Source organism: Caenorhabditis remanei, chromosome II (genome assembly GCF_010183535.1).
Source record: "Caenorhabditis remanei strain PX506 chromosome II, whole genome shotgun sequence".
In the NCBI taxonomy this organism is placed as follows: Eukaryota; Metazoa; Nematoda; class Chromadorea; order Rhabditida; family Rhabditidae; genus Caenorhabditis; species Caenorhabditis remanei.
Window position 1 is genome coordinate 4,573,940 of NC_071329.1, and position 56,601 is coordinate 4,630,540.

At 40.0% G+C, this 56,601-nt stretch overlaps 16 protein-coding genes across 16 annotated transcripts; 7 read left to right on the forward strand and 9 right to left on the reverse strand.

The window, feature by feature from the left end:
• Window positions 1–4,488: 4,488 nt before the first annotated feature.
• Window positions 4,489–5,099, reverse strand: GCK72_004514 (uncharacterized protein; the record flags this gene model as incomplete). The annotated part of the gene is made up of 3 exons (XM_053724724.1): window positions 4,489–4,742; window positions 4,787–4,956; window positions 5,005–5,099. 3 exons carry the CDS (start codon window positions 5,097–5,099, stop codon window positions 4,489–4,491), a joined length of 519 nt encoding a protein of 172 aa, XP_053588918.1.
• A 684-nt stretch (window positions 5,100–5,783) lies between these two features.
• GCK72_004515 (uncharacterized protein) lies at window positions 5,784–6,382 on the reverse strand (the record flags this gene model as incomplete). The annotated part of the gene is made up of 3 exons (XM_053724725.1): window positions 5,784–6,049; window positions 6,102–6,253; window positions 6,303–6,382. 3 exons carry the CDS (start codon window positions 6,380–6,382, stop codon window positions 5,784–5,786), a joined length of 498 nt encoding a protein of 165 aa, XP_053588919.1.
• Window positions 6,383–14,248: 7,866 nt separating this feature from the next.
• Window positions 14,249–17,380, reverse strand: GCK72_004516 (uncharacterized protein; the record flags this gene model as incomplete). Its single annotated transcript, XM_053724726.1, has 1 exon — window positions 14,249–17,380. The coding sequence occupies one exon, from the start codon at window positions 17,378–17,380 to the stop codon at window positions 14,249–14,251; it is 3,132 nt and encodes a 1,043-aa protein (XP_053588920.1).
• An 861-nt stretch (window positions 17,381–18,241) lies between these two features.
• GCK72_004517 (uncharacterized protein) lies at window positions 18,242–18,992 on the reverse strand (the record flags this gene model as incomplete). Its single annotated transcript, XM_053724727.1, has 3 exons — window positions 18,242–18,654; window positions 18,875–18,915; window positions 18,961–18,992. 3 exons carry the CDS (start codon window positions 18,990–18,992, stop codon window positions 18,242–18,244), a joined length of 486 nt encoding a protein of 161 aa, XP_053588921.1.
• A 1,479-nt stretch (window positions 18,993–20,471) lies between these two features.
• On the reverse strand, window positions 20,472–21,732 carry GCK72_004518 (uncharacterized protein; the record flags this gene model as incomplete). The annotated part of the gene is made up of 4 exons (XM_053724728.1): window positions 20,472–20,848; window positions 20,895–21,014; window positions 21,557–21,591; window positions 21,641–21,732. 4 exons carry the CDS (start codon window positions 21,730–21,732, stop codon window positions 20,472–20,474), a joined length of 624 nt encoding a protein of 207 aa, XP_053588922.1.
• Window positions 21,733–25,135: 3,403 nt separating this feature from the next.
• GCK72_004519 (uncharacterized protein) lies at window positions 25,136–25,459 on the forward strand (the record flags this gene model as incomplete). Its single annotated transcript, XM_003101015.2, has 1 exon — window positions 25,136–25,459. One exon carries the CDS (start codon window positions 25,136–25,138, stop codon window positions 25,457–25,459), a length of 324 nt encoding a protein of 107 aa, XP_003101063.2.
• A 1,768-nt stretch (window positions 25,460–27,227) lies between these two features.
• GCK72_004520 (uncharacterized protein) lies at window positions 27,228–28,904 on the forward strand (the record flags this gene model as incomplete). Its single annotated transcript, XM_003101033.2, has 5 exons — window positions 27,228–27,310; window positions 27,374–27,459; window positions 27,836–28,248; window positions 28,293–28,477; window positions 28,529–28,904. The coding sequence occupies 5 exons, from the start codon at window positions 27,228–27,230 to the stop codon at window positions 28,902–28,904; spliced, it is 1,143 nt and encodes a 380-aa protein (XP_003101081.2).
• Window positions 28,905–30,628: 1,724 nt separating this feature from the next.
• GCK72_004521 (uncharacterized protein) lies at window positions 30,629–31,483 on the forward strand (the record flags this gene model as incomplete). The annotated part of the gene is made up of 3 exons (XM_053724729.1): window positions 30,629–30,705; window positions 30,755–30,840; window positions 31,209–31,483. The coding sequence occupies 3 exons, from the start codon at window positions 30,629–30,631 to the stop codon at window positions 31,481–31,483; spliced, it is 438 nt and encodes a 145-aa protein (XP_053588923.1).
• A 1,478-nt stretch (window positions 31,484–32,961) lies between these two features.
• On the forward strand, window positions 32,962–33,285 carry GCK72_004522 (uncharacterized protein; the record flags this gene model as incomplete). Its single annotated transcript, XM_053724730.1, has 1 exon — window positions 32,962–33,285. One exon carries the CDS (start codon window positions 32,962–32,964, stop codon window positions 33,283–33,285), a length of 324 nt encoding a protein of 107 aa, XP_053588924.1.
• A 669-nt stretch (window positions 33,286–33,954) lies between these two features.
• Window positions 33,955–35,197, reverse strand: GCK72_004523 (uncharacterized protein; the record flags this gene model as incomplete). Its single annotated transcript, XM_053724731.1, has 3 exons — window positions 33,955–34,330; window positions 34,549–34,733; window positions 34,781–35,197. The coding sequence occupies 3 exons, from the start codon at window positions 35,195–35,197 to the stop codon at window positions 33,955–33,957; spliced, it is 978 nt and encodes a 325-aa protein (XP_053588925.1).
• A 438-nt stretch (window positions 35,198–35,635) lies between these two features.
• On the forward strand, window positions 35,636–36,490 carry GCK72_004524 (uncharacterized protein; the record flags this gene model as incomplete). The annotated part of the gene is made up of 3 exons (XM_053724732.1): window positions 35,636–35,712; window positions 35,762–35,847; window positions 36,216–36,490. The coding sequence occupies 3 exons, from the start codon at window positions 35,636–35,638 to the stop codon at window positions 36,488–36,490; spliced, it is 438 nt and encodes a 145-aa protein (XP_053588926.1).
• A 1,480-nt stretch (window positions 36,491–37,970) lies between these two features.
• GCK72_004525 (uncharacterized protein) lies at window positions 37,971–38,294 on the forward strand (the record flags this gene model as incomplete). Its single annotated transcript, XM_053724733.1, has 1 exon — window positions 37,971–38,294. The coding sequence occupies one exon, from the start codon at window positions 37,971–37,973 to the stop codon at window positions 38,292–38,294; it is 324 nt and encodes a 107-aa protein (XP_053588927.1).
• A 668-nt stretch (window positions 38,295–38,962) lies between these two features.
• On the reverse strand, window positions 38,963–40,325 carry GCK72_004526 (uncharacterized protein; the record flags this gene model as incomplete). Its single annotated transcript, XM_053724734.1, has 3 exons — window positions 38,963–39,338; window positions 39,557–39,741; window positions 39,789–40,325. The coding sequence occupies 3 exons, from the start codon at window positions 40,323–40,325 to the stop codon at window positions 38,963–38,965; spliced, it is 1,098 nt and encodes a 365-aa protein (XP_053588928.1).
• A 399-nt stretch (window positions 40,326–40,724) lies between these two features.
• On the forward strand, window positions 40,725–41,803 carry GCK72_004527 (uncharacterized protein; the record flags this gene model as incomplete). The annotated part of the gene is made up of 2 exons (XM_053724735.1): window positions 40,725–40,766; window positions 41,474–41,803. The coding sequence occupies 2 exons, from the start codon at window positions 40,725–40,727 to the stop codon at window positions 41,801–41,803; spliced, it is 372 nt and encodes a 123-aa protein (XP_053588929.1).
• A 671-nt stretch (window positions 41,804–42,474) lies between these two features.
• GCK72_004528 (uncharacterized protein) lies at window positions 42,475–43,717 on the reverse strand (the record flags this gene model as incomplete). Its single annotated transcript, XM_053724736.1, has 3 exons — window positions 42,475–42,850; window positions 43,069–43,253; window positions 43,301–43,717. The coding sequence occupies 3 exons, from the start codon at window positions 43,715–43,717 to the stop codon at window positions 42,475–42,477; spliced, it is 978 nt and encodes a 325-aa protein (XP_053588930.1).
• Window positions 43,718–45,873: 2,156 nt separating this feature from the next.
• On the reverse strand, window positions 45,874–47,579 carry GCK72_004529 (uncharacterized protein; the record flags this gene model as incomplete). Its single annotated transcript, XM_053724737.1, has 6 exons — window positions 45,874–46,015; window positions 46,058–46,162; window positions 46,218–46,342; window positions 46,392–46,716; window positions 47,168–47,395; window positions 47,503–47,579. 6 exons carry the CDS (start codon window positions 47,577–47,579, stop codon window positions 45,874–45,876), a joined length of 1,002 nt encoding a protein of 333 aa, XP_053588931.1.
• Between the last annotated feature and the right edge of the window lie 9,022 nt (window positions 47,580–56,601).

A 56,601-nucleotide genomic window follows, 5' to 3' on the forward strand; every position in this document is an offset into this window, starting at 1 on the left:
TATCCGTTTTTTGGATATTTTTATGAAATTCTGATATATTCTAGATCGGGAGGATTCAAACCCGCGTCTACTGAAGTAAACTTCAGCCCGGATAAGTATAGACCTCACGCAGCGTAACTGACCGTGTCTAACCGGAACCGACACAGATAAGAATGGTGGGGGAAGTCAAAGTGAAATGAAATTATCTTGTTTTTGGATACTTTTTATAAAATTCTGATATACGAAAAGAAATTATCCGTTTTTTGGATATTTTTATGAAATTCTGATATATTCTAGATCGGGAGGATTCAAACCCGCGTCTACTGAAGTAAACTTCAGCCCGGATAAGTATAGACCTCACGCAGCGTAACTGACCGTGTCTAACCGGAACCGACACAGATAAGAATGGTGGGGGAAGTCAAAGTGAAATGAAATTATCTTGTTTTTGGATACTTTTTATAAAATTCTGATATACGAAAAGAAATTATCCGTTTTTTGGATATTTTTATGAAATTCTGATATATTCTAGATCGGGAGGATTCAAACCCGCGTCTACTGAAGTAAACTTCAGCCCGGATAAGTATAGACCTCACGCAGCGTAACTGACCGTGTCTAACCGGAACCGACACAGATAAGAATGGTGGGGGAAGTCAAAGTGAAATGAAATTATCTTGTTTTTGGATACTTTTTATAAAATTCTGATATACGAAAAGAAATTATCCGTTTTTTGGATATTTTTATGAAATTTTGATATATTCTAGATCGGGAGGATTCAAACCCGCGTCTACTGAAGTAAACTTCAGCCCGGATAAGTATAGACCTCACGCAGCGTAACTGACCGTGTCTAACCGGAACCGACACAGATAAGAATGGTGGGGGAAGTTAAAGTGAAGGGCGAAAAAGTATCCTGATTCTAGAGGTTTGAACTCACGTTTATCAAAATGATCCTCAAGAGATTCTTCTCGATCCATTGCTTTCCTGTCAGTCGTATATTGCTCTCGACCATTCCGGATCCTTCACGATGGTTGGTTCCTACTCTATTCGCTCGATGCTTTCTTTATCACTGAAAAAACACTAATTTGTAAACTTATTGAGCGAATAGGAAATATGAAAACGAGATAAATCATGGTTATGGGGATATATCAGAGATGGTCAAAAAAGAAAAAAATAGAAGAGTCACCATCGAGTACGGAGAGATGGAGGACGACTGAGCCAAGAAAATGAGGTTAGGAGACTGGGGGTTAGTGGGCGGAGTCTAGTAGACATCGGCCATCTGATGGTCTAATAAAATAGATCGTAAAAAATGATTTCTCATGAAGATAAGTGAGCAAATGGTTGGTGTGAACACTAATGAGACAATAGGCAAATTCAAACGAGAGTGAAATTGGATGAAATGAGACGACCGCCATCTAGGGAATGACAGGTGTTTCCTCTAATGCGACCGTTCGAGGTTCCAAGTTTTCCACAAAGACCGATTTCCCAGGGAGATAAGGAGGGAGATGGAAATATGTGAAGACAAATGTCCCAGACAATCCTCAAACTATCACAGCTGCACTAATAATAATAATATTTCAGGAAAAAGTTTTGTAAGACTATCAGGGTAACTAAAATAGAACTAAGAAAATCGATTAATTTGTGAAATTTGGTAAAATTGAAAATACCAGCCCTAGACCGTCAGTCTCAAAATCTGTAAAATCGCGTATTCAGCGGTCTAAAAACCAAAGCAAGAGCTAAAAATCTACTAACGAAAATAACGCAGCACCTAAGGTGCCTCCGCCAGCGCCCAAGAGTGCCGAAACTGTGCCGCAACAAAAAAGCGAATCTGACAAAAATAGCGACGAGAAATGCGCGCCCGTAGGTCAACCAGGTGACATACGGGGTGAGTCTAGAAACTCAAGCGACTTTAAAGAAATGTTTTGAAGAGCACACGGTGCCAACCGTACATAGCAAAACTTCAACTTTCAGCTTTCATGTCTTCAATTTTGAACCAAAACATTTTCTCTGAGCAAATCACGTTGAAATCTTCGATTCAGAGCAATTGGTGCGCCACAATCATTCTGTCGTCTCATTTCATCCTATTTCATTTTCGTTTGAATTTTCCTATTGTCTCATTACTGTAAACCCCATTTTCTACAAATTTCGAAAAAGCACCAAATTTCACAATTAATCGATTTTCTTAGTTCTATTTTAGTTACCCTCATAGTCTTACAAAACTTGAGTTTTTCCTGACCCATATTAATAGTGCAGCTGCGATAGTTTGAGGATTGTCTGAGACATTTGTCTTCACATATTTCCATCTACCTCCTTATCTCCCTGGGAAATCGGTCTTTGTGGAAAACTTGGAACCTCAAACGGTCGCATTAGAGGAAACACCTGTCATTCCTTAGATGGCGGTCGTCTCATTTCATCCAATTTCACTCTCGTTTGAATTTGACTATGGTCACATGACCGTCAACACAAACCACCTGCTCACTTATCTTCATGAGAAATCACTTTTTATGATCTATACTATCAGACCGTCTACTAGACTCCGCCCACTGACACTCAGTCTCCTCACCTCATATTCTTGGCTCAGTCGTCCAGTATCCCTCCGTACTGGATGGTGACTCTTCTATTTTCTCCTTTTTGACCATCTTTGAGATATCCCCATAACCATGATTTTTCTCGTCTCTCTCTTCTCTATTCTCTATAAACTCACTGAATTTACAAATTAGTGCTTTCTTTTTCAGTGCTGAAGTGAAGTGGACAGAGCAAACGAACCGTCGTGATGGAAGAGTAATGGTCGAGTGCAAGAATCGGTTCACAAGAAAGCAATGGATCGAGAAGAATCCCTTGAGGATCATTTTGATAAACGTGAGTTCAAACCTCTAGAATCAGGGTACTTTTTCGCCCTTCACTTTGACTTCCCCCACCATTCTTATCTGTGTCGGTTCCGGTTAGACACGGTCAGTTACGCTGCGTGAGGTCTATACTTATCCGGGCTGAAGTTTACTTCAGTAGACGCGGGTTTGAATCCTCCCGATCTAGAATATATCAAAATTTCATAACAAGTATCCAAAAACAGGATAATTTCATTTCGTATATCAGAATTTCATAAAAATATCTAAAAACATGATAATTTCATTTCACTTTGACTTCCCCCACCATTCTTATCTGTGTCGGTTCCGGTTAGACACGGTCAGTTACGCTGCGAGAGGTCTATACTTATCCGGGCTGAAGTTTACTTCAGTAGACGCGGGTTTGAATCCTCCCGATCTAGAATATATCAAAATTTCATAACAAGTATCCAAAAACAGGATAATTTCATTTCGTATATCAGAATTTCATAAAGATATCTAAAAACATGATAATTTCTTTTCGTACATCAGAATTTCATAAAAATATCCAAAAAATAGGATAATTTCATTTCAGTCGTCGTGGTGGCAGGACGTATGGTGGTTGCGTTGATATAAAACGTAATAATGGTAATTAATCATTGAAACAATAATTATCCCAAAACTTTTTTTTTGCAAATTTTTTTTCCAAATATGTAGACGTACGGTATACAGGTCAGGCTTGGTCGAGGTCGGGAAATCGGGATACTCGATTTCTCGGTTTTCCCGACTTTTTTCGGGAAAATTTCCCGACGAGAATTTTACCGAAAAATTTTTCGGGAATTTTTCCCGACGGGAAATTTCGAGAAAATCGGGAAATTTTTTGTAACAGTAATATTCAAAAGTTCGAAATTTTCCATTCATTTTTACAGGGTTTCAACCGATTTTTTGTTGTTTTTAATCAAAATACTTCTCAATTTTCACCTACGGTGCTCCAAAATAGAAAACTATTGAGTGCTGAAAGTTTTTCGAAACTGATGTTTCTCCAGCAAAACGTTTAATTGATGGGGTACCAATCTCGAACTGTGAAAACAAGTATACATTAATGAATAAAAATAAAATCTATCGAAAAATAGTTATTTTTAAGTCATTTGAAGTCAGTTTGACAAAATTCTCGAATTTCTCGAAAATGCTCGATTTTCCCGAAAAAAGTTTCGAGAAAAATTTCGAGTACTCGATTTCCCGAAAAAAAATTTCGAGAAATTTTTTCGTTCTCGATTTTCCCGAAAAGTTTTTCTCGACCAAGCCTGATACAGGTGTACGGGTAACGAGGCTTACGGTAAAGAGGTAGTTAGGTAAAAACAGGTGCACTGGTACTTGGGAATTATGAACAAGGGTATGCTGAATTACAGGCCTTTTTTCAGACATGTACATAGGTGTACCTGGTGACGTCACCCGTAGGTTGGGAGAATTCTTCTAGAAACGGGGGAGGGAAAGTTCTTCCTCCGTTCTACTTATGTTGAGAAATTTTGATTGTAAATTTAAAATTTTTAACTTTGAAAGTTTGATCGTTTAAAGTTCTGTGCTTCGTAGGAACTGTGTAGTCAGAGTTCTGTTGGTTCTTTTTAAAAATTTATTTTCTAGAAGAAAATATTCTTTGAAGAAACATAACAAGTATATCCTCATACGTAACAGTTTAATATCTGGATCCCGTTTCCGTGGCAGTTGTTCCAGTTTTGGTTGTTCCAGTTGCAGAAGTACTTCCAACAGTTGTCCCAGTCATAGTTTGTCCATTGCCAGCTGACTTTTTCTTTTTATTCCGACAGTAGAAGAAGAGACCAGCTCCAACGGCAAGAATAATGACCAGAGCGACAATACCTCCGATTATGAATGGGAGGCTATCTGAACCACTGGTTGTACTGGTAGTTGGCAACCAATCACAGGCCGGTGCTAAAATTAGAAGATTTTTTTTTAACAGAAAGTGAAAAACTCACATTCACTATTCTCCTTGCAAAATATTTCCACGCCTTCACGAATCAATGTGTCACAATCACGGTTTTTATCTTTCTTACAAAGTTTCAACAGTTCTTCTGGAGCATTTGCACACATTTCTTCTGAGACTTGTCCCACATTACCCTTACAGACCTCCGAAATTCTGTTTGCTCTGAAAACCCGACTTTTTGACTGCAACAATGAAGATAAAACAACTTACACATCCGTACTAGTTGCAATAGGATTGAATAGTCCGTTAACTCCTTTAATAATTGCTGTATTATTTTTTAGATTCGAAAGCAGTATTCCAAACATAAGACTCTCGGTTTTCGTCTAATTGTAAGTTTTGTAATCGACTGGGGGAAAATTTCTGGAAATTTCTGCAGTTCTAAAAAGTGCCCTTATTGAGTTTAGTAGGCTGGGAAAGTGTTGTAGTAGAACGGTCAGTGACCGGGTCGGTTGGTCATTTCTATTTAGTTAATTTTAAAAGGGGATGTGCGGTACTAGAATTTTCTAAATCTCAGAGCTTTCCATGCTAAATCCTATTTTTTGGAAACTTAAAAGTCTAAAAGTATCTACAGAAAAGGCAGAACCATGTCAGAAGCTTTCAAATTTCGTGTTGAATATAGTGACAATGAAAAAACAGAAATTTCGGAGTTGAATTAAATAAATTACTATTGATCCTTTAATAAAAAGGCATCCGTATTCGAGAGTGCATTTCTCAGAAGATAGATGTTACAGATGTTTGATAAATTTCGTAGATTTATTTGATGTGAAACAGCAGTTATTTACCACTGAAAACCTTAGAGTTTGTAGTAGTTTTGTAGTTTTAATGTTTCCCGCATTAACAATAACTCCCCCTAATGGCAGCTGTCATGCCTGTACATATTATGGGTCTTTGAACACCGATAAATTCAGGGTAGTGATTTCAGCACCGTAAAACACATTTATTCATCACAAAATAGAAATACAAGTAAAACGTTCTCAAATAACAAAAGATCAATATCTAGAACCCGTTTGAGTAGCAGGTGGCGCTTCTATGGTAGGAGTTCCGGTGTTAGTTGCTCCAGTTGCAGTCTTACTTCCATTAGTTGCTCCCGTCACTGACTGTCCTTTGCCAACTGACTTCTTCTTCTTCTTACGACAATAAATGAAAAGAGCGATACCAACAGCAAGGAGAACCACAGCTGCGACAGCACCTCCTATGATGAAAGGAAGATGACTGGATGTAGTGGTAGTGGTAGTAAGCCACCAACACGCGCTGGCTAGAATAGAGAGATTAGTTAGACAACAATGCTCAAAAACGTAATATCTCACCACTGGAATTATCTTTACAAAATTTTTCCACACCCTCTCGAATCAATGTGTCGCAATCAGTTTTCTTGTTTTCTTTGCACCGCTCCAATAATTGCTCCGGCTTTTTACCACAGTCGCCTCCAATTGTGCATGCACGTTTTATAGCTTCCGCTCTACAACACAGTCAGGTTATTAAATTTTTTTGAATATGTAAAAAATTACATGGAAGTACTGTCTTTAGTTTCGAATTCACCAAGAAATTTCTTGTCAATCGGTTTATCTTCTCCTGGATTTCCAATCATTCCTTATAAAACTTGCTCTATCTTTTGATTTCTTGCAGTAGTTGAGGGTAAATGTGAATTATTTTCTATCAAAACTAGTTTCTTTTTTTTCTTTTATGCATTTTCTCACGAGTTTAGTAAGGTACGAGGGTGCCGTAACAGGACGAGGGGTTGCTATGAGTTAGGGCGCGGTCAGGGCGGTCAATTTCATGGTGATTGAAAACATGAGCAGCTAATTAAAATCCAACCGGGGTTTGAGTACTGACCGAGACGGTCAAGACGGTCAGAGAAAATTGGGCAGTCTAATTAAAAAAAAAGAATGAGGTAATATTTTTTTCATATCTCAGACTCCGATACTTTAAGAAATTCTAAAAAACTTTATTATTGGCGTATCTGCTAAAAATCGCTCTAAACGCCACAATTCCCGTTCTTCTGGCTCAAAAGGAGCTTTGGTGGAAGGGTTTTTCTGAGTGGCCGTGTAGTCCTCTCGGACAAAATTTTTCACTTTTTCCATCAAATTTTCGGGTATTTTCATACCTTATAGCAAAAAAAAGACTCCAGTCCTCTTTTGAATATCAGATTGATTTGCTTCTGGACTTCTAGAACAGGAGGAGAACATTTCTACCACAAGTGGTCAAAATTTGAACAGTTTTACGGCTCCGCGTTTTAACGGAACTGGAAAAAAAGTGCGCCTCTCAGAACAATCTGTTTCTAGAACTCCACTTTTTAGAATATAACTCTGAAATCAGCAGTTCTAGAATGGAGCAGTTCTGGAGAAGTTCTGAAATTGGAGAGTTCTAGAAAGAAACAGTTCTGAAGAGGCACAGTTTTAGAAAAGACTTGAAAAAAAACAGTCCTAGAAAAAAAGGAAAGTTCTGATATGGACAGTTCTGGAATGAGACAGTTTTAGAAAGAGACAGTTTTGGAATGGGAAAATTTTTGAAAGGCTTACCACCAAATTAAACTCAAAAATAATCCCTCAGGCGTACTCGTCTTCAGGAGTTATCCTTGGCGTCGATGTTGTGGTAGAATGCGTTTGTGTGTAGAACCTCAAACTTGGGTAATTAAACCTTTTATATAAACGAATAAAAGAGTTAACAACAAAAGAAAGGATGTAACAGAAAAGGGGATAAAAGAAACAAGGGAGAACATAAAAAATAAGGAGAATAAATAAAGGGAGAGAAAACAGAAGAGACCGTCTTAACACGACGGTCTCAGAACACTGAAATGATGGAAGGGAAGAAAAAGGGGGCTCTGTCTGTCGGGGGGCGGGGCTACAGACAAAGCAAAAAATGTGTTATGTGTCATAACTATTAGAGAGTGTGGACAGTGCTGGAGTTGCAGCATCTGTCCAGGACAAGAGTTACATCTTCATCTTCCCACACACAAGCAAGAGGGAGCTTGTGATAGGAAAGATCAAGATGTCGTAATGTAGAGCGTGGGTGAGGAAGAAATAGTGTAGACAGTTCTGGAGTCCCAGTATCTGTCCATGACAAAGTTATATACCTGTGGCCTCTCCCACACAAGCATAGAGAGCTTGTGTTGGAGAAGCTACAGATATATGAGATAACAATAGAAGAATGATTGGAATGTGGAAGGAGGAGAAGAAAATAAGAATACACGATAATAATAATAATAAGAAAGTAAATAAAATTAATAGAATTATTATAATCGAGTATACTCCCGGCTCAGCGATTAATGTCTCCTTTCGTCCTTTCGGTTATCTCTGGACTGCTCACGGCGGTGTCCTCCTCTTTCCCTTGATTGGTCCCTACGAGGGGCGTGGCTGTCTCTTCGGCGACCATGTGATGGTCCCGGGACATTCGGGTCCTCCGAATCGTGGCTGGAGCTTCGTCCTCGGCTGTTTCCCCGAGGGGCGTGGTTGTCACCTCGGTGACCATTTGTGCTCCATTGATCGTCGTAGTCTGGCCTTCCTCGATGTCCCCGAGGGGCGTGACAATGTGGTCGAGTCGGATTGGCTGGGACGTAGTCCTCTGGAGTCCGGTGAATGTGGACTGGGTAGTCACAGAGCGAGTAGTGATGCTCTGTGACTCGTTTGCAGTACCGACAGTGTGTCGGTCTGCATTTGCAGAATCCGTGTGCGAGGGGTTTGATGCAGCGAGAGCATCTTATTCCTCTGATGGAGTCGCGTCTATCGTCCGCTGACTCGACGTTCTGACAATTGTCAGAATAGTGGTTGAGCCCACAAAAGGCGCAATCGTTCTTGATTGCTTTCAATTCGTAGTCGCGTGGGTATATCCATCGTTTTGGACGAGATGGATCAAACCCATCGTCTCTTCTTTTTGGGGGTGGCGATCTCGAACGATGACTGTCCTCATCTTCATCTCTCTCTGGATGATCGTCTTGTCGTTCCGGCGAGCGACGCTTGTCCTTTTGCTCCTGGGATGGCCGATTGTCCCTGCGATCCCCATACTGTCCTGGCGATCCTTCACGTCGACGTTCGGGTTGTCCTGGCGATCCTTCACGAATACGTTGGGCTTGTCCTGGCGATCCTTCACGGCGATGTTGGGCTTGTCCTGGCGATCCATCACGGCGATGTTGGGCCTGCCCAGGCGATTCTGGAGCCTGCTCAACTCCGGAGGAGCCTCCCCGGCCATAATACCGGATAGCTTCGATATCGTTGGTTGTTGCCTCGATAGAACTTTTCAATTCTTCAATTACCTCCGTGTGTTTCTTGATGGCACTTCTTGCTTCATCCAGATCTCCTTTTATGATCTTCAAGAGGTCGACCAACTCTACTTGTTGCGCCGCCATGTCGTTATGGATATCACGGAGTCCCGTAGTTGCCTCCGCTGATATTGCGGTGAAGAACGTCCTTGCGCGAGCGATATCTGTCGTTACTTCACTTAAGCTTAATCCACGGTTGGCGAGATATCCTCGGATTTCCAAGTCGTCTGCGATTCCTAGGTCCTCCAGTCTCCCCAATGCTGCTCTCTGGCGTTCGAACTCCTCGATCGCCTGTAGGGTCTTTATGAACTCTCCAGTGATCTCGGCGTTCAATCCAACAATCTGGTGGATTTTGTCCTGATTGTTTAAGGTGTGGCTGTGGATTATTTGTCCAATTTGTCTGCTTGCATCTGCAGCTCTCCTTTCTCGTCTATTCATTGCGTCTTTTGCCCTTTGCAATTCATTTGCAATGCGTTCTAGTTCCCAATGGGGCGGTCGATCTTCAGGGTATTGTTCTTCGCGTCTTGTTCTGTTCATGATGGCGAGTGTGTTTGCTGCAATTTGAACAGATTTAGTGGCTGAATATTGGAGCATGCAAGGAGACGAGTAATTGTACGAAGGCATGCACATTGGACGAGATAATGTAGAACTGGGCATGCAGAAAAAGAAGATAAAAACTGTGGTTTTTAAGCCACGTGTTCCGTTTTTGGCCGATTTCTGGCGCGTCGGCGCTTGAAGAAAAAATAAATCCAACATATGATCTCGATTGGCATCATGATGATGAAAAGTATTCCTTTCAGGATGTTCTTGACAACTTTGAATCCGGCTCTTGTTATCATTGTGTATGTGAGAAGGAATCCAATTCCGACTATTACTAATACAGTGATGACCGTCTTCATGTATCCAAGGTAGCTGTCGATGACATGTCCGATGTCCGGAAAGTTGATCTCGTTATAGAGCGTCGAATCTCCTCGAATTGCTCTGTAGATCGATGTCCAAATTGAACCGGAATACTTCAAGTTTCCATTGATTTCGAATCGTTCACTGTTTCCTCCGCAACTGATCGAGCATGATCGTCTGAGCTTAGCGTTGCTCGAGAAAAACGTGAGGTTCGTGTTGTATCCTTTTGGAGTACATCTGATGGCGAAGACTTCCTTACCGCAATCCACGTTTGCCATAGTGTCTTCTTTTCGAGTATAGCAATTGACTTCGGCTGTTGATCCTGCTTCGCAGGCGTAACATCCGGCCGCTTCTTTGGCTGTAGCCTTGCATCTGTCTTCGGAAAGCATTGTTACTGTCGACCATTTTTTCAGGATCTTCATAGTAATCTTCATCGTTGCTGTTCCTGTGACTGCTTGTACGGTGTCATTGCTCACTTCCAATTTCCAATGTCCTTCTCGAATCGGGAGATGTCGTTGGGGTGAATCAAACGCTGCTTTCGATGTGTATCCCGTGGTTAGAGCAATATGGTGTAGTCGTTGCAACAGGGTTGTTTCCTCGGATATCCTTTCCAAGGACACTTCCTACTAGACCCATTAGCATTATCACTGTGATTGGCAGGACGGAGGAGAATGTCGTTGGTGAGCTTTTTGAGAAGCAGACTTCGTGATCCACGTCTTCGGCGTAGTTCATAGCCTTCCTTTTTCTCAAATTATACCTTCTCTCCTGGTCGTCCTCTGTGACTGTTGGCGTTGACACGTCTTCCGGCGTGTGACTCGTCTCTTCCGTGTCAGGTGTTTCTTCCGCGTCCGGTTCGTCCAACTCGAGTGGGATCAAGTGGTTAATCGACTTACGCAGCTCATTTCCTGTGACTGTCTTGACGATTGCTTCCCGAATTGATCCCTCCGGTGTCTTCACCAATTCCTTGATCTGTCCGATTTTCCACACATTCCGAGGTGTTGGTTGTTCTTCCCAGAGAAGAACGCATTGTCCGACTCTGGGTTGACTGGCTGATCCTCGTTTCTTGTCCATTCTTGACTTGTGGTGTGTCCTGAGTTCCGTGAGGTACTCATTCGAAAATCGTCTCCAAATCTTCTCTGACGCATTGATTGATGCTTCTAGCATCTTGATCGTCCCCTTTCGTGTCTCAACTGCTTGTGCTTCTTTTGATGGCATGTAGTCGTCCAGCGAAGTGAGCGTTGATTCTAAGGGCAGTGTGACTGGAAGTCTTGGCGTCATGAAGTCGGACGGTCGGATTGGATTTTGCGTTCCCATCTCGTTGTCCGGATACGTGAGCGGTCGATCATTCATCATCGCCGCTACTTCATGGAACACAGTCTGGAGCTCTTCCAAGTTGAGCTTCTGGAGACGTCGTTCCTTCATGAAGGACTGCTTCGCGATCTTCACCATCCTCTCATACATTCCTCCTTTCCAGGGTGAAAGTGGTGTGATGAATTTCCATTCGATGTCTCGGATGCGTAAGAAGTTTAGTACTTCTTCTGTCAATTCCGAGGAGTCAATTGCGTCCTTTACGATCTTGTATCCCAGCGTGAAGTTCGTTCCATTGTCCGTCAGTATTTTCGTCGGCATTCCTCGAATTCCGATAAATCGGCGTAGTGATTGTATAAATGACGACGCTCTCTGATCGGTGACGACTTCTATGTGGGTAGCTCTGGTAACCATGCATACGTAGATGATCCCGTAGGCCTTCTGTGTCGTTCCATCTGGTCCTTTGTAGTCGATCGGTCCGAATCCATCGATCCCGATATTCCCAAAGGGGCGTGTTTTCGTTACTCTCATCGCTGGGAGTGGTGCCATGTCTGGGTACTTGTATGGTAACTTAGATACCCGTTGGCAGGGTACACATTTTGCCAGATGTTTCTTCACTTGTTGACGAATCTTCGGAAGACAGTACTGCTTTCGTATCGCCGTAATGGTGTGGTTTTCCGACAAGTGGAGCTTTCCGTGTTCGTGGAGAATGATCATCTTTGCCAATGCTGAATTCGGTTGCAGCAATATCGGAAACTTTGTTTCTTGCTCCAATTCGGCGTTCTTCATTCTTCCAACACAAACTATGACTCCTCTGTCATCTTTTGTTAGTCCAAGATCGTTCCACTTTTTGAGTTGTTGCGGCGTAATGAGTTTCTGCTGATCTTTGATAAGGATCTCTCTTGCTTTCTTGAATTCCTCCGTTGAGATTGTGGGTGAATCCGTGAATTCCATCCACTCGGGGATTTTCTTTCCAAGCTTGTCCTTTCCTGTTGCCAGGCGTCTTTTCAGAAACTTCATCGCGTATGCCACAATGTGGATCATCTTGGTGTAGTTATTGGTGACGTCGCAATTGAATATTGCGATTTGATCTTGTCCAGTCGTGATCATACCATATGCGTGGTGAACCTCCGTGTTGAGGTGGAAGGTGTCTCGTTCTTGAACCCATTGTTCCAACGTTTGTCCGATTGGAATTGGTCCGTTGAACCACAGTTTGTTGTCCGCAAGCTCTCGGTTGCAGCCTCGTGTTCCCAGATCCGCTGGGTTCTCTTCTGAAGCCACATGTCCAAAACTCACTAGAATTCCCATGTCCGTGATTTGATCCACTGTGTTGTAGATGGATTTCAATCGATTCGCGACAAGGATTCCAACCACTTTCTTGTCCGTTGCTCCTTTCACCCAGCTGAGTGCTATCGTGGAGTCCGTGAAAATGTTGATTTCGGTGACATTGATGTTGCCAAGTTTCAGAAATTCAATGGTCTTGAGGGTGTTGACTGTACCCATTTCAAGTGCTTGCATCTCCAATTTCGGGATCGTCCAAATTTCTTTCAATGGTTTGACTTTCGATTTGGCGTATATCAGGTGGCATCCCATCTCGTTGACAACATAAATTGTCCATGCCGTTGCTTCCTTCGAGGCGTCCGTGAAAGTCACTAATTTGTTGTTAAGCGACTTACTGATTACGTGACGTGGTATCCTCTTGCTGAATCCTTGGATGTCTTCCACCAATTGTTGCCATTGGATCTCGTGTTCCTTGTTCAAAGGTGTGTCCCAATCGTATTCATCCATCCATAGTTCCCTCTGGAACAGTTTCATTGGCAGGACGAGGGCTGCTAGCGATCCGAGTGGGTCGAAAATTCCGTGTATCACGCTTGAAACGGTTCTTCTCGAATTGGATTTGCAATTGTCCAGCTTCACTTCCATGACCAACTGGTCTTCTTTGATTGATTTTGATTTATTTATTTATTTGAAGGACTTTCACCACTTATACAAATAAGAAAAAAAGAAACAGTTATAATTTAAAAATTAGAGTGTTTAAGTATTAAAAAGGGTTCCACAAAATTAAAAGAAATATTACATCGAAATACATCGGAATTAGGAAAACTGGGGAATATATGAGGGGGGAGTTTATTCCAACAGGAGATAATCCTGTTGGTAAAAAATTGGCAAGTGTTCTTAGTGCTGTTTGATAATTTAGATTTGATATAATAGGGGTGACGGCGTAAATTATTACTAAAACGAGGAAGACTTATGTGCACGTCGTTATAAATTCTTACTTCTTTACTAACAAGAATCTTATACATAAAAACTAAATCAATAATAATGCGTCTATGTTCAAGAGAAAGAATATCACAATGTTTAATGGATTCAAAATAAGATATGTAAGGAATATTAAATTTACGAAAAACCCGAAAAATAAAAGTTTTTTGGACTGACTCGATTAGCCTAACTTGTTCTTTAGATGTGGGGGAGAAAACAGTAGACCCATATTCCAAAAGGGGACGAACATAAATTTTAAAGCATTTGATGAAAATTTCGAAGTCAGCATGACGGAGAACATTGAAAAATATGTTGACTCTTTGATGGGCTTTGCGAAGTGTGACATCAAGGTGGTTTGAGAAGTTAAGATCAGAATTGAAAATGATACCCAAGTCTCGAATAATTTTTGTTTGGGGAATAATTGCGTCATTAATGGAAAAGTTCAATGAAGCTGAGTTAGAGTGTTTTTTAGAATGATTAAACGATATTACTTCACATTTTTCAGGCGCAACACCCATTTGCCAGTTGTCACACCATACACTTAGTCTAACAAGATCTTTTTTGATGCAGTCGGCGTTAGTAGAAAACAGTTTTAAGTCATCAGCATAGAGTAAGTAGTTTGATTCGAAGGCGTCACCAATGTCGTTAATAAAAAGGAGAAAAAGGAGAGGTCCAAGAACTGAGCCTTGCGGTACTCCAGATAGAACAGAACGGTCAGATGAGAAAACATTGTTAATACACGATGTCCCATGGTATTCCCAATACTTTGGGCGTGGTATCTTCTGATGCGTCTTTCTCTGGAATCATCTCTCGCAGTTCCTTGGAGTTGGTTGTGAATTCTCGTAGATTCATTCCCATTTCATTGAACGTCTCCTTGGGGCAACTGTATAGTTTGATGATGTTCCCTGGATCCATATCCGTTGTCATCAGAAGATTGTCCACATACAGATTGTAAGACATCTCACGGGCCATGTCCTGGTCGTTGATTGTCTCCAGGTGATGGTTAATCGTTGCTGCTAACAAGAAAGGGCTTACATTTAGACCGAAAAGGACTCGAGTGAAGCGGAGCACCATGATGTTGTCTCCTGTGAAGTCCTTGTTGATGTCTTTGACCCATAGCAGTCTTGTAGCATCTCTGTCATCCTCATGGAGATAGACTTGCAAAAAAGCCTTCTCGACGTCCGAGGTGACAGCCGTTTTTCCTGATCGGAAACGTAAAAGCATCCCCATCAAGTCCGGAAGAATGGTGGGTCCTTGATGTATCTGGTCGTTGAGGGATGGTTTGTTCTTGAAGTGTGCGGAGCCATCTACAACCACTCTGCATTTTGTGGTTGTCTTCGTTGGCGTGAAGACTGGTTGGTGCGGATTGTAGTGTACAAGTCTTTTTCCCGTTCGTTCGTGTGCGTCAACGATTTCCAGTATTCCTTTCTCGAGTTGGTCTTGGAATACTGTGTCGATCGTTTTCAATACTTCTTTCGAGTATTGTCGTCCTACACTAATGAGTCTCTTCTCAGCGATTGAGTAGTTATCAGGTAACTCCTCGCGATCCTCTTTCATGTGCAAGCGAACGTAATATGACTTATCTCTCTTTTCCACAGTCCTCTTGAAATGTTCCACAGTCGCTCGCTCCATTTCTGCTTTCTCGTTGACAAGCGATCCTGTGAACTCTTCCGGCTTCTTCATGGTGGTGTCTCTCTTCTGCTGCTCCTCGACTCTTTGAGCTTCATCGATTGCTGTTTTTCCAATTGCTGTGAACATGTAGTGTTCCGATGGATTGAGCTCGATTTGTGAATCTCTCGGTCGTCCAATAGTTGTATTCCCGAATACAGTATCCAGCAGTGCCATTCCTGATGGTAGACGTACCATGTTTCCAGTGAGAATCAGTGTGACGAAATCATCTCCGATGATCATGTCTGGTACAACTGATGTCTCGAAAGCGTCCTTGTTCATCCTGATGTCGTTCTTCAGGATGTACATCATGTCCTCTGGCGGAAGCGTCCTCTTCTTGATCCTTCCTACCAATTGATCTGATATGTAGGGTGTGATTTCCAATTCCTTGTTCGAATTCGGTACTCTGCATTTCACTTTCGTAAGTGCGTATGCTCCTGGTTTCTGTTCTCCTGATTTGAAAGTAGTTAGGGAAAACTTATCTTTCTTTATTATTGGGAGTTTCCAGGTGTTCGCAATCTTCTCCGAAATGAATGTGAGATCGGCTCCGGTGTCGATCATCAGTGAGATGCGTTCCCATTTGGAATTGTGTGGATTGTACGCTTCAGCTTGAATAGTTGGAATAGAAGTTGTGGTGTCCCCGCTAGGACGAGTCGTTGCTGCTGCAGTCTTTTTGTCTTTCGTGTCCTCTTCGTTTGAATCTTGTGACTCATGGTTACACTCTGCGTTGATGCTTGCAGCCATCGTGCGTCCCTGTGTCGGCTTCTGTTTGTCTTTCTTCTCCGTCTTCTTCTGATGAGAAGTTGAGTCATTGTTTGGACAGTTACCGAAGTGGTGCCCCGGCTTGTTGCACTTATTGCAGATTCTGCCAGGGCAATTTGACGTCTTGTGTCCTTTGCGTAAACATTGACCACATCTATCTTCTTTTTCCAAAAATTTCGTACGGTCAATTGGATTGGGCATTGTCCTGCATTGAGACATGTAGTGGTTCTCTCGGTTACAGATCAAGCACTTCCTCGCCTTCTTTTCCTGGAATCGATTGTTGTCCGCGGAAGATTTCTCGTTGCGAGCGTTCGGCTTCTTGTCCTTCCCGTCCTTTCCACTCTTGTCTTGTGACCGTTTTGACAGCAATTCCAGGAGTTCTTCATCCCTGGTGATGATGTTGTCCAAATCTTTGAGGAGTTGACGGATCGTCCATTCTTCAGGTCGATCCAGCTTACATCCGTATACCTCCTTCTGGATTTGGAAAGTGAACTTCTCAATGATCAGTTCTTGTGTGAGCGTGTTGTCTATTTTCTCGTCCGTGAGCAGCAACTGGTTGGCTATGGCCGTTACTTTGTCCAGTAGTCTCCTTTGGTCCTTAATAGACTCGCTCCTGGCTTCTTCCTTCTTAAGCCTTGATAGTAAATCCGACACAGCCTTTTTCTTGTCCCCGTACTTCTTCTTCAGGGCGGCAAGTGCTGGTCGATAGTTGGCGTCAGTCAGCTCAAACGATTCGATGTGTTCCCTGGGTTCTCCTTCCAGGGCGTTCAATAGATAATTGAGTTTCAATAACTCGCGCATGTTCGATTTTCCGATGACCTCCTCGAAGATGGTCATAAACCTCTCGAACTCCCATCTATCTCCTTTGAACTTCTTCAACTCCGTTTGCTTGACTGAATTGGCTCTTTGAAATCCTTGCAGAATTTCAATGAGCGTTGCGTTATCGTTCCGTACTTCATATGTGGCGTCTTCCTGCAGCGTAACATCTTGGTTTCCTTCTGCTTCATGCAATGGATCCTCTTGGTTATCTTCTGCCTCATGAACGCTTTGCGATGAACGAGTGGATCGATAATCCTCCAAATTCTCTGTGGCTCTTTCGAGCTCAATGTTGAGGTCGTCGAGTACCTCTGCGGCTCTCTCGTATGCATCGGCATACTTTGCCGCATATGCGTCAAGACAATCCAGCTCCTCCTGTGTCGGCTCTCTGTCTTCGACCGTCGCATTGAATCCTTTCTCCAGCGCTTCCATGTAGTTCTTGAGCCTCTCCATGGACCTCTGTAGCTTCTTTGCCTCGCTGGTTATGTTCTTTGCGTGATCTCTGAGAGCGTTGTTTTCGAGGGCTTTATATGTCTCAACTGAGCGTTCTGCTTCATCCGCAAGATGCGTCACCAGTGTGGCCGTCTTCGTTACTTGGGATTTCGCAGCTGACAGCATCTTCCTCTTCAATTCGGTCGATGCACCATAAACTCAAAAATAATCCCTCAGGCGTACTCGTCTTCAGGAGTTATCCTTGGCGTCGATGTTGTGGTAGAATGCGTTTGTGTGTAGAACCTCAAACTTGGGTAATTAAACCTTTTATATAAACGAATAAAAGAGTTAACAACAAAAGAAAGGATGTAACAGAAAAGGGGATAAAAGAAACAAGGGAGAACATAAAAAATAAGGAGAATAAATAAAGGGAGAGAAAACAGAAGAGACCGTCTTAACACGACGGTCTCAGAACACTGAAATGATGGAAGGGAAGAAAAAGGGGGCTCTGTCTGTCGGGGGGCGGGGCTACAGACAAAGCAAAAAATGTGTTATGTGTCATAACTATTAGAGAGTGTGGACAGTGCTGGAGTTGCAGCATCTGTCCAGGACAAGAGTTACATCTTCATCTTCCCACACACAAGCAAGAGGGAGCTTGTGATAGGAAAGATCAAGATGTCGTAATGTAGAGCGTGGGTGAGGAAGAAATAGTGTAGACAGTTCTGGAGTCCCAGTATCTGTCCATGACAAAGTTATATACCTGTGGCCTCTCCCACACAAGCATAGAGAGCTTGTGTTGGAGAAGCTACAGATATATGAGATAACAATAGAAGAATGATTGGAATGTGGAAGGAGGAGAAGAAAATAAGAATACACGATAATAATAATAATAAGAAAGTAAATAAAATTAATAGAATTATTATAATCGAGTATACAAATAGCTAGGGCGTAGTTTTACCAGTTCATTATCAAAAATCAAAAATGATTTATCACAACCAAGTAAAATTAACATCACAAGTAAAAAGTTCACAAGTATTTAACAAGAAATCAATAATTCATCGCTGTCTTGATATTCGACTTCTCCGGAGTCTTGATCTTTGACTTCTCCGGTGCCGCCTCTTTTCCATACTGCGATTTTTTTGGAGTGGTTGCTCCCTTGCTACTGATTCCAGAAGCTGAGTTACTACCAGTGGTCACTCCAGTCATCGGTTCCTTTTTTCCAGCTGCCTTCTTCTTTTTGCAATAACAGAACAGAGAGATTCCAATGGCAATGAACGCTAGGATAGCGATGACTGCCACAATGACCAATGGGAGATTGCTGCTGGCATCCGTAGAGGAATCACTGATGACTGTGGTTGCAGGAGCAAGTGTAGTAGTTGTTGTAGGGGTTGTAGTGGTCGTGACGCGTCTAGTGGTGGGTATCGGGGTTGTTGGTTTTGGAAGCCACTTACAGGCTGGTGCTGAAATAGAAAAATATGTAAAACCTTCTAAAACGGGAAAAACTTGCCATTGTTGAACGATTTGCAAAGAAACTCAACGGCGTCAAGGACAGTCTTGTAACAATTTTTGCCTTTTGCTTTATTGCAGTCATCGACTAATTCCTGCGGAAGATCTTCACATTCCTTTTCTGAAAAATCATAGAAAACATTTTGATTTATTTAGCATGTTTCAGTAACTCACTACGCCAACTATCTTCACAAGTATCTTTTAATTCTTTGGCACTGAAATTGTTGGTATTTAAATTTTTTGTTATTAACGGTTCTTACATTTCTACACTGTCGAAGGGTCCATAGAACATTTCTTGATTGGTGCAGCGTTTGACAGGAACTCGAAGAGAACCTCACGGAATTCTATCCACACTGAGGTAAAATTGCTCCTTTTATGCACCCCTCAAGGAGTTCAGTAAACTAGGAAGGTGCCGTCACAGGTCGGCTAGTAGAGTTCAGGGCAGTCGGGTTAGGGCGGCTAGGGCGGTCAAACTTTCTAAAAAAACAGAATGAGTGAACTTTGACTGTTATCGTGATATTGAATGAACCCGATGTCAGTATAGGGACAGGACAGGCCGAGGGGTGAAGGCCTGTCCGGGAGGTTACTTAGGGTCTGGACGGTTTGGGCGGTCAAGTAGAGTCCAGAACGGTCAGAGGCTTATGAAGATTGTTGGGGAAAATCTCATTTTTAATACCGAAAATAATTTTATGGTCTGACAAGTGGGCTTTTGGCATGTTTCATACACTCTAAGAATTCTGAAATTGTAAATTAAAAGAATCTGAAATTTGAAATCGTAAAATGCCTCTGTGAGCGGAAAAACAGTTTAAATCAGAATGCTTCTCCGTTAGTCGAACTTCTGATCCAAATTTCTTGGTCAACAGAGACGTTTAGTAATTTTAGCTTTAAGTGTTCTAATAATGTAAGAGATATGCCGAAATCAAAAAAAGATACCTGAAGACTCTCATCTTTTTGCTGAAACCCTTGACCAGATTGTGCATCTCTGCCGTTTGGCCGTAGCTTATATAAAGTGCATTCAAAACCGGTGATTGTTATAACGCAAGCTAATTATAAGTAAAATTCATTTTAAATTAGCCCAACCCTCGTTGAGAATGAGCGCGATAGTTTGGGAATTTCTGTGTCCGTGGAACATTCTAGAAATTTCACTTTCAGATCGTTCGTTTTCAGGTTTTCGTCATGTTTTCTACCATTTTCGTAGTCAATTTTTGTTATTTACGATCAAATTCATTAAGCGAGAACAATAAAATTGACAAAAATTGATAGCTACAAATTTTGAAGAAATCAACACAGCCAATGTCGAATTTCTAGGCCACGACGAAATGCCCAAACTCACCTGTAATCGATCTCAGCAAGTTTCAGACCAAATTAAACAATTCTTTCGTTATGAAAATGAACTCAGAGACATTCATACTTTATTATGTAAGAAATTCAGATTTCATGTACCTTCAAAAAACTTGAAAAAATTCAAATTTACTTTGAACTTGTCTCCCCCCCCTCCCTCTCTCGTTTTTGGCCTTTTCACGAGGTAGCAAAAAAAGGGCAAAACTATTTTTCTCTTTTTTACTACTTCCAAAGGGAAAAATAGTTTTTTACCACCTAATTTTGCGTCCTCCAGAATCGGCCCATCAAATATTTATCTATCTTTTTGAATCCACTTCGGTTGTATCAGTGGCTCCTTGCCCTTCATATCGAATTAAAATAAAATAAATAAATATTTCCGAACTAGTAAAATTTTTAAAAAACAAGTAAGGAGTTCACAAACAAAGAAAAATCAATAACCAGACGAAGCAGTCGTTGTTGTCTTCTTGGTTTTCTTGCCCTTCTTGGCTTTCTTTCCAGTTTTTGACTTCTCTGTGGTTCTAGTTCCAGTCGTTTCAGTGGTTGTGCCTTTTTTAGTTTTTCTTGACACAACGGCAGTTTGAGTAGTTCCCTTTGATCCTCCTCCATAAGACGGGTCCTTCCTTTTTCGGCAGCAGAAAAACAAAGTAATACCAATAGCGAAGACAACAGAAGTAGCAATAACTACTCCGATGATCAACGGAATATTACTCGCACTGGTAGAGATGTGGTTGGTGGTGGTAGATGGAGTCGTAGTTGTTGTTGTTGTACTTAAAGTACTGGTGGGAATCGACCATGTACACGGTGGTGCTGAAACACAATTTTTGTTGCAAATTTTGTTGAATCCACAACTCACATCCAGGATGGTCCTTGCAGTGCTTCTCGAGACCCTCAGGAATCAATGTGTCGCAATTAATTCTTTTCATTTTCACACAATAATCGTAAACTGCCTGAGCGGCTTTGTCACACTTATCAGCTGAAATGTGGTTTTTTTTGAGGATTTCCTTTTCTCAAAATATACCGTAAAAAACTGTATTTGAGGTGCATGCTATTATTCAAAGTGACCGTCGGAGTGCACCACTATTAGAGGGGCAATTCAAATAGAGGGTGCACCTCTTTTTTTCGTCGACGAATTTGCTTGACCCCGGGACCCAACTATATTTTGAATTTGTTAGATTTCATTAGTTTGTATGTCGAATTCACCGAACTTTTACGTAAAAAAACAGAGAAAATTCTGTATTTTTATAGCAAACTACGTTTTTAACAACTAAAGTGTTGAAATGGTAATGTGAGATAACAGTTCTGAGTCAGTTAATGATGATATAAGAGAAAAGTGTAAATCACTGGAGGGCAACTGTATTAGAGGGACCCCTCAATTAGAGGGTGCACCTCTATTCTTTAAAGGGTCCGTCGGAGGGCACCACTATTAGAAGGGCACTTCAAATTGAGGGGCACCTCAAATACAGTTTTTACGGTAATAGTTTTCCTTCTGAGGAAATTTTAAAACCTTTGACTTACCATAATATACACAGTGCTCAGCGATTGCCTCTGCGCTGAAAACTTAGTACGTATATACATATTTCAGTTCAGAGAAATACTTACGCGTCATCACTGCTTAATACACTTTTCTCCATTAAGTCGTAATACGAATTTCTTAACAACTTCTTCATGATTTTTGAATCCGCATCCGACATTTTACTTTATTCCAAGTAAAATTAAACTGAGAACTGGTATTCTTCTCTCTTTTATGCGTTTTATGAAGGTTACTAGACTAGGATGGTGCCATGGGTCGGTGGGTTACCAAGGGGGGTTAATCAAAGGTTAAAGGCCAAGCTGCCAAGTTTAAAAAAATTGAAATTGAAAAATTAGTTACAGTTATCTTTTTCAGAAAACTTGAAATTTTAATTTATAGACTGACAGTACTCATAGTGATCTATTTTTTAAAATGTTTGGCTCACAGTGATAGCGTGAAAACTATAATATCAACCATACTTGTCAAAAATCGGGCCGGCCCGTCGGCCCGGATTCAAAAATGTGTACTCATTTTGTAACACAATTTTCTGAAATTTTTCGAAAATTTAGAGTAAAAATGCATGAAATTATCATACATATTACCTTTTTATTGAATTTTGAATTTTTATTCGAAAACTTTTTTTTTCAAAAAATTTCCAAAAAAAAGCATCAAAATTTCCAAAAAAAAAACATCAAATTTTCAAAAATGTTTCAAAAACTGTTTCAAAACGAGCCGAGCGGGCCGGGCCGAGATTTTTCCTGATTTTGGCCCGGCCCGGCCCTGCCCGGCCCTGCCCGGCCCCGCCCGTGACAAGTATGATATCAACCTATTTAGTTTTGTTTCCAATTCACCGGTAATCAAATGAGTACTTTGAATATCTGACCGATAGTAGCCAGTTGACTGGCTCTAATAGATCGTCGTGAGGAAGTGAGGTTGAAAAATAGGCCGGCATGTCGGACGATCTGAGAAAATAAGTTATGGAGAGTTACATATTATAAAGAGTTACATATCGACAAAGTAATGTTTTCCACAAATCTAAAAGTTTCATTTTTGTAGTTGACAACATTTTTGTAAGCGCACTTACTATCAAGTTCCGGGTCATCAAAGTGGAAATCAGTGTAAAATAGTGCGATTTTTTAGCTGTTGTCTTAAAATGATTATAACTCTTTGGGGAGTGCCCGTGCAAACAAGATGTCATTTACAAAAATCGAAGCTTTACTCTTGGTATGTTTTTAGTTTTTACATAGTTTACTTTGTGGGATAATCAGTGATACCGTAACACCCTTTCAAAGTTGAACAATTTCAACTGAAAACACCCAAATTGAATACTGCACGGTACTGTATTGTCATACGAATCATGCGAGGCGTAAACAAAAACAGCCCCAGCTGTTAAGTGCAACATCTGAGGAGAAAGAGATAAGAGATAGAAAAAGAAGAAACGCGAATCAGTCTTCCCTCCGGAAAGCCACCTGGCTGGTCGCAGAGAGAACACCTCCTCTGCTCAGCCTTTTCGACATTCTTTCTTTTAGTTTTCTTTTAGTTTTCTTTTACATTTAATCCCCAAGCAAACGATAACATAATTATGTAATATTTATCCCATAGGTAGACCAAATTTACAGTGTCTAATACATGTTTTGATCATATTGTTTTCAGGTTATAGCATTCTTATGAGTTGATAATCATGGTTTTCCATTATTTGCTTCAAAAACTAGACCTTCGGATATCAGAGAGGCCCCCACTCTCCTCAATTTCAAAAAACTCAAGTTGAGGGCTGAGAAATGTTCAGAAAGTCTACCGTAAGCTATTTAGACCAATTATGGGACAATCGAATAATTGTTGACCGCTATATTATTGAATCTCCTTGGTTGATCGTGAAACCTTTCCAGCCGCGGCGCAGAGTCACTTTTCCTTTGTCACATCTGGGCGTCTGGCACGCGACCACGGAATCAAACTTAGTATTTTTTTTTCAAAAGCTGGTCATAATGTTGTACTGATTCGAAAAATATAGTTGTTTTCTGAAATGGATACCTTGAGTTTTTTTCTATGCAGGGAAATCAGGGAAATACGTGTCTCAATACTTATCAGCCACCCTGTATATATGTCCCCCTTACTAACCTTTTATAAATAAACTCAATTATTCTAAATGTGTACTGTTGTGAATGTATAAAAAAGAAACATTCTCCTAGACCCCACCAGAAGTCTAGGCCGCAGTAAAAGACAGACTGGAAGACATGAACCAACCAAGGGACATGTAACAGTATGCTCAGATAATTAGATTAAAACGGGTTTTTTTAACTGTTGTAACACAAGTAAATTTTTATTAATAAATTGAAATTAATAACTAGTAAAAGTTTGGTTCTTGGAATTTTTCGCTTTCTTTCCATTATTCGACTTCTTCGTAGTAGTTTTTGTCCCCGTCTTTGATCTGCCAGTGGTTGTTCCAGTTTTCGATTTTCCGGTAGTTGTTCCTGTCATACCAGTTCCAGATGCAGTGGTCGTTCCGGTAGTTGTTCCAGTCATTGAACTCTTCCCACGTGCTGCTGCCTTCTTCTTGCGACAGTAGAAGAATAGAGCAATACCAACAACAAGGAGAACAACGGCAGTGACAACTATTCCAATGATCAACGAAACATTACTCCCAGCAGTAGTTGGAGTGACAGTCGTGCTGGTTGTAGTTGTGGTTGTAGTTGTAGTTGTAGTTGTTGTTGATGCAGTTGTTGTAGTTTTGGGTAGCCAATTACAAGCAGCATCTGGAATTAAAGCAATTTATTCCGAAACCATTTGGAAACTTACATTTCCAGTTGCCCTTCTTGCAAAACTTTTCAACTCCTTCATCTACCAGTTTTTTGCAGCCGGTTTTCTTTTTATTCACGCAAAGATCGAATATTTTTTTCGGTATTGTTGCACATCCATTCTCTGGAAATCAATAGTGAATGATTGTTATTTTCTTTGTGTCTACTTACTGTCAGCCCTCTTCTTACAGTAATTCTCAACCACTGCTGCACTGAAGATAAATTATTGAGATTTTCACTCAATTAAGTACTTACACTGAGTCTCTGTTCACATCTGCCATGACAAACGTTACTTTTTCCGCAATATCCTCAATAGGCTTGGTAATAAGTTGACCCATCGTTTACAGTAGTTGTTGAAGCAGCTGAGCACTGAACCAGAGACGTGTTAGAACTGTGAAGAGCTCTACTCTTTTATGCGCTCTTTAAGGAGTTCAGTAAATTAGGAAGGTACCAGCACAGGTCGATCGGTTAGTAGAGTTCAGGGCGGTCGGATTAGGGCGGTTAGAGCTTTTCGAAAATAAACAGAATGAGTGAACTTTGACTGTTATCGTGATATCAAAGGAACCAGATGTCAGTATAGGGCCAGGACAGGCCGAGGGGTGAAGGTTTGTTCGGGAGGTTACTTAGGGTCAGGACGGTTCTGGCGGTCCTTCTTTCCAGATTTTTTTCTTCCGCCTTCTTCGAGCCTACTGTAATGACACTATCTTACTGTACCTCCAAGAGATTTCACAGAAAGAGGTTACTATAATCAAACACTCAAATATTTTCAGACTGTTCAAACCAACCTACAAAATGCAACGCAACTCTCTCATTCTCCCAATGATGTCTTACAAGCTAGACATATTTGAATTCTTTGCTCTCGCCACCATTCTCCTTTGGAATATCGGACTGGAAAATCAAACAGAAGAGTGTGCACGGACCGGAGAAAAAATGAAGGAGCAAGTGAAGGCTGAGCTTGTACACTATATGAAGTATTACAAAAGAATCGAGGAGCCTGGAATCAGAATCGCATCTATTGTGAACTTGTTGCCAGCTGTTGAGAGATGTGTGAAAAAGATACAAGATGACATGGAGATGACTCAAGTGTTTAAGTTGTCGAAGGTGGTTTATAATTAGATAAATGGAATTTTTGGTTAAAAAAACTACAACATTAAAGCAATCTAAACATTTTTATAGAAGCACAGTATCCTAGTCGTTGCTTTGTTAAAAAACAACACAAAATTATGCAGAATATAAGCGTCATCACAATTTGACGGTGTTTCTTTGTTATACAATTGCGTCATCCAGCTCTCCAGATGCCAATACCCAAAACCCAAATAAGTGATGAATTCTGATGAAAAGTCCTGAAATTGAAAAATATCATTTAAGTCTTCAAATCTCTATTTTCTCACTCAAAAATCCTCCGCACGGAATTTTGAGCGACATTCTGGAAACATGATTTTGATGTGTGTGTCTAGAAGTAGGCTGTGAAAAGAAACTTACGAAATTGTCGAATTCGGTTGGATTATGTGCGTCACTTCTATCCATTTTCTTATTGGGAGCGAATAAGACCTGCAATTCAAAATATTGGTAACAATTATTGATAGAGTATGTTTTAGTCATAGCTTGTTGGAGGACAAAGGTCATAGACTTTTATTGCACTTTCCGATTGCTCAGAGATTTCAAAGAAACTTTCATCATTGAAGCTTAGGCTAAAAATCCCTCAAAATGTTACAATTCCCGTTCTCCTGACTGAAAAGGAGCTTTGGTGGAAGAGTTTTTACGCGCGACCGTGAAGTCCTCTCGGACAAGCATTGAGAAAAGTAGGTTTTTGAAAAATAGGTGAAAAAGAAAATTTTCAAGGAAAAATTCGGGGTTTTGTGTTATAAATTTGAAGATTCCTTACATTTTTTGGATTTTTGTTATTTTTATTGCAAAATTTAGAGGTTCAGCGCTCCCCAGGGATGTGCTGAACGGAAATCAGAAAATATGCTACCAAACACCAACACTTTTGTAGCCTAGCTACTGTATCCCCTCTTATAGACCGGCCCCCAATATCATGACTATGACAGGAATGTTATCTATTTCTAAGAGTGCTTATTAATCCGGTCATATCAAAAATAGACGCTTGGAAACCGAAACATTTGGCAACTTTTATATTTTCACAGGGGTGCAAAGGTCGCGTAAACGCGCTGCGTCGCACGGTGCCAAAAAACGACTTATCTCAGTGCCAAATCCAAGTTTAGCGTGTGTTTGTCGTATCTGTCAATAAAAACGCGACGCGCACGCAACGCCAAACTGACCGAGTTTCGTTTTCTCCTTGCAAACCAGTCAATTAAATAAAATCAAGAATTTGAATAAATAGATATTAGAATTCTAGAAAAAATCAGGTGAATACATAACATTTTGGACTCAGAGTCACATTAGAGTCGACGTGTAAGTGTGAAATGAACAGCCAATTTTCTCAATTTACTGATAACATTTTTTCAAACAATGGGTGTATAAATTCTCTCAATTTCTCATACTATTTTCTTAGCAAATTTGCTCTTCGTCTCCAAAATAGTGCTCACTATTTTTTGGTGTCTTGGCACTGCGAGCTCATGGCTAGCTTTCTCAGAACCAGAATCGGGGACTAGTTTTTCCAAAATTGGGATTCTAGGCCACCAAATGAAAAACTAGTCCTCAGGCCTGATTTCAGTAGAGATAGTGTCTGGTAACTTGTCTGTCTATCCGTACATCTGTATGTCTCCTGTATATCTTATCACTCTAATTTTACCGTCACCCTCTAACCGTCTAACTATCTTATCTCTCTCACCCATTGTCATTTGACTACATTCGCAACACCTCTTATCAATCAACACATTCTTTTTCTTCTTTCACCATTGATTTCCAGTTTTCACTCAAAATGAGAACCCCGAAACAAAAATCGAAATGCGCGATTTGTCTAGAAGACGGAGATGGATTTCATTTTGGAGCCGAGGCTTGCAAGTGAGTTTTTTTTAGTTTTAGATTTCAAAACGCGTCCAAGGCGCACCAGATGAATAATTTCAGAGCCTGCGCCGCATTCTTCCGTCGGAGTGTCACACAAAAGAAAATGTATATTTGTCGAGGAGCAAATGATTGTGATATTGCAGCTAGTGAGTTTTTTTAAAGTCATTATAAAAAAATAACTTACTGTATTAGCTGGGCACAGTTCTTACAACTGCGCTCAACTAAAATGCCGTTGAAAATGCCTCTTCTTCTTTAAGTCTTTCAATTTCGTACACAATTTTCTTCGGTTTCGGTAGAGCGCGGTTGTAAGAAGCCTGCCGTGCTAATAAAGTTTCTAATAAACTGGCCAGATGTGTCAAGGATGCTCCGAATTCCTGGTTTTTAGGTTAGTGGTACAAACCTTCTGACGGGATATCGGAGTGTCGTCAGCTCCGACGCTTTAATCTTTACCCCTTAGCTTAGTCATGGACTAGAATTCCAAACCCGACTTCTCTAGGCCACCAGTTATCTACACACTTTCAGACATCCGTTGCATGTGCCGGGCGTGTCGTTACTCTAAGTGCCTCAAGGTTGGAATGAATCCTATGGGTGTCCAAGTCAAACCTGAGCCCACTGAACTCCAAGAGCCCTCATTTGAATCCATCCAACCATCCACCAGCTCTACCACCCGCGCATCCCTACTGACCCTCACCCTCCCAACATCTTTCAATGACTGTATGCCACTCCTATCCAGAATGAGATCAAACTACCAAAAACTATGCGATGCCCGAATTGTGATTCACAGGGAGGAGGGACAGAGTTTGTTTGAGGAGAAGGCTCCAAGAGCGATAAATTACATGGAATCGGTGAATCAAGGGATGAAGGATGTTGGATTGACAGCTGATTGGATCTCATGGTGTTTCGAGGATTTTGTGAAGTTACCGATCGATCAGAAGGTAATTATTCACTTAAAGGTGTCCCCATCTTTTTTAATTTCCAGAACGCCCTATTCCGCAACTTCTACACACCGTACCACATGCTAGAAGGAAGCTTTCTAAGCCATTTGAAAAATGACCCGTTCAAGGTGATACTCCCATCAGGGGACTACATTGATATGCATCATCTGGAATTATTCTATAAGAGCGTAGAAGTTCCCCAACCATTGGATAAGGAGCAGATTGAGAAGTGAGTGGTGGCTGCTCATTTTGTAAACGCGCTCTACTGTTAACATTTCAGGTTGTTCAAGCCATCATTCGACATGCACCGCAAAGCCCTTATTCTTCCAATGATAGCTGAAGATCTTGATATCTATGAATTCCTCGCAATATCCACTATCCTTCTGTGGGATACCGGACTGGAGAATCTTACCGAGGAATCTGCGAAGACTGGGAAGAGAATCAAGGATCAAGTGATGACCGAACTAGCTTTCTATATGAAAAATGTGAAGAAAATCGAGGAGCCATCGATACGAGTCGCTACTATTGTAAACTTCCTGCCTGCTGTGTATAAGAGTGCTCGAAGGATTCTAGATGATTTGGAGGTGACACGAGTATTCAATATTTATACAGCGACCAAAGAATTTTATGATTTGATAAATGGAAATTTTTGTTAATAATATTAGAAAGGATTTTTCTTCAGTTAATACTTTTGTTGTTCTCTAACCGTCTGAATCTCTCTCACTACAAATCTGTCAAATCAGATTACCTTCCAACATCACGTTCTTCTTATCAATTGGTTTTCTAATTTTCTACTACACTACTCCACAAAAGTATCGTTCCACCCCTCTTTTTTTCGAAAAACGGTGCTCACCTTAATTTTTATAAAAAGGTGTCCACATGAAAAATACTTCATATCCAAACAGAATTCGGGTCTATGTGTTTTTATTTCTACCCCTTGACCCAGATTTGAGAAAATCAAAAATTTCGATTCTGACGATTCCACAAAAGTATCGTTCCACTTGGAAGAACTCCTTTTTTGGGTCAAAGTCTTACAAATTTATTTCAAAATGGTTGCAAAAAACTTTTTTAGTCAGTCTGGCCTCGTTTCCCTGACATTTCCAGAAAAATCGTCGGTTGGCAGTACGTTGAGTGGCTCTTGGCACCCAACCACCTTAAACGGCTTCCGGTGCCAATTCTTCCATAAAAAAGTTTTCTGGTAAAGAATTTTTTCAGAGTTATTATGTTCTTCTGTACCCAAGCACATGATTCGGTCAAACAAGAGCAGGAGCGTTCTCATTGAAGCAGTTTTACAATTCTTCACACCACAAACTGTCGTCTGGAACAGATGGACCAGATGAGTACCGTTCCTTCTGGCACAATCTCTAAAAAAAGAAGTTGAGATTTTCTCGTCGTAACCTCAAAGGTGGCGAGGTGATGATCTGGGCGGCCATCGCATCTACGGGACGAATCAAGTCATGATATGTGTCAAAAAACTGAATGGAGCCGATTATCGAATTGTCATTCGTCGAGGATTGATGCCGTTTTGGCGTAGAAACCAGAACGGAACCGTTTCTTCTGGTCAGCAATTCGGTAGATTTCCATGCTTTGTTTATTGGAGCTCCGTCATGTTGAAAGATAAAGTCTCCGTTCTGGTTTCTACGCATCAATCCATGGCATCAATCCTCGACGAATAACAATTCGATAATCGGCTCCATTCAGTTTTTTGACACAAATCTTGAATCGTCTCGTAGATGCGATGGCCGCCCAGACCATCTCCTCGCCACTTTTTAGGTTACGACGAGAGATTCGCAACTTTTCTTTTCGAAGATTGTGCCAGAAGGAACGGTACCCATCTGGTCCATCTGCTCCAATCGACAGTTTGTGGTGTGAATAATTGTAAAACAGCGTCAATGAGAACGCTCCTGCTCTTGTTCGACCGAATCATGTGCTTGGGTACAGATGAACACAATTACTCTGAAAAAATTCTTAAGCAGAAGACTTTTCTAGGGAAGAATTGGCACCGGAAGCCGTTTAAGGTGGTTGGGTGCCAAGAGCCACTCAACGTACTGCCAACCGACGATTTTTCTGGAAATGTCAGGGAAACGAGGCCAGACTGACTAAAAAGGTTTTTTGCAACCATTTTGAAATAAATTTGTAAGACTTTGACCCAAAAAAGGAGTTCTTCCAAGTGGAACGATACTTTTGTGGAATCGTCAGAATCGAAATTTTTGATTTTCTCAAATCTGGGTCAAGGGGTAGAAATAAAAACACATAGACCCGAATTCTGTTTGGATATGAAGTATTTTTCATGTGGACACCTTTTAATAAAAATTAAGGTGAGCACCGTTTTTCGAAAAAAAGAGGGGTGGAACGATACTTTTGTGGAGTAGTGTATAACATGAAAAAACTTCAATCCAAATGTGCAATTTGTCTAGGAGTTGGAGATGGATTTCATTTTGGAGCCGAGGCGTGCAAGTGAGTTTGAAACGCGTCTAAGGCACACCAGCTCACAAAATTATTTCAGAGCCTGCGCCGCATTCTTCCGTCGGAGTATATCACAAAAGAAGACGTATGCATGCAAGGAGGCGAATAGTTGTGATCTCGTTAATAGTGAGTGGAAAGGCGTCTAAGGTGCGCCAGACAATAGGAATCTGTAACTGCGCTCTATTGAGACACTCATTGGGGATGTGTTGTATATCATTGAAAAGCTGAGAAAACAGCTGAGTTTTTAATGTATATACAGCTGTGTAGAAGACGCCTGGTATTCGATAAAAATTTATTAAAAGTTTTGACTGTTGGTACATACATAAGTGATTAAACTTTGATTCCATATTTTCTCGAAAACTATGCCTCAATGGCAAAAAACGAACAGGTAATCATAATTAACGGTTTCTCAGCAATAGAATGATGATCAGGGTAAACTATCAAATTTCCTTAGAGCGCACTTATGAGCATACCTGATAACATCTTTTTTCCAGACGCCCGCTACATGTGCCAATCTTGCCGTCTCTCCAAATGTCTAGAAGTAGGAATGAACCCAATGGGTGTCCAAGCTAAACTGACACCCAAAAGTTATTCTGAACTTTCCCAAGCCTCCCTACTAACCCTCACTCTCCCAACATCCTTCAATGACCATATGCCACTCCTGTCCAAAATGAGATCGAACTATCAAAAACTATGCGATGCCCGAAATGTGATTCATCGGAAGGAATGTGAGAATCTGTTCAGGTTGAAAAGGTTCCGAGAGCGTTGAGTTATATGGAACTGATAGATCAAGGGATAAAGGATAAGAGATTGACAGCTGATTGGGTTACATGGTGCTTTGAGGATTTTTGTAATCTGCCGATGGATCAGAAAGTGGGTTTATTGAAAAAGAAGTTTCGAAACTAAATGTGAAAAAAATCACAAAAAAAAAAGAAGCATTTCTGTTGAAATTCAGAGAAAACCTCATTCTTCTGTGATTTTTTTCACATTTAGTGATTTCGAAACTTCCCGAAGCCAAATTGTTGAAAAAAGAACAAGAAATACTAGGCATTTCTGATCTTCAGATTTTAATTTTAATTTTAAGCTCTGCCTCCAGAATAGGAGTCCAGATTTCTACAGGTATCTGGTCATTTCAGCCCAGTTTTGTGGGGTGGAGCCTGAAGTTCAATTGAAAATGTGAAATCCGCAAACTCAAGTTCTACAAAAAGCTCCAAGACGTTTTAAAACCAGACGTTTGGAAACCGAGACGTTTCAAAACCATGAAATTTCGAAACTATGAAATGATAGATTCGAAATTTCTCGGTTTCTCAACTTTCAGAACGCCCTATTCCGCAACTTCTTTACACCCTACTACATTCTGGAGTGTTTATTCTCAAGTCATGTCAATAACCGACCGGGTCGGGTAATTTATCCATCGGGAGATTTTATTGATATAAATCAACTTGACCTGTTTTATAAGAATCTCGATAATGATTAATTTTAATTTCTTTATTTCATCGAAGGGCGGAAACCACTAACACGAGAAAATGGAATGGTTTTTGAATTTACATGTGAGAGATGGTTAATAAAAAGAGAAAGAATGCATACATAATGATAATGGGCCTATTCTAGCGGTAGCAAAAAAAAGCAAAAAACTACTTTTTAATAAAGAGAAAAATAGTTTTCTGCACTTTCTGCTACCTCGAGACTAGCTCCACTATCCATAGGAGGTAAAGTAAAATTAATAATTTGTTGGGTTTAATGACAGGAAATGTTTGAGATCATATTTACATATTCTGCTCTTAAAGACAGCTGTGCTCGGTTTAACCGGAAACACCAATTCTGATAAAGAATTCCAACAACGGAGAACTCTATTAGAGAGTATTTGAGAAGATAATTTATTCGAGTTCGTAGTTAGGGATTTGAGATAATATCTATGCCGCCTTAGCCTTGAATGCTCCAAAAATTCGAATATAGGATCATCAATAATAATTTCCTTGGTAACCATCAGTTTATAGGTGAAGATTAAATCAATACATAGTCTTCGATGTTCCAGTGATTTTAGATCACATTCTTCAAGAGCCTCGAAATACGATGAATACGACATTTTGAATTTCTTAATGAGCAACCTTTGGATAAGCAACAGATTGATGAGTGAGTTGATCCTTTTAGAAATTTTGAAAAATGGTTTGCGCGCTCTACTGATAATATTTCAGTTTATTCAAACCATCCTTCCTACTACACCAGAAATCCCTTATCCTCCCTATGATGGCTGAGCAACTCGATATCTATGAATTCTTCGCCCTGACCACTATCATCCTTTGGGACACCGGATTAGTAGATATCTCGGATGAATGTATACGGACTGGAAAACGGGTCAAGGATCAAGCCATGGCCGAACTCATTTTCTATATGAAAGACCACAAAAAAATCGAGGAACCTGGAATTCGAATTGCATCAATTGTGAACTTCCTGCCCGCAGTGTATAAGAGTGCTAGAAGGATTCAAGATGATGTGGAAGTGACACGAGTATTCAATATCTATACAGCGACCAAAGAATTTTGCGATTTGATTAGTGGGAATTTTTGTTAAATTTGGTTTTTTGGAAATGAATTTTGTCAATTTTTTAGTTTTTACCTATTTATTGTTCATATTTTATTATCAGCTCCGATGCTACCTCTGCTAATAACAGACCAAATCGCATACTTGTCATTTGATGGGACAGGCCGGACCAAGGGAAAAAATTACCAGTCCGGTTGGTCCGGGTGGAAAATTTTTTTTGAATTTTAAGAGCCCAAAATTCATTTTTCTTTTTCATCACAAAATTCACTGAAGTTTTCTTTAGAGGTAGCACCTGTGATTCACTCTCGACAACACATAGGTTATGTATAAGCTTTGGAGATATAATTGTATGCCGTAAAACCTGTAATACATAGAGCACCCGCTAGCAAGATTTTGGAGCATTATATTTCGGCTGTCTTCAAAGATATGAAAAATTTTCAAACTGAGGAAATATGATATGAATATTAAGATATATTTTGTTAGTTACCAGGTTTTTGATATTTACTTTGGGAACCGAGATATGCCGCTGCAAACAGGTACCGCTACTGATGGCCGAATTTTCGCATGGCCGACACAATATTCGGCCCAAAATCGGATAAGAAAATAACGAATCAACTTCAATAGAAAACCACCTGACAAAGTGAGACAAAGAGATTTGGCTATACATAATGCAATGAATTCCATTTATTTTTAAAAAATTCAAATAAAGTTTCCAGTTATCAAATCATGAAACTGCCTATCTGCAGTATAAATATTGAACACTTGAGTCATCTCCAAATTATCTTGAATCCTAGTCGTAACCTTATACACGTCAGGCAGCATGTTCACAATTGTAGCCACTCTTACAACAGGATCCTCGACTTTTTTCACGTTTTTCAAATAGAATCCGATTTCTTTCATAACTTGATCTTTGACTCTCTTCCCAGTCTTTATCGTCTCTTCTGTGATTGTCTCTAGCGTAGTGTTCCAGAGGAGGAGGGTGGTTAGAGCAAAGAATTCATAAATATCAAGTTCTTCAGCTATCATTGGGAGAATGAGAGCTTTACGATGATAGTCGATGGATGGCTTGAACAAACTGAAATTAGCGATGGAGCGCATTTATGTTCCCGATTACGGCCCGGACTACCCCATGGCCTAGAAATTTCAGCTAGCACCCAAATAGTTAATGTCGAAACTTTTTCTACCTTAGTAGGCCAAAAAAATTGTGATTCTGGAGCAATTTCTCTATAAGTAAAACGTGGCCGAGTTTTCGTTTTCCTAGTCCCCGGGTAGCGCGCCGGTGCCAAGACTCACTTCTCAATCTGCTCTTTATCCAACGGTTGTTTCACTTCTATACTCCCATAAAACCTTTCCATTTGAGTCATATCCAAGTAGTCTCCAGATGGCAACACTACCGCGTATATCTTGTTAGCCAAGTGACTAGCAAATGCACCCTCCATCATGTAATAATAGATATAGAAATTACGGAATAGATTGTTCTGGAAATAAATGTGTGTTATGAGGCTAAAGATCTGAATAAAAATACCTTCTCTTTTATCGGCAACTTCACAAAATCATCGAAACACCAAGAGATCCAATCCGATGTCAATCTCACATCCTTCACACTTTGTGCCACTGATTCTTGGTAATTTAGTGCTCTCGGAGCCTTCTCCTCAAACAAACTCTGTCCCTCCTCCCTGTGAATCACAATTCGGGCATCGCATAGTTTTTGGTAGTTTGATCTCATTTTGGATAGGAGTGGCATACAGTCATTGAAGGATGATGGGAGGGTGATGGTCAGTAGAGCCGCGCGTGTAGCCTGAGTGAGTGAGCTGGGGAAGAGTTGGATGGTTTCAGAGGGGTCTGGAGATCGCTTGGATGGAGAAGGAGATGGTTTGGCGAGGACACCCATTGGATTCATTCCTACTTCGAGGCATTTGGAGTAGCGACAAGCACGGCACATGCAACGGATGTCTGGAAGTGAAAATGGCCTAGAAAAGTTATATTTGGAATTCTAATCCGACAACTGGGATATATTGGAAGATCGAAGCATCGTCACTGAGAGTTTCAAGAAAATTCATCAACGGTGTTCTAATATACCGAGTTTGGTAGAATTTAGCATTTTTTTCAACTTATTATTTAATATAGTGACAAAATCTCGAGTTTCCAAATGTGAGGAATCTCTAAATGACTTGTTGAAAGGTCTGGTCGAAATTTTCAGTGCCATCCAAAATAGAGCCGCCCAAATCCAAACTGCCTGATCCCAAATTGCCAGAACCGATTGAAAGAAGAGTAAACGTAAGTATTTTTCATGTGGACACCTTTTAATAAAAATTAAGGTGAGCACCGTTTTTCGAAAAAAAGAGGGGTGGAACGATACTTTTGTGGAGTAGTGTATAACATGAAAAAACTTCAATCCAAATGTGCAATTTGTCTAGGAGTTGGAGATGGATTTCATTTTGGAGCCGAGGCGTGCAAGTGAGTTTGAAACGCGTCTAAGGCACACCAGCTCACAAAATTATTTCAGAGCCTGCGCCGCATTCTTCCGTCGGAGTATATCACAAAAGAAGACGTATGCATGCAAGGAGGCGAATAGTTGTGATCTCGTTAATAGTGAGTGGAAAGGCGTCTAAGGTGCGCCAGACAATAGGAATCTGTAACTGCGCTCTATTGAGACACTCATTGGGGATGTGTTGTATATCATTGAAAAGCTGAGAAAACAGCTGAGTTTTTAATGTATATACAGCTGTGTAGAAGACGCCTGGTATTCGATAAAAATTTATTAAAAGTTTTGACTGTTGGTACATACATAAGTGATTAAACTTTGATTCCATATTTTCTCGAAAACTATGCCTCAATGGCAAAAAACGAACAGGTAATCATAATTAACGGTTTCTCAGCAATAGAATGATGATCAGGGTAAACTATCAAATTTCCTTAGAGCGCACTTATGAGCATACCTGATAACATCTTTTTTCCAGACGCCCGCTACATGTGCCAATCTTGCCGTCTCTCCAAATGTCTAGAAGTAGGAATGAACCCAATGGGTGTCCAAGCTAAACTGACACCCAAAAGTTATTCTGAACTTTCCCAAGCCTCCCTACTAACCCTCACTCTCCCAACATCCTTCAATGACCATATGCCACTCCTGTCCAAAATGAGATCGAACTATCAAAAACTATGCGATGCCCGAAATGTGATTCATCGGAAGGAATGTGAGAATCTGTTCAGGTTGAAAAGGTTCCGAGAGCGTTGAGTTATATGGAACTGATAGATCAAGGGATAAAGGATAAGAGATTGACAGCTGATTGGGTTACATGGTGCTTTGAGGATTTTTGTAATCTGCCGATGGATCAGAAAGTGGGTTTATTGAAAAAGAAGTTTCGAAACTAAATGTGAAAAAAATCACAAAAAAAAAAAAGAAGCATTTCTGTTGAAATTCAGAGAAAACCTCATTCTTCTGTGATTTTTTTCACATTTAGTGATTTCGAAACTTCCCGAAGCCAAATTGTTGAAAAAAGAACAAGAAATACTAGGCATTTCTGATCTTCAGATTTTAATTTTAATTTTAAGCTCTGCCTCCAGAATAGGAGTCCAGATTTCTACAGGTATCTGGTCATTTCAGCCCAGTTTTGTGGGGTGGAGCCTGAAGTTCAATTGAAAATGTGAAATCCGCAAACTCAAGTTCTACAAAAAGCTCCAAGACGTTTTAAAACCAGACGTTTGGAAACCGAGACGTTTCAAAACCATGAAATTTCGAAACTATGAAATGATAGATTCGAAATTTCTCGGTTTCTCAACTTTCAGAACGCCCTATTCCGCAACTTCTTTACACCCTACTACATTCTGGAGTGTTTATTCTCAAGTCATGTCAATAACCGACCGGGTCGGGTAATTTATCCATCGGGAGATTTTATTGATATAAATCAACTTGACCTGTTTTATAAGAATCTCGATAATGATTAATTTTAATTTCTTTATTTCATCGAAGGGCGGAAACCACTAACACGAGAAAATGGAATGGTTTTTGAATTTACATGTGAGAGATGGTTAATAAAAAGAGAAAGAATGCATACATAATGATAATGGGCCTATTCTAGCGGTAGCAAAAAAAAGCAAAAAACTACTTTTTAATAAAGAGAAAAATAGTTTTCTGCACTTTCTGCTACCTCGAGACTAGCTCCACTATCCATAGGAGGTAAAGTAAAATTAATAATTTGTTGGGTTTAATGACAGGAAATGTTTGAGATCATATTTACATATTCTGCTCTTAAAGACAGCTGTGCTCGGTTTAACCGGAAACACCAATTCTGATAAAGAATTCCAACAACGGAGAACTCTATTAGAGAGTATTTGAGAAGATAATTTATTCGAGTTCGTAGTTAGGGATTTGAGATAATATCTATGCCGCCTTAGCCTTGAATGCTCCAAAAATTCGAATATAGGATCATCAATAATAATTTCCTTGGTAACCATCAGTTTATAGGTGAAGATTAAATCAATACATAGTCTTCGATGTTCCAGTGATTTTAGATCACATTCTTCAAGAGCCTCGAAATACGATGAATACGACATTTTGAATTTCTTAATGAGCAACCTTTGGATAAGCAACAGATTGATGAGTGAGTTGATCCTTTTAGAAATTTTGAAAAATGGTTTGCGCGCTCTACTGATAATATTTCAGTTTATTCAAACCATCCTTCCTACTACACCAGAAATCCCTTATCCTCCCTATGATGGCTGAGCAACTCGATATCTATGAATTCTTCGCCCTGACCACTATCATCCTTTGGGACACCGGATTAGTAGATATCTCGGATGAATGTATACGGACTGGAAAACGGGTCAAGGATCAAGCCATGGCCGAACTCATTTTCTATATGAAAGACCACAAAAAAATCGAGGAACCTGGAATTCGAATTGCATCAATTGTGAACTTCCTGCCCGCAGTGTATAAGAGTGCTAGAAGGATTCAAGATGATGTGGAAGTGACACGAGTATTCAATATCTATACAGCGACCAAAGAATTTTGCGATTTGATTAGTGGGAATTTTTGTTAAATTTGGTTTTTTGGAAATGAATTTTGTCAATTTTTTAGTTTTTACCTATTTATTGTTCATATTTTATTATCAGCTCCGATGCTACCTCTGCTAATAACAGACCAAATCGCATACTTGTCATTTGATGGGACAGGCCGGACCAAGGGAAAAAATTACCAGTCCGGTTGGTCCGGGTGGAAAATTTTTTTGAATTTTAAGAGCCCAAAATTCATTTTTCTTTTTCATCACAAAATTCACTGAAGTTTTCTTTAGAGGTAGCACCTGTGATTCACTCTCGACAACACATAGGTTATGTATAAGCTTTGGAGATATAATTGTATGCCGTAAAACCTGTAATACATAGAGCACCCGCTAGCAAGATTTTGGAGCATTATATTTCGGCTGTCTTCAAAGATATGAAAAATTTTCAAACTGAGGAAATATGATATGAATATTAAGATATATTTTGTTAGTTACCAGGTTTTTGATATTTACTTTGGGAACCGAGATATGCCGCTGCAAACAGGTACCGCTACTGATGGCCGAATTTTCGCATGGCCGACACAATATTCGGCCCAAAATCGGATAAGAAAATAACGAATCAACTTCAATAGAAAACCACCTGACAAAGTGAGACAAAGAGATTTGGCTATACATAATGCAATGAATTCCATTTATTTTTAAAAAATTCAAATAAAGTTTCCAGTTATCAAATCATGAAACTGCCTATCTGCAGTATAAATATTGAACACTTGAGTCATCTCCAAATTATCTTGAATCCTAGTCGTAACCTTATACACGTCAGGCAGCATGTTCACAATTGTAGCCACTCTTACAACAGGATCCTCGACTTTTTTCACGTTTTTCAAATAGAATCCGATTTCTTTCATAACTTGATCTTTGACTCTCTTCCCAGTCTTTATCGTCTCTTCTGTGATTGTCTCTAGCGTAGTGTTCCAGAGGAGGAGGGTGGTTAGAGCAAAGAATTCATAAATATCAAGTTCTTCAGCTATCATTGGGAGAATGAGAGCTTTACGATGATAGTCGATGGATGGCTTGAACAAACTGAAATTAGCGATGGAGCGCATTTATGTTCCCGATTACGGCCCGGACTACCCCATGGCCTAGAAATTTCAGCTAGCACCCAAATAGTTAATGTCGAAACTTTTTCTACCTTAGTAGGCCAAAAAAATTGTGATTCTGGAGCAATTTCTCTATAAGTAAAACGTGGCCGAGTTTTCGTTTTCCTAGTCCCCGGGTAGCGCGCCGGTGCCAAGACTCACTTCTCAATCTGCTCTTTATCCAACGGTTGTTTCACTTCTATACTCCCATAAAACCTTTCCATTTGAGTCATATCCAAGTAGTCTCCAGATGGCAACACTACCGCGTATATCTTGTTAGCCAAGTGACTAGCAAATGCACCCTCCATCATGTAATAATAGATATAGAAATTACGGAATAGATTGTTCTGGAAATAAATGTGTGTTATGAGGCTAAAGATCTGAATAAAAATACCTTCTCTTTTATCGGCAACTTCACAAAATCATCGAAACACCAAGAGATCCAATCCGATGTCAATCTCACATCCTTCACACTTTGTGCCACTGATTCTTGGTAATTTAGTGCTCTCGGAGCCTTCTCCTCAAACAAACTCTGTCCCTCCTCCCTGTGAATCACAATTCGGGCATCGCATAGTTTTTGGTAGTTTGATCTCATTTTGGATAGGAGTGGCATACAGTCATTGAAGGATGATGGGAGGGTGATGGTCAGTAGAGCAGCTCGAGTAGTCTGAGTGGGTGAGCTGGGGAAGGGTTGGATGGTTTCAGCGGGGTCCGGGGATGGCTTGGAAGAAAGAGATGGTTTAGCGAGGACACCCATTGGATTCATTCCTACTTCGAGGCATTTGGAGTAACGACAAGCACGGCACATGCAACGGATGTCTGGAAGTGGAAATGGTCTAGAAAAGTCATATTTTCTAAAGAATTCTAATCCGGCAACTGGGATATATTGGAAGATCGAAGCATCGTCACTGGGAGTTTCAAGAAATTTCATCAACGGTGTTCTAATATACCGAGTTTGGTAGAGTTTAGCATTTTTTTCAACTTATTTTTTAATATAATGACGAAATCTCGAGCTTCCAAATGTGAGGAGTCTCTAAATGACTTGTTAAAAGGTCTGGTCAAAATTTTCAGTGCCGTCCAAAATAGAGCCGCCCAAATCCAAACTGCCTGATCCCAAGTTGCCAGAACCGATTAAAAGAAGGGTAAACGTTATATTTAAGTCATGATACTGACGTTGATAATTTGACGGTTCAGATTCGGGACACCATCTAAGTTGTTGGGAAGTGAAAATTTCTTATCCGGAAGTCGGAAGTTGAGAAATTTTCCAAGCTGCCCTTTAAGATTATTCTTCCTCATCAGTTTATAAGTGCAAATTCGAAATTTCGCTAAAATGACGGAAGTTGGAAATCGCAAATACGATCTCACGCTTCAGGTATATCAAATCCAAAATAACTTACTAACTGTAATATCACAATCATTTGCTCCTCGACAGGTATATATTCTCTTCTGTGACACACTCCGCCGGAAGAATGCCGTACAGGCTCTGAAATAAAAACACATGACTGGCGCGCCTCAAACGCGTTCTGAAATCTAAAACTCAAAAAACTCACTTGCACGCCTCTGCGCCAAAATGAAATCCATCTCCTTCTTCAAGACAAATCGCACATTTCGATTTTTCTTTAAGGGGTCTCATGGAAATCAATAACAGAGACAAAAAGAGAAACTGATAAGAGGGGAAAGTTATAGTGTAGCTAATTTAGTGTGACATGTCAATGATAGTGATAAGAAATGGAAAGTATTAGACGGTTAGAGATGGGAATAATGAACGGATACACAGACTTGAAAAAATAGTGTGCATTTTGACGGAGACGCAGAGATACCATTGGTGAGAATTGATAAGAATTTAAAACAAAGAATAGGTATGAACAGGCAATTTATTTCATACCTATTCCCCATGTAGACTCTAACTTGAGACAGAGTCTAAATTGTACATATTTTTTGATTTTTTTAGAACTTTATTTGGCTCTGTTTTGGAATCGGGTGCCCAAAAAAAATCGGGTGCCCAAAAATCGGGTTATATCCATTCGGACTTCAGAAAACGTGAGTTACGCCTTTTTTGCTGAGAAAACACTTTTTCAGTGCATTGTTTTTAACTCTTATCTTCCTTCCGGCTCGTTCGCCCTGACCACTATCCTTCTATGGGACACCGGACTAGTCGATATCTCGGATGAATGTATACGAACTGGAAAACGAGTCAAGGATCAAGCTATGGCCGAGCTCATTTTCTACATGAAAAATCACAAAAAAATCGAGGAACCTGGAATTCGAATTGCATCAATTGTAAACTTCCTGCCCGCTGTGTATAAGAGTGCCAGGAGGATTCAAGATGATGTGGAAGTGACACGAGTATTCAATATCTATACAGCGACAGAAGAGTTTTGTGAATTGATAAGCGGGAATTTTTGTTAAATTCGGTTTTTTGGAAATGAATTTTGTCAATTTTTTAGTTTTTACCTATTTATTGTTCATATTTTATTATCAGCTCCGATGCTACCTCTGCTAATAACAGACCAAATCGCATACTTGTCATTTGATGGGACAGGCCGGACCAAGGGAAAAAATTACCAGTCCGGTTGGTCCGGGTGGAAAATTTTTTTGAATTTTAAGAGCCCAAAATTCATTTTTCTTTTTCATCACAAAATTCACTGAAGTTTTCTTTAGAGGTAGCACCTGTGATTCACTCTCGACAACACATAGGTTATGTATAAGCTTTGGAGATATAATTGTATGCCGTAAAACCTGTAATACATAGAGGCGCACCCGCTAGCAAGATTTTGGAGCATTATATTTCGGCTGTCTTCAAAGATATGAAAAATTTTCAAACTGAGGAAATATGATATGAATATTAAGATATATTTTGTTAGTTACCAGGTTTTTGATATTTACTTTGGGAACCGAGATATGCCGCTGCAAACAGGTACCGCTACTGATGGCCGAATTTTCGCATGGCCGACACAATATTCGGCCCAAAATCGGATAAGAAAGTAACGTATCAACTTCAATAGAAAACCACCTGACAAAGTGAGACAAAGAGATTTGGCAATACATAATGCAATGAATTCCATTTATTTTTAAAAAATTCAAATAAAGTTTCCAGTTATCAAATCATGAAACTGCCTATCTGCAGTATAAATATTGAACACTTGAGTCATCTCCAAATTATCTTGAATCCTAGTCGTAACCTTATACACGTCAGGCAGCATGTTCACAATTGTAGCCACTCTTACAACAGGATCCTTGACTTTTTTCACGTTTTTCAAATAGAATCCGATTTCTTTCATAACTTGATCTTTGACTCTCTTCCCAGTCTTTATCGTCTCTTCTGTGATTGTCTCTAGCGTAGTGTTCCAGAGGAGGAGGGTGGTTAGAGCAAAGAATTCATAAATATCAAGTTCTTCAGCTATCATTGGGAGAATGAGAGCTTTACGATGATAGTCGATGGATGGCTTGAACAAACTGAAATTAGCGATGGAGCGCATTTATGTTCCCGATTACGGCCCGGACTACCCCATGGCCTAGAAATTTCAGCTAGCACCCAAATAGTTAATGTCGAAACTTTTTCTACCTTAGTAGGCCAAAAAAATTGTGATTCTGGAGCAATTTCTCTATAAGTAAAACGTGGCCGAGTTTTCGTTTTCCTAGTCCCCGGGTAGCGCGCCGGTGCCAAGACTCACTTCTCAATCTGCTCTTTATCCAACGGTTGTTTCACTTCTATACTCTCATAAAACGTTTCCATTTGAGTCATATCCAAGTAGTCTCCAGATGGCAACACTACCGCGTATATCTTGTTAGCCAAGTGACTAGCAAATGCACCCTCCATCATGTAATAATAGATATAGAAATTACGGAATAGATTGTTCTGGAAATAAATGTGTGTTATGAGGCTAAAGATCTGAATAAAAATACCTTCTCTTCTATCGGCAACTTCACAAAATCATCGAAACACCAAGAGATCCAATCCGATGTCAATCTCACATCCTTCATACTCTGTGAAACTGCTTCTTGGTAATTTAGTGCTCTCGGAGCCTTCTCCTCAAACAAACTCTGTCCCTCCTCCCTGTGAATCACAATTCGGGCATCGCACAGTTTTTGGTAGTTTGATCTCATTTTGGATAGGAGTGGCATACAGTCATTGAAGGATGATGGGAGGGTGATGGTCAGTAGAGCAGCTCGAGTAGTCTGAGTGGGTGAGCTGGGGAAAGGTTGGATGGTTTCAGAAGGGTCCGGGGATGGTTTGGAAGGAGAAGGAGATGGTTTAGCGAGGACACCCATTGGATTCATTCCTACTTCGAGGCACTTGGAGTAGCGACAGGCACGGCACATGCAACGGATGTCTGGAAGTGGAAATGGCCTAGAAAAGTCATATTGATCGAAGCATCGTCACTGAGTGTTTCAAGAAATTTCATCAACGGTTTTCTAATATACCGAGTTTGGTAGAATTTAGCATTTTTTTCAACTTATTTTTTAATATAATGACGAAATCTTGAGCATCCAAATGTGAGGAGTCTCTAAATAACTTGTTAAAAGGTCTGGTCAAAATTTTCAGTGCCGTCCAAAATAGAGCCGCCCAAATCCAAACTGCCTGATCCCAAGTTGCCAGAACCGATTAAAAGAAGGGTAAACGTTATATTTAAGTCATGATACTGACGTTGATGATTTGACGGTTCAGATTCGGGACATCATCTAAGTTGTTGGGAAGTGAAAATATCTTATCCGGAAGTCAGAAGTTGAGAAATTTTCCAAGCTGCCCTTTAAGATTATTCTTCCTCATCAGTTTATAAGTGCAAATTCGAAATTCCGTTAAAAGACGGAAATTGGAAGTCGCAAATACGATCTCCCGCTTCAGGTATATCAAATCCAAAATAACTCACTAACTGTAATATCACAATCATTTGCTCCTCGACAGGTATATATTCTTTTTTGTGACACACTCCGCCGAAAGAATGCCGTGCAGGCTCTGAAATAAAAACACACAACTGGCGCGTCTTGGACGCTAACAAAAACTCACTTGCACGCCTCTGCGCCAAAATGAAATCCATCTCCTTCTTCAAGACAAATCGCACATTTCGATTTTTCTTTAAGGGGTCTCATGGAAATCAATAACAGAGACAAAAAGAGAAACTGATAAGAGGAGGAAAGTTATAGTGTAGCTAATTTAGTGTGGCATGTCGATGATAGTGATAAGAAGTGGAAAGTATTAGACGGTTAGAGATGGGAACAATGAACGGAGACTTGAAAAAATAGTGAACAGTTTGACGGAGACGCAGAGATACCATTGATAAGAACTGATAAGAATTTGAAAAAAAGACTAAATAGGGATAAACAGGCAACTCATTCTGTACCTATTACTCCTACCGACTCTAATGTGACTTTGAGTCTAAATTGTACATATTTTTGATTTTTTTAGAACTATAATTTTATGTATATATAGATATACAAGCGGGCACATTTGAAAAAGGGTTGCCACGTAAATGAGAAGAGGCCAGCCGGCTTAACCGCCGAAGGCGGGGAAGACAGGCTGGTATAGATATATAACGAGGTAAGTTGAAAAATATTGATATGCATGCGAAATTCCGTATGGACTCAAATAGATCGGTTTTTCGAAACCGGAAATCGGTCTAACTAACTTTTGAATTTTTCTCCAAATACAATTTTGTTTGGATGGAAAACCGTACATTTACAGTACCAGACAAAAATGTATCAACTTTGGATGTTTTCTGTGCAAAATGACCACATTTGAGAGTGTGTCATAGTAATTCTGAATGTCACTCTATGAAAATTTTTAATGATTCATATAGATTGAACGTTGAGCTCCATTTTTGTAGTTGACAACTTTTTTGTACGGACGATCCCTAGAGAGGTATGGTCATTTTAAGATGACAGGTCAAAAATCGCACTAATTTGGCACTGAAATTTGTCAATTTGAGGGAGAAATGACTTAGTCGATACTTGCTAGGGAGAATCCATATAAAAAATTTATTCACTACAAAAATAAAGCTCTACCTTTGATCTGTATGATCCATTAAAAGTTTTCGGCTCTTGTCGATTATTTTGGTCCTTAGTTTTGATGTTTGAGACATTTTCAGCTCCATTTGGAAGAGAAGAAGATATATTGATTTGACTACTGGTGAGGGAACCCTTCTGCGAGGTTGATGTGTTTGAGAGACCTCCTCTGTTGGTTTATGGTGTGATGTGGTGACATCCTACGATTTGAATGTAGCAATTGCGCTCTACAAAAAGGACGAGGTTTAAAAAATGTAGCATCCACAGCTAAGAATAGAAACATTTTCAAAGCAGCTCCCTAATTATGTAGACCTGATGTAAAAAAAAAACGTTATTTATTATTTATTATTACTTGTTTTATTATATTTTCACAAGCAAAGATATTGTTCCGAGAGATAGACGACAAGTGTGCCCGCACTTGACTCTTTATTGAAGGAAAAATACATTTAACATGCGAGATACAGAGGACAAAAGAATCAGAATTGTATATCGTGCCACACGAAGAAATCAATCTGGTCAGATTGATGCATGACTGTCCCAATCATTCCATCACTCTTTCTCTCAAAATCCAGACCATTCTTGCAGTCAATTTCTTTCACTCTGTAGATGTAATGGTCTCTGAAAATGAATATAAATGAAGTTTCAGAATTGAAATCTTACTGAAAAATCCTCGGCCTTTTCTTCTTTTCCTTCTCATCCCATACTCCATAATTAATTCCTTCCAGAATGTGCTCCCAATTTGGAGTCATCTTAAAACCTCTCAGTCTGAGATGCATCAGCTTAGGATTACTTACTCCCAGCCATCCAATGATTTATGAACTTTTTGACGTCTTCCTCTGTGAATGAATGATGTCTTAAAAATGCCGTCTCACATTCCATATTTAGTAGATCATCGAAAGTGATCCAGCGAGCCTTGAAAATATAGAGTCGCGGGAGATTCAGAATCTGTAAAAATACAGGGAAACAATATGAGAAAGTAAAAGGTTGAACTCACATTTTTCGGACCAAAACCTTTCTCGATATGACACTTCAAAGCGATCCCAATCGTAGGCTTCAAAATTTCCAGTATTCGTGACACACCGTCATTTGACAATATGTCAGATTTTGCTATAATTTTAATTAATTGACAAGTTTCGAATTTGAGATTTGAAAAAAGAAAAGAAGATGTTGCAATATGAGATGGTCGAAGCCAGACAGTGACAGTCTTATTATTGAAAAGATCCGATAGATAATTGAAGAGATCCACTAATTGAGAATCGATATCTTCTTCCTTCAATCCGTTGTGAAGACAACAACTCAAGCTCTTCTCGTTTTTTTCACTGAAATACTTTTTCTTTTCGAAATTTTGAATCATGTCGAGAGTGTGATTAGTGTTCTCACTATGTTTATTTTGAAGTTAATAGGGCCCAAATGCAAAAACGATTTCTTGCCCTTTTTTTATGTTCTTTTTTGTGATCCTCGTTTTTGGATGCCATAGTCATCACAATGTGTCAGAAATGGTTTTTGAAGCTTTTCCACGACGTTTTAAGAAAAATATTTTTTTTAAAAGAAAATTAACTTTTCTGTGACCAAGTCCATGGTGAGAAGGCAGTCGAAATTTTTTTTTCAATAAACTTATATAAATGGGGACTGCGCTATTCACCCGTGTTCTCAAACTCCGAATGGATTTAGGTGTTAGGGCAACACGCGGTGTGGAAACTTGAGTTTGGAAACCTAAAATTTACCAAACTTTGGAGCTGAATCTGTGCTCTACCGATACCATTGACCTACCAAACATCAAAGATTGTTTCTTTCACTCTCAACTGTCTCAGCACATCTTTTTCCACGTTCTCCGATGTCAGAACGATATCGAATTCCGGGTCTAAGCCATTTTTCTCACAATCAGCCACACGAATCATTCGACCATTTTCCATTTTGAACAGAAAAATCGGTTGGACTCGGCGTCTTGCATTTTTGATGCAAGCGAACATTCTTTTTGATGTTTGAGACATTTCGAATCTGAATTTTTCAATTTATTCTTGGAAAAATCATTTAGAAACTACTACTCAGCACGAATTTGATTATCCGTGTGGGAAGAGAGATCCTGAATGAAATTGATAACTTACAAATCAATAATTTCCATCAGTTTTATAATCTTTTGGAATACTAGAAACGGAGTGTCCAATAATTGTAAGGGCTTCATTTGTAAGGGAAGGAGAATAAATGTATTGATTTGACTACTGGTGAGAGAACCACTCTGTGCGGCTGGTCTGTATGAGGGACTCCTCTGTTGGTTTACGGTGTGATGCGGTGGTCGGTTTGAATGTAGCAATTGCCCACGGCGTGGCTAGCGCAACAGGTGGCCTCTAATTGAGTTTTCATGTCCGCTGTGGTGGTAAATTCAAAAACTGATTTCTGAAGCTTCTTAGCAGATTTTAGATTTTTTTGAAAAGTAATTAAAAGAACTGAAAATATTGTCTTTTATCGGTTAATCAAATGTGTATAAAAAAGGTTCGAAATCGATCGAAAACCGAGAGCCAAAAAGAATGACCCATATCTCAAGAACTTTCATATCAAATGTTGTAAGACCAGTCGGCGCTAAAAACAAATATGAAGAAAGGCAGGTAGGGTTTGGCTGACGGGATCAGGAACACTCAGCTGATGGCACAGGAGTCAGTGCAGCCAAACGACAAGATGAGAGTCAAGATGAGATAGACTTGAGGTAGAAAATTATGACAGATGATACAGCACCCCGACGATCTCTACAGTCGAACGAATTGGAATCAGAAAGGAAAACACGTCTAAAATGATCAAACGAGATCTAGACGGGCTTCAACTGCTGTAACTCAAGCAAAAGAGACGGGCAGACCTTTCCAGAATGATTAGAATCAAGTTCTCAGGTATTTTTGGGCAAGGGTAGGGCAACGAAACTTTCGATTGGGCCATGTGGCCCGTGAATAGAGCACAGTGCCCACAAAAAGGGCCACATGTCCCAGTGGGCACTAGTTGGGCACAGGTTGGGCCACAGGCTGAGAGATAGGAAATAGTTGGTGGATGTGGGCACAGGTTGGGCGCTTGGTGAGGCAGGATGGGCACAGCATGGGCACGAAGTGGGCACAAGTTGAGAAATCGCGCTCTACTGCACACTCTGATTTTTCGCCACAATTTTTCTTATTTATTTCGTTTCTTTCACAATTTTATCGTCTTTCAATTTTATGCTACTTATTCAAACAGAAGATGAAAAAAATCTACACTCGACTCATCAGGTAAGACAGTATTTTTTATTTGTTTTTGTTCAATTTTCATGAAATTTCAGCTGTACAAAAAATTATTTCAACAACACAATAATCACCATCAACTACGCTATCCAGCTGCTCACCTTCTTCTATCTTTCACCGTCTTCTATCTTTAAATTTTTTGCATTTACTCTGAATTTTTTGTCGTAATTTGAATATTTGTAGTTTTCACGAAAAATTATTTCCTTCTTCTGTATTCCTATTCTCCATCTCATATTTTGACAATTTTAGTTTATTTTACCCTATTACTTCCCATAATTACTGAAATTATTATTATTTTCTGTTTAAATTTGACAAATAAATAGTAGAAAGTACAAATATGTGTAACCTTGTTAACTATATTGCTGAATGGGAAGGAGCAAAAGGAGCGAAATGCCGCGCGTTGTACCGAATCTGGGCACTTTGCCCATCGAGTGGGCCATGTGGCCCTGAAAATGGGCATAGTGGCCCTCATTGAATGGGCCACCATGCCCATTTTCAGCGCCACATGGCCCAATTTGAGGGCAACTCGGCCCAAAAATACCTGAGTTCGAAAGTCGACACGCCAAGGAGCTCGTCTCGGAGTAGCTACTAGTTGCACACAACCAGACTACATCTGAAGGCGTCATCAGAAGTTTTGGTGACTACTGTCAGAAAAATGGGCCAGAGTGTCTAGAAATCTGAGTTTCGAGATGGAACGATTAAGAAGGGTCACAGGAAAAAAATAATCGAGGAATCTGAATTTGGCGAGGATTCAGAATCAGATGACGTCACGTCGTCAACAGTGGAAAAGTCGGAAAAATGGATAGAAAGAGACGAAAATTGGAGGTTTTGACTAGAACAAAATACAAAAACTGTGGTAATTCTGAAGTGCTCGGGGCTGCTGGAGGGGAATCAGAAGGCCAGAAGACGTCAGGAGGGAATTTTCGGAGAAAATACTAAAATTTTCAGTTTTACAAAAGAAAAGGTGAAAAAGAATGAGGAGATGACCAGAAAAATCTACACCACGATTTCGCCGTTTCTCGACAGATTCTGATGACGTAACGTCATCAGAAGTTATTTTTTCGGAAAAACGTATGGAATCGCATGGATAGCGTGATTTTAGAAGGAAACAAAGTGTGATGAGCTTGAGAGGAGAAGAATCACAGTATCTGAATCTGGAGAAGATTCAGATGACGTCACGTCGTCAACAGTGGAAAAGTCGGAAAAATGGATAGAAATGAGACAAAAATTGGAGGTTTTGACTTGAACCAAGAGAAATTAGCGCCAAAACAGAAACTGAGTTGTTTCTGACGAGCTCCGGGTTACTGGAGGGGATTCAGAAGGCCAGCAGACGTCAGGAAGGAATTTTTCGGAAAAAATACTGAAATTTTCAGTTTTACGAAAAAAAAGTGGGAAGATGATTTGGAGGATCTACAATGAGCTCTCACCGCCTCTCGACAGATTCTGACAAAGATTTTTTTTTTGCGCAAAGATAGCCGGCTTTAGGGAGGGGACCAACATCTGAATCTCGAGAGGATTCAGATGACGTGACGTGGGAAAAAAGGCGGAGAGACACAAAAATTGTCTGATTTGACTAGAACCAAGAGGAAAGGAAAGGAAACAAAAACATCTTGCGATTTGAGAAGGAACGGCTCAGATGGGGGTGCAGGAGGATTCAGATGACCTGACGACGTATTTGCATTTATTTATTGTAGGAGGGACATGCCACTTATGCTACACCAGTATAAGGGGATCACCGGAAAAAAAACATGAAGGCAAGGATAAGAAGCAATTTTGAACCAGACCACCAATCGATGAGATTGTAAGGAGATAAAGATAGGGCGATTTTACCGGAGGAAGGTAAGACAACGTCTTAGACAATCATTTCACTCGTTTGAAGGGGAAGCCTGGCAGCGGCCGACCCAACATCAGAGCTACTTTGAGAGATATGATGCCTTCGCTATGGGGTGCTCAGAGCCTTAGACGAAGTGTCTAAGGGGATTGCTGTGAGAATCCTAAAGCTACTTCGCATCCCTACTCCGATCACCTTTGAGATTTAAGTTGGATGGTGGATAGTCAGGAACAAATTGCAATAAGGTTATAAAACAAGGAATTGAGTGAGCAAGATACGTTGAAGAGACCGGAATGATACAAGGGAGAGAGGGTATGACAACAGATAAGAAAATGTTTCATGCAGATCAATAATATGTCAAAAACGCGCCATAAGTCTGAGAATCTGAGATTTGAGGTGGAACGACTAAGAACGAGTGCAGGAGAAGAAGAATAGAGGAATCTGAATTTGACGAGGATTCAGATGACCTGACGACGTCACCAGTAGAAAAGTCGGAAAAAAAGACAGAACGACACGAAATTTCGAATAGATCTAAGTAAAATTATCGTCTCCTAAAATTCAGAAGGCCAGGAAACATAGAAAAAGAATTTTTCGGAAAAAATTGGAGAAAAATAGCTTAAAATCCGTAGATTTCAGAGTTTTGGTGCAATTAAAAAAGGAATCGTTTCAGAGAAAGGGTCAATGCGATAATTTTTGAGGGCTGGAGTAAATTTGAGAGGGATTCAGAATCCCTGAGACTTCAGAATCCCTGATAATCTAGAAAAAGGCTGAAAACTTCAAAAACCAAAAATTTTGTCTTGAAAAAGAAAAAGAAGCGGAAGATAGTCAGGAGAGAGTTTCCACTCCTCCTCGCCGCCTTCCATCTGATTCCGACAAGGATTCAGATGACGTGACGTCATCTGAATCAGCGAAAAGTTCGAAAATGAGAAAAACGGAGAGGGAAAGATGGACGGTCTGGCGTGCTCCACGTATACCACCTAGGGAAGGAACCCAAAGGAAATCCGCTGGGGTTTCCAAAACTATTTTCAAATTTTGCTGGGAATCAAGAAAATTGATCTCAAAGTTGAAGTTCTGATATCGATTCTTAACCATACAAGTCGACCGGATGGGAGCGAAGGGGAACCGCTGTCTTCACTCGCCAGATAATCCAAATTGCACAACACAGGTGAATCGCCACTTACGTATTATTTGTCACTTACGTATAATTTGTACCCATTAGGCGTACATTTGGAAAGTCGCGAATGGCTTGTCTACAATAGATGAACAAAAGAAGCATACTTGCAAACCGGGCCGAAACGGGCCGACACGGGCCGGCGCATAACACGCTTCAAACTCAATATTATGAGCTGAAAAATATACCAAAATGTAGATCTCGACGAGTTCTATCTCCGTGACCCACTGCGGGCCGGATGGCTATTCGGTAATGTGCCGCGGGCCGGGCTAGAATGGCTTTTTTGGCCATTTTCGCGTTTTTTGGCACTTTTTCCCGGCCCGCGGTACATTAACGAATAGCCATCCGGCCCGTAGTGGGTCACGGACATAGAACTCGTCGAGATCTACATTTTGGTATATTTTTCAGCTCATAATATTGAGTTTGAAGCGAGTTACGCGCGGCCCGTGTCGGCCCGTTTCGGCCCGGTTTGCAAGTATGAAAAGAAGAGTGGCGAAAATCAGTTCGCGACTCACCTATTATACATGAACTTTTCGCGAAATGAGTATAATTCACGAATTATTTGTGATTTATACCTCACTTACAAATAAATCATTAATTATTCGCATGATAAGTTGTACCCAGCCCCATAAGTCGCGATTCACCTGTGAACGGCCCTTTGGTCTAGTGGCGAAGAGGTTGGGTTTGGGCGGCAGGAGTTTTTGGTTCGGTTCCTGTAGACGCTATTCTCTTTTTTCTTTTTTTTTCTTTTTAATTTTCTTTTTCTTTTTTATATTTTTTTCGAAAAGAACCAGAAATAATAACAATCAAAGAGAAATTTGGCTTAAATCCAATATAGAAAAAGAAAATCAAAAGAAAAAAGAATAGTGTCCACAGGAACCGAAATCAGACCTCTAGCAAGCTATTTTTCTCCAATTTTTCTAGAAAGTTCTACCTAGTTCGGAAGAGTTCCTAATTAATAAGGCTAAGAGCATTATAACCGTCCCCGGCAGAGGACGAACGAACGGAAAAGATGAAAATGAAAAAAAAACGAAAAAAAAATCGACAAAATCGTGAAAAACTAACGCATTTCGAGTAGAAAACCAACCTGAAATGAGTGTTTGTTGTTTTAGAAACGAAACCGCCATCCCGCCTTCGTGGTTCCTTGCAGAAATGATGACTATAAATTTTGTGATCTATAGATCAAATTTAATTTAATTTGGTCCCTGTACTGCGAGGATAGACCTCGCGCGCCCCTCTTTTCTATGCCCTTCTTGGATCCTACTTTTGTACCTCCGTGGCGCAGTCACAGGTAGTTGGCGTGTGGTCCGCATGCGGATTCAGTCCCATTTTCCGTCCGCATAGAGTCCGCGGCGAAAATGTGGCCCGCTACGGACTGTATATGGACGCAGTGTGGACTTCGGGAAAAGAGGAGGGAGTGGGCGGCAGGCGTCCGCGCGCGGACTCAGCGCTGACCGTATATGGATTGCCGAAATAGTCCGTATGGACTGGCCGCGGCGGCCGCTTGCAGCAGCTCTTCCGAAGCTCTCGGACTCCTCTCGGATAATGATAATTTTTTAATCATTTACGGAGCTTTTACGTTTCTTTCCCTATTTTTCGAAAGTTTCGCCTTTCTTTATGTTTTTTATATTGAAATTTCTTTTAATTAATTTTTTTCGTGAAAAATTCTCGCATTTAACTGTGAATGATCGAAAAATTAGTATGTTTTCAGTCAGTCCGATGATCCCAAAAAGAGAAACAGCGGCGATAGCTGAAATGGAACCTATTCTTCGATTTCCTCAAAGGTTTGTGATAGTATTCAACATTCTCTATTCAAAATAAATTTTTTAGTGAGGAAATTCGATAAAATTGGCCGGAACTCCTTCTCAAACACGACATCTGTATTTGTTCGGAGGAGGAACCCTTTTTCGAAAGTAAGTTAACTGAATAAATATTTTTTATTCCGCAATTAATTGATTTTTTTCAGAAATACAAAGGGAAAAACGGAAATCAACGACTGGAAATTGCTTCTACGACAATTGGATTTCGATTGATTTCAAGGACACGACTGGCCGACAAACTTGTGATTTCTATGTCTAATTTGCTATGTTTTCTTCTTATTTTCATTATTTTCAATGTTCCTTTTTATCTTTCTTTAAATAAAATAATAATTTTATCACTAATCTTCCTTGTTAAATGACGATCTGAACCGGGGAACAAAGTAGGGAAGGGGCTGGCGGTGGGAGGGAGAGGAGCAACTTTTTCGGACTCTAAACGGACCGTATATGACGCACACATATCGTCCTTAGCTACTTCTTTTTGAGTCCGGCGCGGACGCGTATATGGTCCGTATTTCGTCGCTGGCCAACTACCTGTGGTGGTAGAGGGCGGGGGTGGCAATCGGTGAGGTTGTGGATCGAATCCATCTGTTTCGTTTTTCTTTTCTCTTTTTTGTTTCAATTTTCTAAAAGTTGTTTGGAAGGTTTATTGCCAACTTTTTTCAAATTGAAAAAAAAATTAGTAGTAAAAAGGAAAAAGGAAATTGTCCTACGAAGTGGATTTTTAATGGATTATACAGAACAAAGGTAGAGCTTCATTTTTGTAGTTGACAACTTTTTTGTACGGGCACTCACTAGCAAGTTATGGTCATTTTAAGTGAGCAGCTTGAAAATCCCACTTGGAGGGAGAGATCACTTTGTCGATATGTAACTTGCTAGGTAGTGTCCGTACAAAAAAGTTGTCAACTACAAAAATGAAGCTCTACTTTTGATCTATTTGATCCATTAAAAATTCATACTGTGGAGTACTCAGTGATACCATGACAAACTCTTAAAGTTGGACATTTTCAATTGGAAAGACCAAGATTATATATTCGCTCAGCTCAGTTTTTATAACTGCGCTCCACCGAAATCTTATTGAAATTTGTCTATTGTTCTCTAAGTCTCTCAATTTCGTACGTAGTTTTCTTTGGTTTCAATAGAGCGCGGTTGTAAGGCGTGTGTCGTGCTATTATGATACTGTAACTGTGAATTCTAATATTGATCGAATGCATAATTGGAATTAAAGTACGGTAGTGAAGAGGGGGTAGTGATTTTGAAAATTACTTTTGTTGATGTAAGTGGCCTAGAATTCCAAACTGAAAAGTTCGGCTGATGACATTTCGGAACTGCACCTGAAACCCACGCGAGACTGTCCATGTTCCAGATGACCATTCTATCCAGAACTTTCTCATTCCATAACTGTTCTGTTCTGGAACCATCCCTTTTGAGAACTGTCTCTTTCTAAAACTGCCTCTCAAGGAACTCAGTTTTCCCAGAGGGGTCAGGTGAGGGGCGGGGCGAGATCAAGCTTTTTTTTCATTCGATTAGTGAGAACTCACGTTCCATAGCGAACGATGTAGTGGGAAATGAACAAGAAAATGGATGACACGGGGCAAAAAAAAACTATGCCTGAAACGATGTTCTGGTTTCGAATTACACGTAAAATAAATTTTTAAAATTGAAAATTTACTACAGTAACCCACACATTTTACAGGATTCGGGAGAGAAATTCTAGAAAAACAGCGTAAGTGAAAATTTTCTTTCAGATTTCTGAGCAGGTTACTGTAATAAGAAGTTTCGAGATCAATGTTTGATCATTTTTTATCCATAGGAGGTCCTCGGTCTCCCTTCCTTTTTCAACTTTCAAAACGTCTCCTCTTTATAAATTCCCGGATTCGCAGCGTGAGATGTGTTCGATTGGCGCAGTCGGTAGCCACCTCTCTTTTGGAAAATTTCGCCCAAGTTCGATTTCCCCTCCGTGTTTTTTGTTGTTTTTTTGTATTACTTTTCATCAGTTTTTTTGTTACAAGAATCCATGGAATAGAAAAAATCCAGGTTATTAGAAATCATTTTGCTTTGGGTATTGTCTTGTCATCCTATAATAACTGTAATAACTGATAAATTTTATTGTATCAGAGCTTCTTGTAAAAGAAACTCAAAATTCGGGATTCTAGGTCTCAGAAACTCGAGAAGAAGTTTTCCAGGCCGCCACTAAGACACATCTGGTGGCTTCTGGAGACGGTGGCCTAGAATTCGCAAAATTTGGTTTTCTAGGCCATCACCGGTTTTTCTCACTTTTTGAGGGTATTTCAAATGGCATAATATATCAAAACCCTGGAAAGCTAGTCCTTCACCTTTTCTCTCAGTTTTGAACCAATTGTGTCACTAGTCTGAACATTGGCTCACATACTAGTTCTAACACGCCGATTTCAAAAATTATTATTTCTGACTTGGAAAACTGCATTAAAACTCATCAATCTGACTTTTTGTTATTTTAAGACACGACATTTTTCTCAACTGCCCTTTCTCTTACGTTTTCTCAGTTACAAATTGTCTCGGTTTTAAATCAACCCAGTTTTAAATCGTCCCGGTTCCAAACACCATATGTACCATGAGACTGTTGTTGTGTTTCCGACTTGAAAGGCTATTTGTAAGGCCCGAAACAGAATTACTAGGTTTACGTCTTCAAAATAAGGATTAGATTTTCACAGAATGCTTTAAACTTCTCAAAATCTTATTTTTTATTCCATCTTGTGTAACAGGGTCAAAATTTAAAAAAAAACTATACATCACATGTTCTTCAGTTATCTCTTCCCTCACAAGCCGCATCATCTTCTCCAAAGTTTCCGGATCCTTTTCCATTTCGCTTGTCCCACAACAAAATTTTTGTATGGACTATACAGAACAAAAATAGAGCTTCATTTTTGTAGTTGACAGCTTTCTATTACGGGCGGTCCCTAGAGAGTTATGGCCATTTTAAAGGGACAGCTCAAAAATCACTCTATGTTGCACTGAAATTGGTCGATACTTGGTCGATATGTCTGGTTATCTCATTGTAAATTTATTTATGAAATCAACTATAGTTGTACGGAATGCCATGTTTCCTTTTCCGGAATCAAAAACAAAAACCGGACAACTATGTTAGC